This window comes from Cavia porcellus, unplaced genomic scaffold (genome assembly GCF_034190915.1).
Source record: "Cavia porcellus strain 051 isolate PalLab524CR breed Dunkin Hartley unplaced genomic scaffold, mCavPor4.1 scaffold_1, whole genome shotgun sequence".
Classification (NCBI taxonomy): Eukaryota; Metazoa; Chordata; class Mammalia; order Rodentia; family Caviidae; genus Cavia; species Cavia porcellus.
Window position 1 is genome coordinate 198,764,676 of NW_026947484.1, and position 70,267 is coordinate 198,834,942.

The following is a 70,267-nucleotide window of genomic DNA, read 5'->3' on the forward strand; positions in this document are numbered from 1 at the left end:
GGATTTTTAATAACTTGGTGATTCGATGCCCTTCAGGACAGGGAAGAGGGTTTCTGCAGATTTGATGCCACAAGGATTTTCTGTATTTTCACCCTCATTGAGTCAACAAAGAAGGAGACCAGAGAAGGGGATCCTGAGACTAGGATGAGAGGTGGTTCCAGCTTTTAGAAACTTCAGAGTGCCAGAAGCCAGGCACCCTGCCTTGGTACCTTGGGTGCTGAAAGGCTGTGTGAATCCAGTGCAAGTTGACTCTCTGAGCCAAAGGTAATTCTGCGTGATGTGAACAAATTCTCATGTAAGTGCCCTAGAAATACTTGTTTATTTCCTCCTGGAAAAAGGAGCTTATTTTGCCCAAAAGGCCAGCTCAGGGTGGATGAAACATTGATTGGACATGCTCGGCTTCATACACGCCCAGCAGGCAGTCAAACACAGGGCGGAGAAGTTGTCCAGGGACTGGCGGAGATGAAAAGGTCCGCCATATGGAAGAATAGCTCCTGCCCATCTTGTGCAGCCTCTCTGGGCAGCCTCTGGGCTGGGCCTCTGTTCTGCCCAGAGGACAGTACACCCAGGGCTCCGAGTTCTCTCGTTTTCACTCTGCCTTGGTTCAGAATAAAGCTGCTAGGAACACGGGTGCGCTTTCTGTCTCTGTTTTCTGTTCTTTTGAATGAATACCTGGGAGCAGACTTGCTGGATCACATGGTAGTTCTGGGTTTAACTTCTGCACAATAAGTTTCAAAGCCTTCTCTTCTTCAGTTTAAACAGGGGCAACCTGCTCTTCCTTTACTCCTGCCCCCTTGTCCAGGCTCGGTCCACTGCCTGTTTTGGTGCCCCAACCAAGCCTGCTCTGAGTGGTGCTGGTCTCCTCTGTGGTAGCCTGGTCAGTGCATGTCACCCCCACTCATCCAGTCCTTACCTCTGGCTCCCACCTCAGAGAGGGATGAGAAGCCACCTCCTGTTTCCTAGTAGTCCCTAGATGAAAGTGACATGACATACCAGCCCCTTGGAGTAGTCCTGGGGAACCCAGCCCCACTGTTGCTCTTCCCAACATCTGTACCCAGTAGGTTAGTGTCCTGGTTACAAGTATGAGATCTGATATCAGGATAAGATCTGATATAGACAAAATTGGGCTTAAATACTGGCTTGGCAGTCACCAGATGTGTGAGTTTGAGAAAGTAATTTCTTCTCTTGGAGCCTCAGTTTCCCCATCTGTAAAAGGGGACAGTAACGGACTACGTAAATAGAGAAATTGAACTGAGCCCTTTTTCTGGCATAGAGCAAATAATCAGCACAAATAAGTGTGATTATCATGGGCATCATCTGGCCAGCTACAGACTAAAATAACAGGGTTTTCATATCTGAGGGTGAAAGGGAGTTGGGTCAGTGAGATATTTTCAGGCAGGGCCCTTAGGGTCCTAGCTGAGGTCACTAGAGAGAAGAGATCAGGTTGACCAAGACCAACTTTTCCCTTCCCCCTAGGTCAATCTACCCATAAATTTGCTTTCCTGATTGTGAATCACAGGAGGGGAAGGAAGCACGCACCGATGGAATATCATCCCACTGGTCTTTTGGTCTGGGGATCATTTCCTTTGATAGTTGTACCTGGTTGAATGGTGGTCCCCCTAAAGGAAGTCCTAGGTCCTGGAATCTGAGAATGGAATCCCATCTGGAGAAAGGACCTTTGAAGATGTAGCTAAAGATTTGAGGAAGGATCATCCTGGATTACCCAGCTGGGTCCTAAATCCAATAACAAACATCCATATAAGAGACAGAAGAGAAACCAAAGACCCCAAGGAGGAGACCGCCATGTGAAGATGGTACTCAGAAGCTCAGAAGCTGGAAGAGAAATTCTTTAAAAATTCTCTCTTGAAGCTGGGGATGTAGCTCAGTGGTGGAGCACTTGACTAACATGTACAAGGCCTGGGTTTGGTCCCCAGCATAGAAGAAATTTTTAAAACACGCAAAGAATTCTCTCTTAAATTCTCCAAAGGGGATGCAGCTCTGCTGACATCTTGATTTTGGACTCCTGGCCTAGAACTGTAAAAGAATCAGTGTCTGCTGTGGGAGCACTGGAGTCCAGGGTGATGTGTTATGTGTTAGGAAATGCATGCACAGGTGGAGAGCCAAGCTGCTGGCTCTGCTTTTTGCCACAGCCCTCTTTGGGACAGACACACCAGCTCCCTACCGGCCTCTTGCTGCCTCCAAGTTCACTCCCTCCAGCCCCTCTGCTACCTTGTGGCTGCCAGAAGGAGGTTACTAAAACCCATGACAGTGTCACACTGCTGTTTGAAGCCTGTACCAGCTAGACTCCTTCTGTTCCAAGTAACAGAAAACCCAACCCAAACTGGCTTAAACAAAAAGGAATTTATTGGCTCAGGAAACCAAAAAGGCCAGGGGTTAGGGCTGGCTTCTTTGGCTGGTTTTGGGGGCTCAAACGATGTCACTGGAACTCACTTTGCTTCTTCAGGCTGCCTTCTGCCGTGTTGGCTTTGGTCTCAGGATCTCCACAGTAGTGAGATGGTGACAGCAGCCCTAGCCCCAAATCCTGTCAGACTGGAGATCAGCAGAAACGAGAAAACCTCTCCCAGGTCCTCAAACCAAGCCTTGGATTGGAAAGGATTGCTCATCCCTCACCCAATCACTGTGGTCATGGGAGAGATTCATGATTGGCTTAGATCCGAGTCACATGGAGGAGTTTCTCAACCAGAACCATGTAAACTGAGAGGGAAGAAGGGAAGAAAAGGAATTTTATTTATTTATTTATTTAGTCTTTTTCCTTTTTATCGGTACCAGGGATCGAACTCACGACTGCCTGCTTCCAAGGCAGGCGTTTATGCCACTGAGCTAAACCTCCAGCCCCAGAAAAGGAATTAAAAAAAAAAAAAAAAAATCCCACCTCTCACCTCCCCCACGCATAGTAAATATATTTGGCAAAGCAAGTGTATTTAATTATTAATCATTATTAAATTAATTTTTTGAAAATCAGCAATCCAGTGTTATCCAGTGGCCCCTAGGGTCACGAAGATGGAGGCCCCTGATTGCTAGCATCACTTCCTCTCCAACTTTTTTGACACCTCCAAGCACATGCTGCACATTCCAGTATGCCTATACAGTCCCCTCTGCCTGGAACAGTCTCTTCTCCTCCTGCTCACCCTTATCTGACTAATTTCCTTCAGGACTTTTTGCAGTTAAAAGCTTTATCTCAGCTCTGGGCCCCAAAACATCCCCAAGGGCATCTATTATGGCCCTTAACCCATTGGACTGAACTTGACAGTTAATGAGTCTCCTCTGATGAACTCTGCACCCCATAAGAGCCGAGATTTATTTCATTTTTGTTGAGCAAATTCATTAAGCTTTCTCTGAGGGTCAACCACTGTTGTAGGCTCTTTACAAATATTAGCTCATTTATTTGATCCTCATAATAAACATGAGTAGTCAGTCCTATTATTAACCTCACTTTAAAGATGGGGAAACTGGGGTACAGAGAGGTCATGTCTAATTCATCCATGGATTTTTCCAGGCCCAGCCCAGGGCTAAGCATTGGGTATTTTAAAATTATGTGTTCTGGCCTACGGGTGTAGCTCAGTGCAAGCATGCTTACCTAGTGTGCAAAAGGCCCTGAGTTCTATCACATGGGGAGAAAAGAAAAGTGCCTTCCAGGTTGTTTCTCCTATGCAAGTTGGTTATTCTCAGGCTCGCCGAGACAACCATATCCTTGGATTTGTCCCGTTTCCTAAAGTGGCCCACATTCTGAATCTTTCCACACTAGAAAGAGGAAGCTGCTAAGGGAACCTCAGCCAGACTAGCCCACAGCAGCGTCTCCCTGGCTCTAGTCTATGTGCCATGAGGCAGGGGATCCCAATAGGGATTCTTTTGGCCTATGCAAGCCTTGCAGATGGAGGGTGAAGGGGGAGTCTCCAGGTGGCCCTCTGTTCCCCTAAACCAGTATTCCCAGAGTCCAGTTCAGGGGTCTCATCTTGTTGGTCACCTACTTGCCCACTCTACTGAGGCACCAGAATCCTATCCTGAAACTTCCTGAGCTTTAACTACATATTTTTTTTAAAAAGGTGATGTCCTGCGCTCATAGGAGAGCTGGGCCAGCCTCCAGTTCTGCAGATCACCTGGTCCCCTCATCTGGAGCTGCCTCTCCCCGCTCAGGGTCCCTCACTGGTTCTGTCTCCATCCGGCCATTCTTATCTGCCTCAGTTGACCTCTTTTTCCTTGTACCTATGCTTGGTCTTTTTCTGTCTTTCCTTTCCTGGCCTTTTTTTTTTTTTTTTTTTTTTGGTCTTTTTCGGTACCAGGGATCGAACTCACGACTACCTGCTTGCAAGGCAGGCGCTTATGCCGCTGAGCTAAATCCCTAGCCCCTCCTGGCCTCTTTTTGTTTGACTCTTCTCTGCTGGGTCTCTTTGTGTCCCTTGCTTAGCTGTCTGTCTCCCATCTTTGGTGACCTGGGATGTCCAGAAATGGGCCTGGGGCCTCTTGCTTTTTCGTCACGGTAAGAGAACCCATCTGTAGCAGGGCAGCCTCGGGGCCCCCACCCATGACTTGCTCCCATCCTCTGAGCCTCCCACTGGGTTACCTTGCTATGCAGGGCTCCTCTGCCTAGCTCAGGGGATGGGAACAATCAGGGCCACATGGCCAGGATGGCTGTCTGCTGCCCTAAGGACCAGGTCTCGGAGGCTTCTCTTAATGAGCGCGCCTTTAGTGACACATTCATTATTCCTATTCGAGTCAAAACTGATTAGTTACACTTACCGCTGCAAAGATGTAATGATTTTATTGTTTATCTTCAATTTATTTTGATTAACATCTCCGTTCTTTTCATTGCAAGTGCAATTAGGTGCAATCTAACAGCAACTACTTTAATTTTGTTGAAATTAAGATGAATAAGTGATGGCTTATGGTGCTTTGTTTAACAAATAAATCATAGTTAAGAGGAATGTATTAGTAATAAATGAAAAAAGACAGCTTAATTAAAATGCACAGAGCCAGCCTCTTGATGTACACCCAAAATCCAAATCTGAATTCCAAAACTCAGAGGGAGCTGAGGGCTAGAAAGACCCTGGCTGCCTCTGGAAGTGGTACTCAGAGGATGACAGGTGTGTGGTTTGGTTTGGAGGCTGCCATACGAAGAACAAGAAGTGCGACATGCCATGATCCTGGTGAGATGATGGCATCTCATCTGCAAAAGCCACCAGGGGAACCCAGGTAACCAGAGACTTCCGAGGACACAGCAAGCCAAGTCTCTCCCTCCCAGAAAGAACCAGCTGCCAAGCCCACATCCTGAATTTTCTCTGGAACCCACAAGCCGGGGACAGCTCCCTCCCACCTCTACATCTACAGAGAAGCAAGGTGCACTGATGGGGAGCCCCCGCCAAGTCCAGAACCCCAGGGCGAGTGTCTCAGTGAGATCTCCTCCCTCCTGCGCTGACAGGGACTTCCCCATCTCTTGATTTGGAAACAAAGTGCAAAAAGTCAACCCTGGAAAGTTTCCCGTGTGAAGTTTAAAAGTGCCTGTGCTGGAAAGGCTGGCTTTGAAGCCGCTCAAGGGCCCCTCAACAGGCTCCTGCGAGTCAGAGGGCCGGCCTTGCCTCAGATCCACTGCGCCTGCCTCTGCAGGACTAGGAAATGGGAATTGTTTTTAAGTTGAAAAACTGCTCATGAGGCTCACTCCTTTGCTTCTTTTGTTCTCAGTCATCTTCTTTTGTCTTCTCCCCCTCTTCGACTTCTTCCTTTTAGTGAAGAGGAACAGGCAGACCTGGGTTCAAATCCAAGTGCAGGCGCTTAGCCGCTATGTGACCTCTGGCTAGTGACTTAATCTTTCTGGACCCTAACACCTTACCAGAAGAGGGAGAGCAGTAGTGGCTGTGAGGCAGAGGTGCTCTGCTGGTGAACCAAGGTAACTGACTGCCCAGAGGCAGAGCTCTGTAAGCATTAGTGCCCACCCTCTCTACAGACCCCTCCTGCCTCCCTGGCTAGCTCTACATAGGCCAGTCTTTTCCTCCTTGTCTCTGTACTCCTACTCCCCTCTCAGCCTTCTGCACTTAACCTGTTTTTCTTTTTATCCCCTCAGTTCTCATTACTGAGTGTCCACCCTGTGCCAGGCACTATGCCACACCTTGGGGACTGTGGTATGTGAGTTAACTCGGGGTGGACCCACCCCCAGAGCACTTCCAGCCTCAAGCTTCACCACAGTCCTATCTGCTCCAAGGGGTCTTCCTCACAAACCAGGTGCTCTGCGAAGACAGGGCAATGCCAATTTAGAGCCCAGCACACAGCAGGTACCCAGTGGCTGCTAACTGCTCACTCAAGGGGGAAAAATGCTGCTCAAGGATGTCTCTTGTGGGCCTGATTTGAAGGGTACAGAGGGAGGTATCAAACCTGGATGCATGCTCTTAGGGTAGGGAAGGGCACTTGGGTAGGGGAGTGGTTATGGTTTGTGTCTAGATGATTGATTCATGGCCCAAAGCTGGGATTATGGTGGTAAGTGCTACACTCACCATGAGGCAGATAATCTGCATTACAGTATAAGGGAGGAAAAGAGGCTTGCTTTTCCCTTTTGTCCTTTTTTGCTTCTTTTGTTCTTGCTGCTTTTGCTGTCTTCTACCACCATAAACTGTTGCCCTCTGTCACAGACCACCCTGCCTTGAAGCCAGTTGATTCTGGACTAAAACCTCCACAAACTGTGAGCTAAATAAAGCTTTCTTTCCTTAATTTTGAGTGTCAGGGATTTGGCTCAACAATGAGAAAAAAGTAAGATAGAATTTAGTACCTGTTGGGCGCAGGCACTCAACATACCATACCCCACCCGGGACTAAGGACCACGCCAGCTTCCGCAATGCGCTACGTCCCTCTTTAAATTAGCCAACCCGTGCGCACTTCGTGCTCACTCCGTACTCTGTGGCAACCCCTGATTGGCCACAGCTGGATATATTAGCCAGAGCCTGTGTCCCATTCCCGCCCTGCTTCCTCGTGGCAGCCTGTGATTGGTCACGGCCAAATATATAAACCAGAGCCCGCGTAAATAAAGCAGCAGTTAACTGTCGCCCACAAGAGCGTCTCCTGTCTCATTGGGGAGCTGCGCCCGTCAAGTACCAGAAAAGTGGAGTCATTGCTGTGACAATATGGTTGTAGAGCCTTTGGGAACTGCTTATGGGAAGAGTTTGGAGAGGTTCAGAGACATTATCTAATGGAGCAGAGCTGGACTGCCTTAGACTGTTCTGTATGGGAGATTCTGGTCAGAGCTCAGAAGACCAGAAAGGTGATAGAAATCCTGCCAGTTAAGACCAGATTTGGGAGGAATCTGCTGATAAAAAGGACTGCATTGGAAAAAGAACGCCAGATGATGTGTATTATGGCTTGGCAGAAAGTTTGTCTGCTCAGCAGCTCAAGCGCCTTCCTGGTAAGCACAAAGTTGTGAGTTTGACACCTTAGTATCAAAAATAAATAAATAAATACATATATAAATAAAATAAGCCTTAAAAGTTCTTTTAAAAAAAATGAAAAAGAAAATGAAAGTGTGTCTGCATTTTGCTTCTGTCCAGAGACATTGCCTGAGACTGAGATTCTCAGCAGACTAATTAATCTGGCAAAAGAAATTTCAAGGCAATTGAATGGTAAGGCTGTGGCATGGCTATTGTTGGGGGCTCTTGGCCAGATTTATGTTGAGAATCAAGAGCAAAGAGGATGATTTAAAATGTTGTGACTTTGGCCAGAAAGGAAGCTCGAATAAAGCTGTGATCTGCAAGATGGAGCAGAGATCTTGATTGCTGATAAGAAATCAGAGAATAGGAGGCCAGGGGTTTAACTCAGCAGCAGCACAAGTGCCTGCCTGGCAAGCATGAGGTAATGAGTTGGATCCCTGGTACCAGAAAAAGAAAAAGAAACTGAAACTAGAGAATAGAAAAGATGGCCTAAGGGCATCACAAGAAGCTACAGGACTCCACCATTTGCAGTCTCAAAATTGTGAAAGCAGAAGACTTTGCTTTGAGGAGAAAGGTGTTCCAGAATGCCAGTAGCATAAAGAATTTTTCCTTCAGAATTGATTCAGAGTGCCCACTGTTCTAGGCACTTGACCCCTACTGCTAAGAGAGAGAGAAACCTGACTAATGCTCCAGCTGGAAGCAGATCTTGGCAGCATCCATGTGGCACTGATTTTAGGTGTATGCACAGTACAAATTATGGGGTTAAGACAACTTCCACCTCAATTTTGGAAGGCCTGGGAGGTCAGGAAGCATGGCCTTGAAAGGGCAGTGTGTGAAGCTGTGAGGGTAAAGCCAAAGATGCAGTGGAGATCCCAGAAGTTTGGAGAAGCCAGGAACATGGATTGTCTGAAAACTTGCAAAGAGAGAGCAGAGTGGGCCCACGAGAGAAGCCATTGGAGCTTAACCACCAGAAGTGCCATAAGGGGTGGAGGCTACCAAGCCTGTGGAGCTCACAATTAGCTATAGATTGCCTCACATCCTGCATTTGGAACTATGGAAACCTAAGGACTGTTTGCCCTGCTTGATTTGGTCCCGCTTTATTCCTAATCCTTTGCATCCCCATTTGTAACTTTTGAAATGGACACATCTATCTTGTGCTGTTGAACAACAGAAATGTTTAACCTTCTTTTGTTTTGGTCAAGGGTTCACAGCCAAAAGTGCCTTGGGACTTGGGCCTATCAACAATGCTGAAACTGTTAGGACTCTGGCAACTCTAAGAGACAGACTAAATGCCTCTTGCATAAAGGGATATGCTGAGTCTAGGGGGCTGGGATGGAATTATGTCTGATTTGCCTCATACAGTCATGGGGATGGGCTTCTAGAGTTCATGGTCCAGTGCTAGGATTATGGATGTGAGTGCTGTATTCACCAGGGGGTGGGTAGCCTGTGTACAATATAAGGGAGGAAAAGAGGCTTGCTCCTCCCTTTTGCTCTTGCTGCTTTTGTGTCCTCTGCCATATGCCATATTCCCTGGGAGCCAGCTGATTATGGACTGAAACCTCCACAAACTGCGAGCTAAATAAAGCTTTCCTTCCTTAATTTTGAGCACCAGGTATTTTGTCACAACAATGAGAGAAAAGTAACTAAAATAGAATTAGAGGCAAGGTAGGTACCAAAGTAAGCAGTGCGACTTTGAGAGTGACAGTGCTGGGACACAGCAGGGACACAAGGGACAGTGGCCCTAAAGATGGAGCAAAAGCAAATGACATCTGGGAGATGGACTTGGCCCCTTCCTCCTTCCACTACAGAAAAGAGGAAATCCGGTTTCTTGTGGTTAAAGGTTAGTAAGAGCAGTTCCCATGACTAATGCCCAGCCTCCTTTGCATGGTCCCTAAAATCTGCTCTCCAGCCTCATCTTCCTCGTCCGCAGTGGTGGTGGCCTTCCTAATGGCCATGCTCCTGCCTGCCTCTGCCAAGGGCACTCCCTTCACCATCTCATTAGTTAACCCCTTCCCACTTCCTGCCAACTGCAACACTGGGCCTGAACCTGATTTTGGGTCTCAGCTTGAATGTGCGGCATCTTCAGAAAGGCCTTCCTTGTCCCACCCCCGCCCAAGTCAATTACCCTGTGGATTTGGTCTCATAGCACTCTCCACCCCTCCAGGGCACTTGCACAAGTGCCATGAAATAAGACATCATGCTTCAGTTTGCCTCCCCGACTACAATGCAAGTTGCACAAAGGCAGATGCCATGCCTGCCTTGTATTTGAATTTCGGTCTCCTTGGTGCCAAGCAAAGAGCCTGAATAAAATAGACCGAATAAATGGCCTTCAATAAGCTGGGCGAGTTGTGCATCTCAAGGATGAGCCACATCACGGTCCCTGGAGGAAGGTGGCCATTGTTCCCATTTCACAGTGGAGGAAACTGAAGCTCAGACTGGCTCAGACAGGATCTGTTTGACTGAAGCCACGCTGCACCCAGGAAGCATCTTCACAGCTCAAGAATATTTGGGTGCCTGGTGGGGAAGGAAGGAAGGAGGAGTGAAAAGAGAAGGAAGGAGATAGGATAGAGAAGTCCTCTTGGGTCTAACACCAAAGAGAGCACTGCCCCTCTCCTTGGTGTCAGTGGGGAGGGGACAGCAAGTAACAGGACCTGAGATGTCAAATCCAACTCTGACATAAAGTTGGGGACCCAGAAGAGGGAAGCCTGGGTCACTTCTCAGGAGAGGTTTTGGAGAACCTTGAAAAAGCTGCGCTTGGCTCTCCAGGGTGAACTGATTCTTTATCCTGGAGGTTGGGGTTCTTGGAGCAGCCTTGGTACCCAGTTATGCCCTGGTCTCCAAGTGTGCACGTGAGGAGGGGATGCCGCCATGGGCACCTCCTGCTCCCCCACGCAGGTCTCCTCACAGCTACCGCACCCAGAGCTGCTTATTAGCTCTTTTTAAAGATAAGGAAGCCAGCCGGAGAGGGAGGAAGTGGCTCCTCTGAGGTCCCACAGCAGGGAAATAGCTTAAGCTAGGTTCTGGGGGCCGCTCTTTCAAGCGGGGACAGGGGTAGGGCTGGCGAGTCCTCCGGAGCACAGAGGAAAGGGGTGGCGGGTGAGGCAGGAAGCAATGAGAAAGGGAGGGAGAGGATGGTGAGCGCGACCGGGGAGCGAGGGGGAGAGGAATCAGCCCCTCCAAGAGAAAAAGGAGCTCTCAGGAAGAGCCGGGGAGACCCGGAGCGCGACCGAGGCGGGATGGAGAGGGACGGAGGGCGGCGGGCAGCGCCGGACCCCCAGCCCGGCCGCCTGAGCCAGTGACAGTCAGCAAGCGCGGGCGGGGGCGGCGCGGAGCGCGGAGCGGGCGCGGGACGGTGGCGGCGGCGGCGGCGGCGGCGGGGCGGGGAGGCCGGGGACGCAGCGACGCGGCCACCTCCTCCTCCCGCGCTCCCCGGCGCCCCGCCCGGCCCGGCCGCCGCCCCCGCCCGGCCGCACGCGCCCGCAGCCCAATGACCGCTGCCGCCTGCGCCGCCGGCCCGCGCCCACTCGAGGCGGCCGTCCGCGGGCAGCGCGGGGCGCGCGGGGACCCAGCGCGCTCGGCGCGGATCGACTCGGCGGCCGAGGCGGGGAAGCCGCCCCGCTGATCCGCGCGCAGCCCCGGCCGCAGGCTGGAGCGCCCCGCCGGCCCCCGGAGGGAGCTCCCCGCACCCCGGCCCGGGCCCCGGCGCCCCTCCCCTGCCCCGCACCTCCCGCGGCTCGGCCCGGCCCGCCCGCGGGCCCTGGGGCTGCCCGCCGCCCCGTCGCCCCCGCTGGGCACCGTGCCAGCCCCCCCAGCCCTCACCCTGCAGCTCCCCCCGAGCCCGGCGCCCCCGCCCCCAGCCCCCCGGCCCTGGCCCGGGGCCGCCCGCAGAGCCGGCCACACCCGCTGCGGAGCGCTCGGAAAGGTAAGCTGGCGCCGCGGCCGGGAGGGCTGCGGGGGGCGCGCCGGGGGCCGGACGCTCGCGAGGGCGCCGCGGGCTGGAGGGCTGCGGGCGAGCTGGAATTGTGGGGTGCGGGCGAAGTGGGAATGGGGTGCCAGTTACAGGTCTGCGGGGCCCGGGTGTGGGGTGTCGCTTTAGGGCACAGCGCTCGGCCGCCCGCCTGCGCTTTATTTTCTTATCGCGTAAAGAATCCTCTTGCCCTCTCCTCGCCATCCTCTCCGAAGACAGCGTTTTCCTGTGTCTCTTTTGAGGAGTCATCTCTCTGCCTCTCTTTTGCCCAAACAAGGAGTATCTTCGCGTTCCTGTCCCCGTTAGGCATCTTCTCTCCCTCCTCCAGTTGAGAAGGGTTTTCCCCCCTTCCCAGTGTGGAGAGATTGTCTCCCCCAGGTCACAGGCACCTTCCTCTGACTCACTGTCCCTCGCCGAAGCCTTAGACCCACTTCTCTGTTGCCTTTTTAGCGCACTGAATCCTAGGTGTGCCGTTTCCATTGAGTCTTCATCTGAGAGGGGTCCGGTGATTTTTGGGTGCAGGAGCCAGTGCGGGATGGGGATGGGGATGGGGAACTCCTCGCCCAAAGCAGGGTACCAGCAATCCATCTCTATCTCCAGCAAGAGCGCAGCTGTCTAGCCCCAACCCAGGTGCGTGGGGCATCTGTTTCTAAGGGCAAGAAGGAAAGACTTTGCCCTGAAACAAAGAATTAAGGCCAACCGAGACTCTTCCGAGGGAGAGGAATCCCGGGTTCTGGATTGAGGGGGCCACGTTCTAGCCCCTCCCCAACCCCTTTAACTTTAAAATAGTTTAATAATTTTTTCTCCTTCGTGGTGAGCAGTCTACAAAGAGAAATGGGAACGGAGGGAGAGAGCTTTAACTCTGATCCCCGCAATTAGTTTCCTGGGATGGGGGGTGGTGGCAACCCGGGAGCCTCAGTTCTCCAGATACAAAAGCATTTAGATCGCTTTAGACCGGTTAATCCTGAGTCTGGCTCGGGTCTCTTTTGTTTCCCAACTCCATTGTGGGTTTTGTGCAGTTTCTCTCTGTTCGCGTGATTGACTAGCCAATGGATGGTAATTATCCAAATGTCCCCTCTGTCCTTTGACTGACTTCTCCGTATTATGGGCAACTGTCATGCATTCTGTCATTCCATATCATATTACATGTATTATCATATGAAGTCCCCCCTTTAAAGGAGGGAGCCTCAGCCCAGATGCTGCTGCTTTTAGAAGGAAGAGCCCCGAATAATTTGTGCTGGGCACAGTTTGGAATACAGAGCAGGGGACACCCGAGATGGGCGGTTCTGCAGGTAATTTGTTTTGCCGGTTGGGTGGGGGTGGTCTCTGGGTTTAGGGTTATGGGCGTTTAGGCTGGGAGCTTGGAGCAGGTTTCCCAGTTGTATTTTTCTGGCCAGCCCCTTGAACTGGTTTGGATAGATCTGGGCTACCTTAAGAACAAACTTGGAATCAGCTTTTGGACCACAGAATATCAGAAAAATCTGTAAGACTGGCTCCTTTTTGGCGTGTTAGATCTTACTGCCATATATTCAGGGCACCAGTTCTTAGGATCCCAAAATACACCTCTACCTGTGACCCCTCATTGGACAAGTCCTTTGGATTCTTGCCCCCATTTGCTGCAGGCAGACTAGGGACAGAGGAGCCAGCTGTGTTGGTTCATCCCCACTGTCCTCACAGGCTGATGCTAAAGCTCTGAGAAGGGACAGGCTTTTCCAATGAGGCTTTTGCACAGATAAACTTAGTGCCCCTTGGTGCAATTGTGCATGCCACCACTTAAGAGGGAGGCAGGATTTATAACAAGGAGGTTTTGCAGACAGAGACTCTGGGGTCCTCTGAATCTGAGGGCAAGACTAGCCTTTCTTCTGCGAAAATGTGAAAAAAGTGTTTTATTATTGCAATGGATATGAAGTGCTGCCCAGATGTACAGCTTCGCAGTTAATTACCTTGTTCTTCATCAAATATATGAGCAATAAATTCTCCAGGAAGGGGAATGGGGTGTGTGTGTGTGTGTGTGTGTGTGTGTGTGTGTGTAGATAAATGGATGGATAGATGAATGCAGGAGAGGGAGAAACTCAGGTCCTTTTTTTTTTTTATAAGACCACAGAAAGAGACAGACTGTTTTATGGGAAGCTTGATGTATTGCTGCAAGATGCTTTGAATTTTTCAATGATCAAATATACATGATCAAGCTGTGCATGTTAGGGTGTGAGGCACACTGACGGTCAATGGCTATTGATCAGGCTGTTAAGTATTTCTGCTCAGTTTTTAAAATATAGATAGATCCCAGATGATTTAAAGAATTTGATAGCTAAGAAGCTAGTATTCTGTTTCTTTGGAGAAGGGGAAATGGCTGGTCAGTTAAAACACCCCAACCATTATTTAACCCCCATGACCTCCCTACCCAACTCCCCTCAAAATACCTTGGGAAATGCGAACCTCATTTAGGCGGGAGTGTTCAAAAACAGAGCAAAAATATTTTGAATGTTTTGTTTGGGATCTGCCCAGAATAACCACTTCACCTGAACCTAGTCTTCCTCCCTGGGCTGAGAGTTTACTTCTGTCTCTGTCTGCCCTTCTCACACAAACACAAACACACACATAATTATGCATCCAGAATTTTGACCCAGACTGGTGCACTGCTGAAGAGATGGGCGGGAGTGGGATCTAAGGTCCTGAAAACCCTTCCAGTTAGGAACTGGGTGAACCAGCCACATGGCTTTCCCCAATTAACTAATTTCTCACTAATCTAAAGATCTATTTAGAAAGGTGTGGAGGGGGTGGAGGATGGAGATTTAAAGATAACCCCTAATTGGTCTGGAAATACTCAGTCGATGACACCTAGAATCCCTCCTTTTCTCTTTCATTCTCTTTCCTCCTCCCCTACCCCTTTCCTATCTCTTTCTCTCTTGTTGCCTCCTACAAATTAAAAGTAGACTTGAAAGGAGAGGACCATGAGAAACACTTGGGAGGGGGAGGGAACGAAATCGAACTTTTAATTTTTTATTGTGTTGCATAGCAATCTTATTTGTAACCACCCAATTAGCTATTTTGTAAAAGAATCATAGTCAAGATCAACCTTCACCCAGATTGGTAAAACTTAAGCACACAGACAATTGATAGTCATGATTTCTTTTTAGGTCTTAAACAAGACAGAATGTAGGTTTTTGGATTTTTCTGTCTACAGAACAATCTTCTATAGCTAAGCACCTCTCACTGGAGGGAGAGTTCAGGCATCCCTATTGATAAATGCCCCTAGAAATGGAACCAAAATTGGCATCCCTCAAAAAAGTTGATCCACCTAGAAATGGATGAATCAGCCCTGATTGGGTGGATGTGCCCTTTCACCTTATTGTGTCTGACTTATCACTTAATTAATCTCTCCCAGATGTAGAGCTGTTGACAATGCCAAAGATAAGCAGTATTTTGAACAAAGCAGGAAGCTTTTTAAAACAGCAAACCACAGTGAGGTTTGAGGCTCTTAAAAATGTGTAAATCATCAGCACTTGGGTGTAGAGTTTATTGTAACGTGGCTGAATCTCAGAGATGGTCTCCCTTTGCCTGAAACTTTCTGTGCCTTTCTTTAACCCCTGCTGTCTATGTACATTCATTTTCTGCCTCTCCCATCCCTGTCTCTGGCTCCCTTCCTTTTGGCTGTCTCATTCCTAAGATGAATTCTTGGTATCCGTGCTGGTTTCCTGAAAATTGTCCTCTGCTTTCTAGCCTCATCTTTAGCGTTTCAGATCCTCTTTTTCGTAGCGTTAGGGCTAGCGTGGTGGTCAGGTTGGAAGGCTTTGTGTGACAAAATATTGACTGCATTTGCTAGTACCTATGAAGAAGGACATTTGTGTTAAGGCACCTTGGTGACATACAGGGAATAGTTCATTAATTAAAAGACTTGCTAATTGCTGCTTGAATTACTGTACAGAGAGAATTATGCAGAGTTTGTAACATGACAATTTAAGGAATAGAAAATTTTTTTCTTGCTTAAAATATTTTTATAAACAGGTCCTGGAAGCTGTATTGCTTTTACTCATGCCTCTATCGTCTACCATTCAATTGAGCTTCAATTAATGATAATATATGGTCTGGGATCCTTAGCTGAGCCCGGCTGATGGAAGAGCTTTGTTGAATTTGGTGCAGGTGGCACTGTTTAATAAGCACAGGAAAGAGTGAATAATGTAGTCCTTGCAAAGAGAAGTAAATGCAAAATAGATCGCTCTAATTATGGCAGCCCCCAGAAATGGAGACGCAAGCTGAAATGGCCAACTAGCTAGGAAATTCCAAATAGAGCTGATTTGTCCGCTGCCTTTTTTACTTTTGAGGACTCACACAGTAGCTTAAAAGTAAATTTGGATGAGCTGCTCTCACTCCACACAAGCCTGAATTCAAAATCTGCATCTGATGATCTATCAATGTTTACCTTAATTGTCTAGCATCATTTACCAGAGAGTCAAATTCAGCTCCAGCATAGAGCCACCTAAACATTTCCTTCTACAAGAGATCAGTTCCAGCTCACTACAACTAGTCCTCATGTTTTATTGCAAGGTGTCAGGAGATTTTGCTTTTGTTTTTGTTTGAATTTCTGTATGCTTGAGAAAATGAGTCTATAGGAAATCAAAGTGTGAATACTTAAGCAAACAATTTCCCATATACCTGCAAGGGCTCATAATGATTTTCATTCATGCAAAGGTAATCTATGGGACATTAGTTGTTTTAATTAATGGGAGGATAAAAATGTTGGGGGAGGAGGTGCCAAGGGGCTGAGCTTCAGCTAAAACATATGTAGGAAATGATTCGTTCCTCACCTAAGAAGACAATGCCAACTTCCCAAATAGCAGTAGAGATTTGCCAATAGGATCAGTGGAAAGTTGGGCTAGGATTGGGGAGGTCTGGGTGAAAGTACAGGGAGAAAGACCTGGGATACAAACCTTCTTACTTCCAAGGAGAAGGTGCAATTAGTTCTAGGAACTTACTATGCTTTGTGATAGTAAAATAGTGTCAATAGCTGGAAAGTTGAAACCTACATCTTTTAGCTTGGATTAAGAGAAGGGAATGGATATGCTAAATTTAGGGTGAACTGTATGTTCAGTGACTCCAGCAAGTGGGTACAGACTCTTGTCCTTGGTTTGGAGACCCAGGGAGGAACCAAGGCCCGCATCTTTAGGCGCAACCTCCCTTTTGTTCTGCGGAAATGCTTACCAGCCCCTCTCCAGTGTAGTGAGCATCAGCGCACACCAGAGTCCACTAGTGCTAGTGAATGTGACACACATTACAGGTTTATGAGGAAAAATCTGTGCTTCATGATGGAGTTTAGGGGTGTTCTGTTGTCAAAGAGGGATGGTAGAATTAATGAAGAAAGATTGTGGTAGCTACAATTTCCAGTATCACATGCATGGAGCTATAAAATTGTCAGCTACTCATTCGGGATTCGGGTTGTCTGCTTTCTCCTCATTCCCACTTTTTCCTACAACATTCTCTTTTAAGCAAATGTGGTTCCTTGTGTGAGGAAATTTATTTATTTATTTATTTTGTGCTTCAACCAGAAAGTCTTGCAGAGCAGGGACTACCAAAATGGCTTTTCCAGGATTATAATTCTCTGCTAGTTTTAAAAATCTTCAAGGTAGAAAGTATGGCTATAGTTATGTCAGTTGTGGGGGGAAAAAGACCTCTTGCAGTATTTATAGTATTTTTTTTCTTTCAGGGCAATGTATATCTTTTTGTGGAAGTTAGCTGGGGGGGTTGCTAGTAGCTATTGCGTGTTTTGTTACAAGTGTTCTTTAAGAATAATCTGTTCTGGCCAGGGGTTTAACTCAGCTTCTTCTTGATAAGTGCCTGCTTGGCAAACATGAGGTCGTGAGTTCAATTCCCAAGACCAAAAAGCAAAAGCAAAAGAAAAAAAAAAAAGAATAATCTGTTCTGACAGATTTATATTGTTGACAATGTGATTTGAGTAGGGCCCAGATACAAACTTTCCACACTCTAATCAATAATGGTAAATCCTTTTGCTGAGATGAATAATCTCTGACCTAGTATTCACATTTCTTTTACCAATTCCCTGTAATAAAATTGAACATTTTGTCACCACTTTGAGAAACACTGCCAAACACCTTAAAACACATGTCACATGCCAGCAGCCCCTCATTTCCCTCCTCCGGGAGCTTCTACATCTGGAATCATAATCACAGATAAAAACCTTGACAAAATTGCATCTGAGCACATTCTCTCCACAGCCCTTACTGCCTCATAACATTTAATACAATATTAATACCTGCTACCGAAAGGCAGGAGGGAGGAAAAGGGCTGCCAACCTCTGAGTTTCCTGATGCATCATGTTCAAACCTGAAATTCACACTTCGTGTTTCATTTTAAGTTCAGTGCATTTAACAGGGCCCTGGAGAGAGAGCCCTGGTTAGTTCCCCAACCTGCTCAGCTGACGCCCAGGGAGGCGGTTTCAGAATTGTTTAGATCGCTGCAGGGAGAAGAGGAGGAGGAATCGGGCTGCTTTCTGCCTGCAATGGGCCAAGCCATGTCTCTATTCTAGGGTCGCAGACCAGGGGCTCCGCTTGGAAATAACGAAGGCCCCACTGGTTTTCATCCTCGACAGTGGTGATCAGCAGATTTTCTGTGTGATGCTACCAAGGCAATGAGCTGATTTCATAAAGAAAGATAGTCATGGCTAGGCAGATTTGCTGCTGACTGACAGCCTCCCGCATCAATATAAAACAATCCTCTCTTTTGCTGAACAGGCCCTAGAAGTGAGGGAAAGGGGGGTCCTTATTGAAGACACGGGGCTATTTTGTGGTCCTTATGACTTCCCCTCACCCCTGCCTTTTCTTGGAGGTGCCCACAACCCCACATTCCTGTACAGAAATGAGGAATCACCATTCCTCTGCTATATAAACTGAACGCAGGGGTTAGAGACAAGGGCAAGTGTGGGAAGCCCACTAGGGGCCTCCTGGGGGCACATGCTGTACCCTGGAAATGGATTTCCAAATATTGGTGGCTTTGTTCAGTCACTGCTGTTCTCTAACCAGAATTAGGGCCAAAACAAACCAAGTGTGTCCCATCTCTTTTTCAAATGTAAGCCTCTAGGATTCTGGAATGAATAAACAGTACCCCTAACAGCAGCCTCAGTGTGGAGGGGGAAGCTGGTCATGCACACACGTGCTTGTGTGCACACACACACGCACACAACCACACACACACAACCACACACAATTTCCCTGAGCAAGACCCACTTTGGTAAGCAAGGAGTGTAATTTGCTGAATGATGCAAGCACGCTTAAAACACAGGAGACGTTACATTCTATTCGGGGAATAGAGGCAGGCAACTGGCCTTGTGGCTGGAGCCAGAAGCTCTAGGAACCACCCTTTCCACTTCAAAGCAGGGGAGAAGTGTTGATTTTGCCTCTTTCTTCTTTATAGTTATTATTCAAGTGGTTTGCCCCACCCCAAATCCCAGCACCACCCTTAGAGTCTGTGGTCAGCCACCGGCGGTCCCCAAATGGGGGCCCCAGGCAGAAAAGTGGGGCCAAGAGGGTGACTTCCCTGAGCAGAACCCTTCCCTGGTGGCTCCCAAATCTGGCGTTTTCTCTGCCCGCCTTTCCCTCGGGGGAGACTCGGGAAGGCTGCAGAAATCTGGGCGCCCGTTCGCTCGCTTGTCAAGAAGCAAACTGTCTTCACATTCTCCAAGAGCAACATCCCTGCCTAGGAAGAGGAAGGAAGAGGCAAAATAAATAAAACCAGTTAATGTTGTAGTTAACTTGCAAATCAAGTAAATCTGTTGGTGCCGTATTTGAGAAATAAACCATCAGAGCGTCACAGCAAACACACACTTCTGAACGTCTTCATTTTGATTTAATGGTATATCAGCGTCAACTATCGCTTCCTCTGCTGGTACACACGGCCTGATGCCGCGGGAGGAGGGTGCCCATGTTTATCACCGAGTGAGATGACTAATTACACCTTGTCAATCACCGGCTATGAAGACATAAAACCAGCGCGCACAATGAAGTAGTTGCCTGCAGCGTCAATTAGTTGGCGATTCCGAGGTTATTGCGTGGCCCTGCTTTGGCCGCCTCTAATAACGGGACGGAGCGCCGGGAACAGCGCACTGATCAATCACCCTCCTTCCGCGGCTCGCCCGCGTCTCCCCCTCCCACCCCCGCTCCCCCGCCCGGCCCGGCCCCACTTTCTCCGGGCGGGCGGCGCGCGCTTCCTCCCTCCGCGGTCCCGGCACGGTGGCGCCGGCGGCCCCGGGAGCCCCGGGAAGTTTGCGCGCGGCAGCTCCGCAGCCGGCAGCCGGGAGCCCCGCAGCCTTCGGGGAGCGCTCGGGCTGGTGGCCCCTTTGTTGGAGGAGGTGTGGAGGGAGCGCTTTTGTTCTGAGTTAGTCACGGTGGCCGGCTGGAGGCTGCTCCCTCATTATGCGCCGGGTCTGCTCGTCTGCTAGGAAGCAGATGGTGGGGAGGTGGGCAGCGGCTACAGTGGCCAGACCTGAATTCGGTTCACCTGTCACCTCCCACAAGAGGCAGGTTTTGGGCACTTGGGAATTCTCCCGATCAGGAGGAAGGGCGTCCACGAAGGATCCGTTTACCTGTCGGTGTCCGATCCCTCCCACCCCTGCCTTTCCCTCCGCTGTGGCTTCTCGCGCCGTGTAAATGTCACTCACGTGTCAGGAGATGTGTTTACAGCCTGTTCCTCTCCTTGTTTAGTCTCCCCGGACAGGGTTGCGCCACGTCCCCAGCCGCTGGGGGAGATTAGCAGTTACTGGCCTCTCAACCCTAGGGCGGGGTGACCGGATGCGGCCCCGAGGAAGGAGAAGCGCCCGGTCCAGACCGGAGCGCGCCCCAGCCTGGCTCTGAGGGGTAAAGAGAGGAGCGCACCCGGTGGGAATCCAGACTACCTGGGAATTTGGGGTCAGTCCAGCGATGTAAGAGGGTGCTGGAGACAGAGGAAGCGTGTGCATATATACATAGGGGCAGCGAAGAACCACAGGGTGTGATTCCAGGGCTCTTGAGAAGCCCTCAGCGAGAGTTCTGGAGGACCCCACTTCAGCTTCCACCACAGCCCCTAGAGGTCTCAGAAACGCAGCCAGCACCAAGAACAAACACTCCGGCATTGTTGTAGAATTTGTCCTACCCCTTTGGCGACCTCCAGATGAACTCTGGTGACTCCTAGTTTAGATTTTCATTCCTTATTTCTTTGAAAGAAAGTGCCCCAGATGGTCACTAAAACATAACTGTGTGTCCATGTGGGCGTCCCCGTGCCTGGGCGCTGGCCCTGTTCAGGCACCGAGGCACACGGCTGTGTGAACACACGTGCACGCGCGTCTTTGGATTCCCGAGTTGAGGCATCTGTGCACGTGTAGCGTGTACACACATACTTGTAATTTTAACAGTTTTTGCAAATATGCAAAAACATTGCTTCAGAAGAATGCACATAGATTTAAATAGGGCTACTTGAGCACCTAAGTATGTGATTAGTGTGTAGCTTTCCAGATTCATCTGCAAGGTAATGGACACTTGGACTTCCTGTACATGTGAACACCCTAGCTCTTCATCTGCGCTGGCTGTAGTTGTGCTAACAAATATAAATTCATGGTGGTTGTATTTTTTTGCCAAAAGTGATGAATGTGTGCCCTTGCAGACCTGATCACAAGTGTACATACTTGGAAATGACAAGCCCAAGTAGAGTATGTATGTGAAAGTTATGCAGGTATGTGGAAAGTATGATTTAATGCTGGCTCAACTTTATACTCTGCTTGATTATCCCTGCTTTCCATCCCCCTTGCCCAGGCAAGCAGGTCATTTCAGACTAACACATCTCTTACCACTTCATGGAGCCTAAGAAACCACTTCCAAAACAGACCCAAGACACTAGACTGAACAACTTGCTTGCTTATTTCATTTTTCTCCACAAACATTTTTGATTGGCTAAACCATACTCCACCAGACACGTAGCCATTGCCCCGTATTTCCTGAGACTCTAGGTTAAGCTTGAAGTCTGGAGGATGGATTTGGCAGTTGGGATTTACCCAGCAGGTCCTTAGCCTAATGGTGCAGCCAGGTGGCTGGGTAGACCTATCTATCACCTGTGACAGTGTGGGTGACTTGGTGTGTCCAGTGAGCAGGGAACGTGCCTCTGATTTTAAGAGCATCTTTGATACCAAATGTATATGGAAGTGAGAAAGTTTTTAATAGGAAAGGGAAAGGGGGAAGTGATTACAGAATTTGCTAAGTGCCTACTGTATTTCAAACATTTTACTGATATAATCTTTCTTTATCCCATGGATGTAGAGGAGACCTTTGTGTCTCCCACTGACAAAGTCAGAAACAAGCTAAGGGAGTTTAACTCACTTGCCTAAGATTACAGTGCATGTAAGTAGCAGGGCTGAGATTCTGCTCTTGCTTTTGAGTTACCCAAACCATGCTTGCCCCATTCTTCTAGGCCGGAGCATGATGGGGAAGAGCAAAGAACTTTCTGTTTGGCGGTAGACTGGGCCCTAGAGTGAGGATATGCTGGCTGGCCTTTTCCTTGGGAGTCACAGCTCCCGGCTCAGCTGGGTCCCCAGGAAGCCTGCTGTGCCACCCGGTAGTCCGCAGCTGGGAGCCCAGGACAGAGGCGGAGCTCGGCCGGCTATGGCCAAAGCTCTAGCAACTCTGCTCTAGGCCTGGCTTCCCCGGCCTCCCCAGCCAGTTGCCCGAGGCCGCAGAGAGACAGGAGCAAGACCTCCTCGAGCATCCTTGACCTGTGCCTTCCTAGGATGGCGACGGCGAGGGAAAAGAGAGGGTTTAATTTTCCTCCCCGCAGAAATCGCAGGAAACTGTTCACAGCTTAAAAACTCCAAACCCCGCGCTCTCCCGCCTCCCTCCCGCCCGCCTCCTCCTCCAGCCTCGCCCACCAGCTCCCACCAGCTCCTCTCTCTTCTCTTGCCTCTCCCCTCCCTCTCGGGTCTCCCGCCTTCCCGGAGCACGCGCTGCCAGGGCCTGGGGCGCTGGGCGGCCAATGGCACGGCGGCAGGACGTGATGTCAGGCGCGGCTGTAGAAAAGGCGCGGAGGCTTGCGCTGGCGCGGACTGCAGAGCCAGGGCTGGGCTCAGCGCGCTCTTGGAGAGCGTCGCGAGCTGCTGGGCCCACAGCCGCGGGCTCCTCCTCCTACTCTGCTCCTCCTCCTTTTTCTCCTCCTCCACCTTCTCCCCCGCCTCCTCCTCCTCCTCTTCCTCCTCCTCCTCTTCAATTCTCCGGGTGGCTCGGCTCAGCTCGCTGGCTTCGGAGAAACCCCTACTCCAGTCGCCGACCCGGCGCCCAAAAGGATCGCCTAGGGCTGGGGGCGCACCCTAGGGAGAGCAAGGGTCCGGGCAGCGGGGTCGCCGCGGGCACCTAGCCGTTCTTGGGTGAACCCTGACCGCAGCCGTCGTCGCCTAGGGCAGAGTTTGCACCCCTGCTTTGCTCCCTGGGCGCCAAAGACGGGAGGGCGATGCCCGCGGCGTGAAAGCGCCCGCGGCGGGCGCCGACCTCTACCCCCATCTCCTGGCCACCCCCCACCCGCCCCGTGCCCTTGTGACCCTGGCTTTGGCGCCGCTGCCCAGGCGCCCCGCGATGTAGCTGCCCCCACGTCTCGGCGGGAGGCGTCCTGGCCCGCGGGCGCCCGGGGCCCGGAGCCCGGCCTGGGGGCGCAGCCGAGCTCGGGCGGGGCCGGGGCGCGGTGGCGATGCACTGGGCCCGTTAGCGCCGGGAGCGCAGGGCAGCTGAGGCGGGGGGCAAGCCCTTCCTCTGAGGAGCCGCGCCCCCGGCCCCGCCGGTCCCGCCGCAATGCTGTTCCACAGTCTGTCGGGCCCCGAGGTGCACGGGGTCATCGACGAGATGGACCGCAGGGCCAAGAGCGAGGCTCCCGCCATCAGCTCCGCCATTGACCGCGGCGACACGGAGACGGTAGGCGCGCGGCAGCGGAGTCGGGGCTGAGACCTGGGACCTGGCCGGGCCGAGCCGGTCAGCGTCTCTGCTCCCCGAAGTTTGGGGAGAGTCCTTCGGGCAGCACGGGACTGAGCGCTGGCTAGCCTCAGACAGGAAGCAGGCCCATCGCTCCAAGCTCGGGGAACCGGCTGATGGGGAGGAGGAGGAGGAAAACAAGGTTGAAACCAAAATCTCGGACCCGGAGGGTGAAGGGGAGCGTTTCCCCCGAGTGGAAGCGCAGTCCAAGCCACCTCCCGGGTGGCTCCCTTCTCACGTTGCCCAGGGCGCGGGTCCACAGTCCTGGTTCTCCTCTACGCTCGGCTTCTGCTCCCCTGCCGCCGCCCGCGCCTCCAGAGAAGGGCGAACCGACCGGGAGCCCCGGGGCTCAAGCCGGCGTGAGTCGCCTTCAGTCTCCCGGCAGCCCTGGCTCCTTCTCCAGCAGAGTAGCTGGGGCTGAAGTCTTCTAGGCCACCACTTTTCGTTAGTGGTGGCCCCAGGCCTCTGACCGCGAGACCTGGCCGGGCCAGGGCTCCAAGTTCAGGCTCCGGCCTGGCTGTAGCGGAAGGAGACTCCGTTCGGATCTCTACACCTGGCTCTGCCCTCCGAGCCCCAAATAGCTAGCTCCTGGCCTCAGACCTCCCAGGGGCCCAGAAGTGACCTTTAGAAAAGGCCAAAGGAGGGGAGAGCACAGGCAAAGCTTCTCAAGAGCTGCAGCCTAGTGGCCTCCTGGCTTTGGAGCCCTCTTTCCCGTTAAACCTTCTCAGCTCCTCGGTTTGATTAGGAAGGGATTTGGGTTGGGCCTAACCTGCACCCAGAGACTTTGTGAGAGACTCAAGAAGGCTCCAGTCAGTGTGGGAGAGAAGCCAGAAATTGCCTCCCCTGTCCTGCCCTAGCCTAAACTCTGGGTCCCAGGATCCAGTGATCACCAGTGACTGGGACCAGGAACTCTGCAGCCTCTCAGAAGAGGAGTCCATGTGATTTTTAATGGTCACCGTATCCTTTTTCTGGGGCCTGGCTGGCTGGCTTTTTAAAGAAACATTTTGAGAAATGCTCTTGGAAGGCTTGACTGCAATAGCCACAGACCCTAAAAACACAGGGAGCATTTCTGAGTCAGAGGGGACCCAGAAAGTGGGGGGGGCAAGGCTGAAGAACCATCTAGACCAGGACCCTGGGGCTTGGGCCCATGGCTGCCGAGAGCTGGGCCATCTGGACTGGGCTCTTAGGTGCCTGGATCTGGACCTTTTAGGGTGGAAGAAGCGCTGCCACCCAGGAAGCTCCCTAGCCTTTCAGCGCTAACCGGAGAGAGCTGTGGACACCCCATTTCTTGGTGGCCTTGAGGCAGCAGGCTGCCGCAGGATGATGGTCTCCTGCCTTCCTCCTTTTGCAGACTATGCCGTCCATCAGCAGTGATCGTGCGGCGCTGTGCGCCGGCTGCGGAGGCAAAATCTCTGACCGATACTACCTGCTGGCTGTGGACAAGCAGTGGCACATGCGCTGCCTGAAGTGCTGCGAGTGCAAGCTCAACCTGGAGTCGGAGCTCACCTGTTTCAGCAAGGACGGCAGCATCTACTGCAAGGAAGACTACTACAGGTAGCCCCCCTGACCTTCCAGACAAGTTTGCCCCTCTCCATTTGCTCCAGTCCTTGTAGAGCCCATCCTGTTCAGGATGCCCCTTCACCCTGCGTGGGGTGACAGCTTTTAAAGCAGCACTTTGGTAAGGTTAAAGCAGCTCTTGATATGGTCCGTGAAGTAGGCATCAAAGCAGTAGCTGCCCTCCTCTTTGAGCTTAGATCACAAATAAGATTGGGTGGGGGTTCTTGCATTCCCCTCTTGAAGTTTCTTAGTTTAACCAGAGGGGATAGAGATAGAGAAACCCCCCACCCCCACCCCCTACCCCCCAATCAGAGAAGACAAAGTTGGGTGGTGAACTGGGGCATTTCTAGGTCCTGGGGAGCAATGAGAGTGAAAGTTGACCTGAATTAAAGGGCCAGAATAAGTAAGAAACTCCAGGGTCCCTGTTTGTCCTCTCCAGGTTTAGGGTTAGGGTCTGTTTTATATTCGTTCTCTCTGTCTAGCTTTTATTCTCTTTCCCAGTCTCTGTTTTTTTTTCCAAATCACAAAAGTCTGTAGGATTTCCAGGTGCAGTTGGAGGGTAGGGGCAAAGGTTGAGGAAGGGGCAAGTGGGGGAGCTTCTTCCAAGTAGAGCTTTCTTCATGAAGTTTGCTTAGGTTCTCTGGGTTTGCTCTTGTGGGCATCAAAATGGTTAAAGAGAAACTATTTCAGGGTAGGAACAGGCCTGAATCAGAACCTAGTTCTCTCGCTGCTAATCTTTCAAATGAAAGCCGGCTGGCCCATCTTGAAAGGCTCTTCCCCAGCAGTAGCATGCACCTGGAGGAGGGATATGGGGAGTACCCAATCATTTGTCCCCACAGCCCTTCCCTCTGTGGTCCTCACAGGCGGTTCTCTGTTCAGCGCTGTGCGCGCTGCCATCTGGGCATCTCGGCCTCAGAGATGGTGATGCGTGCTCGGGACTTGGTTTATCACCTCAACTGCTTCACATGTACCACGTGTAACAAGATGCTGACCACGGGCGATCACTTCGGCATGAAGGACAGCCTGGTCTACTGCCGCTTGCACTTTGAGGCTCTGCTGCAGGGCGAGTACCCGGCGCACTTCAACCATGCCGACGTGGCGGCAGCGGCGGCTGCAGCTGCTGCAGCCAAGAGTGCGGGGCTGGGCGCAGCGGGGGCCAACCCGCTAGGGCTTCCCTACTACAATGGCGTGGGCACTGTACAAAAGGGGCGACCGAGGAAGCGCAAGAGCCCTGGGCCAGGGGCGGATCTGGCAGCCTACAATGCTGGTGAGTGTGAGGCGCACGGGATGTGGAATGTCGGGTTAGGGGACAGTGGTGGTGACTGCAGCCCAGAGCTGGAGTGAATCTCTGTATGCTGGGCCTACCCAAAGTGCTCGGACCCCAAGCATCTTGTGGCCTAGCAGAAGGGAAATTAGCCTGGGGTGGGGTGGAGTGGGATGGGGAGCTTCAGCCCATGTGCCCAAGCTGCAGAAAAGGATGCGTTAGTTTTTTGCTGTTCCATGTGCAAGACCTTGTGACTGAGAAATTGTGTTTTGGAAGTGGCCTTTTGATTTAGACCTTTTCCCTTTTTGCTGCTCAGAAAGTACAGTGATAGAGAAAACAAGGCAGCTCTGACAGCAGACAGGCTTGGGTTGGCACTGTGAAAGGACAGCGAGCTGGGATAGTACAGCCTGGTGAAGGTCCTAAGGGAAAGGACTCAGCGCAGCGGTGGCCGGTGGCCGGGGTTCAGAACTGGGCTGGCGGATGGTGATGTGCATGCAGTATCCCAAGAGCAGCTGGCTTGGGACACTGGGACTCTGGAACTTTTACTAAACAAAGGCTGTGGGTCCCTTTGCCTGGCGAGCTTCCTGCATGGCCAGGTCTCAGAGGCTTTCTCGGCTCCTTCCTCCAGTTCCCGGAGCCTGCTGGGGTGAGGGCGCCGACCTTCCGAAGCTGGCGCCAGGGGAAGAGTCCTGAGCTGGCCTGGCCTTGCGTGGGGGTGGGGGGCTTCTTTTGCATTTCCGGCATCTTTGAACCCTGGACCTTTCTGGGAGAAGCTCTGCCCCCTCGGTGCCCTTCCCCACTCTGGACAGCTGTGGAGGTTCTGAGGCTCGGCAAATTGAATGGTCAACATCTGCCCTAAGTCTGCAGGGCCAGGAAAGGTTTATGACTCTCTGGGCTTCTGAACTACAGTTTATTTGCAATAATTTTCTTTTTTTTTTCATTTGTAATAGAATCAAACTCAGAGATTTGAAGGTGTTCTGTTCTTTTCCCTTTAGTGTAATGCACAAGTAGGGAGCAAATCAAAACCAAAACAAACCCAAGACTGGGGGGCAGAGCGGGCACAGTGTCGAGATCAAGGTTATTTTGAACTTTAAGGTCTGAGCTGGCTAGGGAGGGAGGCAGGGAGCAAGTGGGGTGGGGTCCTTTTTGCACCAACGAAATTGTTAGAGGGTTTTGGGACCCACTGGGGAGGGATGCAGTTCGCAATTTGGTAAATGGTGAAGTGGCTGGCTCAGGTTGGCTCAGCAGATTTAAGATTTGTTGGGGGCATTACTACAAATGCCATTCTCTGTAATTACTGCTCCCCATCTCCCACTACCCCAAAATTAAAGACTAAATCCAGACCGGGCTGGGTCCCGCTAAATGAAACCATCACTGTTTGTGAAGTGGGGTGAGCTTCCTTAGGAAGTAGTCTCCAAGGCTTGGCTTGAGGCACCTGGTGGGTGGGGAGTGGTTTAATGTTTTCCTGGTTTGGCACCTGGTTTGAAATTGTGCAGAAAGAGGGTAGAAGATTTAGCTTTATTTTTGTTTCTTTGCCTCTCAGCCTTTGCTTTCCCCCAGAGGCAGTGTGGAGATGGCCGGTGCTGAGTTTCCGGCTAGCTGGGCTCTCCAGGAGACCCCTGACTCAGCCACCTCATTTTCTCTCCTCCTCCACCTCATTGTTTCTTTCTTTTTTGTTGTCTACTCTCAGTGTCTTTCTCTCCATTTCTCTTTCCCCTGTGGGTCTCTGGCCTTGGCACGGGCTCAGTGCTGGGAAGAATAGCGTTTCAGGAGCCTGGGGGTGGTGGTGCTGCTGCTTATACCGGCTCCTGGGACAAGACTAGGAAAGAGAGGTTGACTCCTTGTTCTTGACGGGCCCAGCTAGTCCTCCCCAGATCTGGCTTCTGCCCCTTCTCTGCCCTCCTGATACTGGCAGGAGAGAAATGGCTGCAGTGTGGGCCATGGGGCAGCTAGAATTGGAAAGTGGGGCGCGTGGTGGATGCCAGCTTGGGCGAGTGTGTGCCTGGGGGGGGCACTTCTGGCGGTGGGGAACCGCTTGTTTGTGTGTTACACATCCAGAGGCCTACCCACACGGACCCCTTGCAAAAAACGGTGGTTCTCACAACCGTGAGCCTGGGGCCCAGTGGGGACCTCGGCTTAGGGAAGGGCAGTTCGGAGCGGGACAGCAGGTCAGCAGGGTCGGAAAGTCCTCCTTCCGGGCGGGGAGCGTGGCAGAATTTTCCTTAGCGGCCGCTGATCTCAGTGTACTGTCCTAGCTCTAGAGGCCGACCTGACTGCTCCCCGAAAGCCCGCACAGGGTGCCCTCCGCTCTGGCTCCTGGAGAGGCTGCAGCGGCTGAGGGCCGGCGCCGCACTTTGCACCGCGTTTTGCGCGCCAGGGCCACAGGAGTCCTGCGCGGACGGCTGGACGGCCAAGCCTCCCCCAGCCCCAGCTTTTTGTGTGTGTGCCTGGCGGAGTAATTACTGATTTGATTCCAATCCATTATTTAGACAATTGAACCTACAATCTCGTCTTTAGTAAAATGAGGCGAAGTCAGATTTGATTACAGGTTCAGTCCCAGCGACAAGAGCTCGAAACCCGATGGGTTAATAACAGATCACGAGTAAATTATTCATGATTTTACGAGCTCTTTAGCTCCATTGAATCGGCCTAATTGAGAGGAAAAAAAAAAAAGAGAGAGAGAAAGAGAGACAGACAGAGAGAGAGAGAGAGAGAGAGAGAGAGAGAGAGAGACAGAGAGACAGAGAGAGCTCGCTCCAGTCCTCTCCCTCCCCTCGGCCCCTCGCTCCTCCGTGGATCCCAATCTGGGGGAATCTCGACTTTGGGGGCGAATGTGAAGGGGTCTGGGCTATGAGGCCGCCTTGCCAGCCGGCCTCCCTCCCAGGCGCAGCCCCCTGCCCGCATCGGGCCAGCCTCGGCCTCTCCTTCCTTCCCTCTTCCCTTCCCTCTGCGCTGCAGAAAAGCCCTCCCCGAGGGACCTGGTCTCTAAACCCCAGGACTGCGTGCCGACCCCAGCGCCCAGCGCCACCCCACCCCACCCCCTTTTTCTCGGGCTCGCTGTGCCCTCTGGCTCTCACTGTGTCGCTCCTTATTTCTTTCTGTTTTTATAGCGGTTTCTGTGGTTTCCCCCTGTCCTCTCTCCTGTTTCCCAAGCTCTGTCCCGCTCTCTGCCTACCCACTCTTCTTTTCTCGCTCTCCATTCTCTTTTCACCTCTCTTTCTCTGCTGCCTCCCTCCCCTGCACCACCTCCCCCTACTCGGGCTGCACTCGGGGCACATCCCTGGGGCCCGCGGGGGCGCCAGGGTCCCCGCGGAGCTCATTAACAGTGGAGCAGTCCAGGTGGGGGCTGGGCGGAGGAGGGAGAAGGACCCAGCGAGCACCCCTGGGGAGGCCTGCCCCACCCCCAGGAGCTGGGGGCGAGGCAGAGAGGAGAGTGGGGCCCTCAGCCGGTTCAGTTCGGCTCCTGAAATTCTTCGGTTCCACGTCATTTTCTGATCCCCTTTAAATTCTTCACTCCGGGAGCTCCTGGTGGGAACCCAGGGTGGCTGGGTGCACTGGAGTACTTGGGTTCCTGGGTCTCTGTGGCAAAAGACCCAGAGAAGTTGTCGCCCCTAGCGTGTAGCTCCAAGGTTAGGGCGGGACTGGTACCTTGCAAATTTCATCTGCAAAGGGGAGGAGGTGGTGGCCAGAACAGCAAGAGTTCCCTGGGGTTGCCAGATACACTGCTGGCTGCCCCATTGAATTTGAATTTTGCGTAAGCAGTGAATAATTTTTTAATATGAGTATATTGTGTACAATATTTGAATATAACAAATACTTTTCAGTATGTAAGTCTATCCCACTTAATATTTGAATACTGAATAAATAATAACTAAATTCTTAGGATGGATCTGTCCTGTGCAATATTTTAACTTTAGATAAACAACCAGTAAAATTTTAAAATAGCTATATCCTATGCAATACTGAGGACATATTTACCAGTAAAAAGTTATCTGAAATTCAGGTTTAATTAGGTGACTTGTACTTTTATTTGCTAAACCTGGTACTTCTATTAGAGCATGTAATGGGGCACAAGGTATCTTCCCAGTTCATCACTTTTTTTGTGTGTCGGGATTCGAACTCAGAGCCGCACACTTGCCAGGCAGGTGCTGTGCCGCTGAGCTACATCTCTGGCTCAGTTCACCATTTTAAGGCCTTGGAATTTGAACTTCCTAGGAGGGTTGTCCAGAGTAAGATGGAAAGTGTGGGATGGCTCTGGATAAGGGAGTCCTTTCAAAGGACCCTGTGTGTCCCTCAAATTAGTTGCCAGTTTACTGAGCAACTTTCTGAGGCTAGGGGTTTTTACCCTGACTCTCTGCCCCAGCCAGTGCCCCAGGAGCCCACTTTGGGATGGGGACAGGCTCCTTACAGAGTCATACTTCATTATGCCTCCCTTTGTGGTAAATGGAGTATTCAAGTGTCAGACCTAGGCTCACCCACCCATTCCCTTGGTGTGACCGTGGCAAGTGGCTGTGTTTCCCTTAGCATTAGTTTCTTCCTGTCTAAAATGGGAATGCTGGTGATGGGACTGTGACATATGTGAAGCCAAGGCATAAGGTAGGTGTCTAATACGCGTTAATCTCCTCTTCCAACTTCTTTCCCTTTCCAATAAGAGCTCTACCACTCGCTCCATGAGCCTGCCACGGATCGCTTCACTTCCCCGAGCCTCATTTGCTTCGTTTGTAAAAGTGGGAAACAACCCTTCATGGGACAGTGGTGAGGATTAAACTACAAAATGCATTTCCAACCTCAGGCCCTGTGGCTGAGGCCCAGGGGGTCTCATAGTACTTTGGGATGTGGAACTGGTAAAGCAGAATGAAAATGAGTCTGTCAGTCAGCAGCCTTTGCCAGACTCTGAAGCGGGAGACAGGAGCAGTCAGCCGGGTTTTCCTTGGAGAGTGCTGGGGAAGCCGGAGAATGTGGCCCAGACTTTCGGTGCTGGGTGCATGGTCAAGTAACTTCCCTTTTGGAGCCTCAGTTTCAACATCTGTAAAAAGGAGAAACAACACCTGGCTCCTAGGGTTGTTCAGGGATCCGGCGGAAACTTAGCTCATCATTTGTAGTTCAGTAAGCCATCAACAAGTTGTAGCTGTTACTGAGACTGTCGCCACCACTGCCGCTGTTGCTGCTATTACTGTTGTAACAAGATGGCTCAGAATGGTTTTTGGATTCTCCCAGCTGGGATCAAATTCTGCACTTCCTAGCTCAGTGATCTCAGGCAGGACACTGTCCACTCTTGGAGCTTCTTTTTCCTCCTTCTATAAAAAGGGGATACTGGCCCTGTGTCAGCCTGGTGGCACACAGCAGGGTTCCCAGGGGAGAAGTGTTTGGCGGAGGTTGTGCACTTGGCTTTGGCGGGAGGGCAGGGTTAGGAAATTCACCTGCCATCCCTGTGTCCCCTCCTCAGCGCTGAGCTGCAATGAGAACGATGCTGAGCACCTGGACCGCGACCAGCCCTACCCGAGCAGCCAGAAGACGAAGCGCATGCGCACCTCCTTCAAGCACCACCAGCTTCGGACCATGAAGTCTTACTTTGCCATTAACCACAATCCCGACGCCAAGGACTTGAAACAGCTTGCGCAAAAGACAGGCCTCACCAAGAGGGTCCTCCAGGTTAGCCGGGGCTAGGGTGAGGGTGTCTGCAGCCCACAGGGCCAGAGTGGAACCCCACAGTGGCTGTGGGGCCTTGAAGAACCCTCCTCTTAGGTCTGCCTTCTCTCTCCCATTCCTCCATCTGTCTCTGAAATCTCCCTTTTAATGTTTTTTCCTAAGGCCTCTGTTTTCCCTTTGTGTGTGGGCCTCTGCCTCTCAGTCTCTGTCCTTGGTCTCTTTTCTTTCTTGGAAACAATTCTTAATATTTACTATTCAAATGCCACTCAGTTAGATTCACATTATAAAAAGTTGGAGCATTTAGGGTAAATCCAGAGCTCTGCCACCTCTGCCCCCTGTCCTCCACCCTGGTGACTGTTCCTAGTTTTTGCTTCTGGTACCCCCACTCCCGTTCTCCCTAAATGCATCTCCTGCCCCTACTTGCTGTCTCCAGGGCTTTCCAGGAAGCAAGATTTGGTGGCGATGTGCCGGCATGGGGATCTTCTGGGGGTGGGGGCTTGCCTTGCAGGTCTGCCCTGAGGGGATTGTAGGAATTGGCGAGTGCTGAAAGGCTGAGCAGAATTGCATTTTATGTGAGGGTCCAGAGCTTTCTCCGGAACTCTGTGGTCCCAACGATGTTGAGAACTTTAGTCTGGGAGTGGTCGGGTCCAGGCTCCTGCGTGACACAGACTTGTGATGCAGTCTTGGGCCCATAATTCTCAAATCTTCTGCTCTTACTCTTATTCATTTCGTGATCTTGGGCAAGTCATTTAATTCTTCTGAGCCTGCTTCCCGCTGTGTGAAATGGACACAGGAAATCACCAATGCCACAGGGTTCCCGGAGGAACCATTACTACGATGTGGGTGTCTGCCTCAGTGCCAGGCACTGTTCCACTGGGGGGGGGGTGTATTAAAGATTAATTGGCTGATATTAATTAATTCCTGAACCATTCTGTGATTGCTAGACTTCAGTTTCCCCATCTTGCAAGGCAGAACACTTTTTGCTCTGTAGCAAGTTAGTTTGTTCTTCAGCACATGGGGTTATAGTGATAGCAATGCAGGGCTTTAGTGAGAAACTTGAGATAGAAAGGCACCTGAGCACGATTTCACTACAGGAGGAGCCCAGGCCAGTCTGACCACCCTTTGGCCTAGGTGTCTGGGATTGAGAACTTGGGAAATGACATTAAGGGGGTGATGGTGTAGGTGACAAGTCAGGAGGGCTGTGCACCTACCTGATATTCCTGAGAGTCTGTTAGAACAGCAAACAAAGCATAACAAAACAAAGTTTTGTGGAGTGACGGCTGTGCTTGCTGGGACTGTGACACTGGTGGACCACAAATCCCCCCAAAGCAGCAGCAGGCACCACAGGGTACCTGGGGCTTGGCTGCGGGATGCGGTGACGTAGCGAGGAGGCGAGGGCCAGCCAATGGGACGCGAGTGCGCCTCTCTGGGCCCGCCCCTCGCGGAACCAGCCTAGCCCCGGCCTCTGGTCTTAGTTGGGGTGACGGGTGCTGCAGAGCTGTTCTGTCTTGGGTCTCCCTCGGGCACTGCTTTCGAACTTTACCTTCTCTGGGTTAGTCAAGGACCCTTCTTGGCATCCCCACCCTTCAAATCTCGATGATTTAGGACTGAGGACTCAGGGTTGTCATGTTTTTCTCTGCTTTGTTTCGTCCTGTCCTCTCCCGGACGCCCAGTGCTGTGTAGCGGCGGCAGGGGGCGTCGCTTCCGCTTCTGTGAGTGGTCACCAGAGGCTTGAGCAAGGACTTGGAGGCAAGCAGGGCAGTGGCTATGTGTCTTGGGCAATTAATTACCCTCTCTGAGTCAATGCTTTCTCATCTGTTAAAAGGACACCTTTAAGACACCTGTCCAGGTTAAACAAAATAGTATTCACATTTGAGGCTAAATATTGGGGATGGGGCGAGCACAGGAAGCTTGGTTTCCTGGCTTAGGAGCAAATCAGGCGCCCAGCGTTGTTATCTCATTCTTTCATGTCACTAAATATTGGCACTAGACTCTGGGACACAGAGTTGAATGAACTAAAAAAGCCACCTGTTCGATATAGAAAGACCCACATACAGTTTTCCCATGGTGTGATTTGTTGGGGGGCTTGTGCCGGAGGAGACACCAACCATCCTGTATGTCACACTGTGATTCCCTCCTCCCCCACTGTACAGGTGACATCGCTGAGGCCCAAATGATTTCTACAGTCACACTCGGCTGGGACCAGCTGGCTCTGACTGAGGAGTGTTCTTTCTCCTCCAAGCCAGCCCAGGCCCGATGTGTCTGAGTGTGGGTGCCTTTCAGGAGCTGTATGTCTGCGCGAGGGGCAGACCTGTAATGCTGCACTAGGCTCCTCTTCCAGGACCGCCAGTCCTGCAGGAATTTTTTGTGTTTCCTAACAGTGCATCTACTTGTAATTGTACAGCAGTTTTCAGAGTTCCTTTTACCCTCATCTGAACACCTTGCTGCCTGTTTTATAGATGAGAACCCTAAGACCTAGTAAGATAAAGCAATTCCTTGTAGATTACAGGTGCAGGCTTCAGCAGGGCAAACTTGTTTCTGGTTGTCCTGACTGCTGATGTGACATCTAGGGGACCTAGAATAGGAGTAGTATTGGGAGACTTCGGAAGGTAGAGGTTAATCCTCCCTAAGTTACCTGCAGTGTGATTTGGGTGCTTGAATTCTTTCTCACTAACCAGACACCTTATTTATGAAATGGGAATAATTACAGTTTCTACCTCAAGGTGTCTGACCCAATGGAGACTCCAAGGTGGTGCTTGCTGATATACACATAGATGTCCAGTCAGCAGTTCCTTGTCTCTGGTTCACACTGGCTGAATGGTACTGGGCCTCGAGTGCCCCCTGCAGGTTCTGCCCCAAACTCATGGCCTGCCTCAATGCTCCAGAGTGGGTTTGCAGGGCAGGGCAGAAGTTGAGAGCTGTGTTCCCAGAAGTGGATAATGCAGATGTGCGTGGAGGTGTGTATGTGTACATGTATGTGCATGCACACAGGTGCAGGGAGGGGCTCCTAGGCCATTATCAAATGTGAGCACCACCAACATGGTAGGCCTGGGAATAAGGCGTCACTGTTGGAATCTGGAGTTGGGTGAAGTCCAGCTCAGCTCCCCTGCTCACTGAATGATCCTAAGTGACTTACTCCCTCTGAGCCTCGGCAGCCTCAGCTATAAAATGGGGATGATGGGAATACTTAGCTTACTGGGTGGTTGCAAGGAGTACATGATACAACATAATATCCTACTATCTATAAAGTATGTCCTAGGCATTCAGTGCATGTTGATGTCATGCACATTTACATCTATCTACCCAACATCTTTTGCACACCTTTAAAGTTTTCTCATTTTTATATCCAGGCATGGTGATTCACGCGTGTAATCCCAGCACTGAGGAGGCTGAGGCAGGAGGATTGTTGTGAGTTTGAGACCAGCCTGGGCTACAAAATGAGCTCAAGACCAGCCTGAACTACATAGTGAGACCCTGTCTCAAAAAAGACAAATAAATACATATATGAATAGAAAATTTTTTAACTTTTAAAAAAATTTTATTTTTATTTTCTTATTTTTGTATGGTACTAGAGAGTAAACTCAGGGTCTCATGAATGCTAAGCAAGTGCCCTACCACCGACATCCATCCTCAGCCCATTTTCTTTTATTTCTTTTTAGACAAGGTCTTGCTGAGTTGCCCAGGATGGTCTTAATCTGGAGATTCTCCTGCCTCAGCCTCTTTTATGGCTAGGATTACATGGACGTAACACATATAAAATGTTGATGAATATTTTGCAGATGAGAAAACTGAGATTCAGAGAAGCCCTGACCCTTGCTCTCAGTCTCACAGTGACAAAGCCCAGAGTAGTCTGATGCCAGCACTTTCCAGGGTCATGAATTGTGGGGACTGTGATTTCCCCCTTGGATTTAGCTGCAGGTAGGAGAGTGGAAAGGAGCAGGCATGGGTACTGTGCCTGGGCAGGAAAGCAGAAACAGGAAGTGAAACTCATCACATAAAAAGTGCTCAAGCTTGGCAGCAGCAGCAACAACATGGCAGGGACAACGCCCACTTTCCATCACCAGCTGAGGGGACTGGGAGACAAGAGGCCCGAGGATGAAAGTCTGAGATGACCTTCAGCCTCACAAATGTGTCGAGAGGCTTTCCCAGCACACAGCTGCCTGCCTTCCTGGAAGGCGGAATACTGAGGGGGTGGGGAGACAGTTGGCGAAGATGGTAAAGCTGGGGTGACTTTGAAAGCAAATATATTTCAGCTGAGCCTGGCAACATACACCTGTAATCCCAGCTCTCTAGAAGGCCAAGGCAGGAGGATCACAAGCTGAAGCCCAGCCTGGACAATTTAGTGACTTAGTAGAACTCCATGTTAAAAAAAGAAAACAGAAAAAGAAGAAGGCTGGAAATGCAGCTCAGTGCAGAGCTCTTGAGTTCATTTCTCAGATACGCACACCTCACCAAGAGTTTAAAAAACATTCTTTAGGGGCTAGGGGCATCCATTAGTGTTAGACTGCATAGTTAACAAAAGGGAGGGTTGTATCCCCAGCACCAAAAAATAAAAACCTTTCTTCAGATGACTGTTGATTGTCATTAACCTGTGAATGAACTCAGGATCAGAACTCTGTTCGCTTTTTTACTCTGCAAGTCTATGGGCCTGCCACCGCCAGGCAGAGTGTGAGACACCAAGAATTTGTTGGTGAACCGGGCGCCACTGAATGCACAGTCTAGAGGGGCACGTGGTAAGGTGTTGTGTGGGTAATTGAAATAGTGATCAGATTCATTTCTTTGCTTTTCAGTGTTGGAAAAATCTCCTTTAATTTTAGGGTCAGCCAGGTCTGGCGGTGTGTACCTCTCATCCCAGCACTTGGGAAGCTGAGGCAGGAGGATTGCTACAAGTTCAAGGCCAACCAACATAATAAGACCCTCTCTCAAAAAACAAAAGAACAGGACTGGGAATTTAGCTCAGTGACTTAAGCGCCTGCCTAGCAAGCACGAGGGCGTGAGTTTGATCCCTGGTACAAAAAAAAAAAAAAACAAAAACCAGAAGAATAATAATGGCAATAATAACTCCAGGTGAAATAAACTTGAGTCTCTTGGTGATAATGGGCATTGGATCCAGAGCCTTGGCATTGAGCTACATCTGTGGTCCTATTCTGTTTATTTGTATTTAATTTTTATTTGGAGATAGTCTTGCTGAATTGCCCAGTTCGACTTTGGTTTTTGTTTTTGTTTTCTTTTTGTACCGGGGATTGAATTCATGACCTTGTGCTTGCCAGGCAGGCGCTTACACCACTGAGCTAAATCCCCAGCCCCTCCCAGTTCGATTTTGAACTTATCTTCCTGTCTCAGCCTCCCCAAGCGGGGGGCACCCAGTGAGAACATGTAAGACAAGCACCTGAGCTGGGAAAGGAGGCAGGAAGGCTCTCCTGGGGAGGACGTGAAGTTTTGACCAGGGCCAGTGACTCCATCTCTGGGAGCCTCAGTTTCCCTCCTATAAATGGTCAGCGTCCCGCCTGTTGTTCACATAGCACTGCAGTGAGGGCTGATTTGATTGTGGAGGAGAGGAGTCCCATAGGTGATTTCACTGTATCTCATTTTAAGAGAGTAAGCTGAGGCCCAGAGAGGTGAAGTGACTTCCCCAAGGAGCCACAGCAAAGCTGTTACAGTCCTGGGGCAGGAACCAAGGCTTCCTGATTTCTAGGCCAGTGCTGGTTATTTCTGGTACTTACACTATTTTTTTTCCTTTTTCTAAGATAGGGTTTTGCTATGCAGTTCAGGCTGGCCTTGAACTTACTTTGTAGTCCAGGCTGGCCTCGAATGCATGGCAAAGGCCAAGACCCAAGCCACCAGGTCCCTGTCTCAGCTGCTCCCGTCCCTGGCTGAGCCTTGTGTCCACACCTGCACATCAGAGCCTCCCTCCAAGGATTGTTATCAGACTCAGTGAGTTAACATGGGTGAAATGCTCAAACTTTGCCTACCAGTGATGGCAAACCTTTTGGAGTTTTCAGTGATAACAAATAGCGAGCCATGGGGTCACCAACGCTGGGTAGACCAAGCCTGGCACACAGTGAGAGGAGAGTACTCACCATCTTTTTTTCTGTATAAATTGCCAGACCGCCTGTAATCCCAGCACTCAGGAGGCTGAGGCAGTAGGATTACTCCGAGTTTGAGGCCAGTCTGAACCAATAGCAAAACTGCCTCAAAAAAAAAAAGAGAAAACAGGGCCGAGGATTTAGCTCATCAGCATAAGCACCTGCCTTGCAAGCGCATGGTCTTGAGTTCGATCCCCAGTACCAAAAAAAAAGGCAAGACAAACAAACAGAAAACGTACGTTGCAATACTGGGGTATAAAGTTTTATCTCTTTCTCTCTATAACCGTCGTCATGAATCCTTATTTCTCCTGTGACTTAGGGGAGAGGCTGTGACTCAACCTTCCCTTGCCCGTCTTGTTGGACACCTGGGCTACAGCTGTTAGTTGGACTTGATAAAGAACCCAGTGATGGACAGCTCTGGGCATGAGCTTTTTGTTTTTCGGCTGATTTCCTCAGCATCCCACAAGGGGGCTTGCAGGCGCTGGGGTGGTTCTGCCTTCTTGATCTTGGAGGGACTCTAGGGAAGGACGTTCTGGAGCGGAACACAGCTCGCAGGCCAGTACTGCCTGAAGAGGGGGTGAGACACAGTGGCACCCGCTCAGGACTCACTGGGCACACGCTCTGCGCTGGCCGAGGTGGCAGCTGTGTCTCATGATTCTGTGCCCGAATTGCCCAACACACAGCTGCTTCAGTGTAACAAGAGGGACGGGTACAGCTGGTCATCTCAGTGTTGCCCGCAGCTGCCCTGGGATCCCCTCCTAACTCTCAAGGCCTGTGGACCATGTGGCATTGGTGGTCCAGCCCTCTTGCTGTATAAATGGGGAAAACTAGCAGGTTTAGAGGAAAGCGACCAGCCCGAGGTAACTTGGCTAGTGAGTGGGAAAACCAGGACTCTGCAGGACATCCAATATTCTTTTAAAAATTTATTCGTTTTGTTTTGTTTCATTTTTTGAGACCAAGTCTCACTATATAGTCCAAGCTGGTGTTGAACTCACCATGTAGCCCAGGCTGGCCATGGATTCATGGTGATCCTCCTGCCTCAGCCTCGGGTGCTAGAATTTTACTTCCACTGTTCTTTCCTCTGTCTCATAGTTACTTTCTGTGTATTCCTTCAGCTGTTCACTCATTTATTCATTCACTTGCTGACTTATTCTGGATCATGCGGTAGGAGGGGAAGGGCCTTGTATGGTGAACAGCCTGTATTGCTCACAGCTAGACCTCTGTGTGACCTTGGGCAAGTAACTCTGCTTCTCTTAGCCTCTCTGGATTTTATTTTATTTTATTTATTTGGTATTGGGAATCGAACCCAGGACCTTGTGCTTGTCAGGCAGGCACTGTGCTGCTGAACCATCTCCCCAACCCTGGATTTTAACTCTGCCAATGGGACCGGTGACAGAGTCCACCCGCTCAGCTTAGCACAGGGCTGACTGTGATGGTGCATGTCACTGGGTGGCCTGGTGCAGGGCACACGCACATTGGCATTGCCATGAACTCAGCTCATATTACTGGTTCTTCATCTGTGTGCCTCTCTGCGTGTCCCTGGGATCATGAAGATGACTTGGACAGCATCTTTGCCCCAACCACAGCTTGGAATGGGACTCTTTCAAACTCCTAGGAGAGATTTGTGAAGCTCTGCTTCTGGGGAAAAGGGAGCCCCACTGAAGCCTCCAGCATCTACCTTTTAGTTGACTTGTTGCATTTCCATCCACAAGCTTCCCAGCCCCTCGGAGCCCACAGAGCCGGGAAGCAGTTGTAAAAGGTGGTGGCATTGTTTGCAGAGGCACCGCTGGGGCAATGCCTGAGAGATAGCCAAAGGCCGACAGCTAAGTGGTTCCAGCCTTCCAAGGCCTTGGTCCTCCAAAGGATGGACAGCCTGGCACCCAAGGGGTTTCCTGCTCCAGCTGCCCCTCATAGGTCACGTGAGTACAGGTTAGGACAATGCTGGAGTGGGTGCCAGGGCTCTGGCTTTTCTCATGGGCTTCCTGCCTGTGACTGAGGAAGTGACAGCCTCTGGGGGTTTTCCCCATCCGTGTTCTCCTTCAGTGCTCCCCTGCCCACCCTGAGAAAGGCACACTGAGGGGGGTCTTGGAAGCACTGCTCATTTGCGGAGAGCCGGGGAGAGATGCTTTCTCCTTGGGGAGACCCAGTATGTTGGAGTGAGAGCTTGATTTCCCCGCTTTGTAGGATCTCCACTTCCTTCTTCTCACTAGGACTCACAACTCTGCTTCTGATGGAGCCCAAACTGTGGCAGGTTACCAGATAGGGGCACTTGAGACACAGGCTCCTGCAGTCGGGTGGTCCCAAGGACAGGGTAGAGCCTGGAGTTGGTTCATCCCATCCTTGCCTGGGACACTGGGAAGACAGGCAGATGCAGACACATCTGGAAATCCAAAACTGGGCATTCTACAGTCTATAAATCCCCAAGGCCCTTTTTCATGGGAGGCTTCTGGCGGGTATGTGCTTCATGCCAAAGGAAGTGAAGGGGCCCTGCCTTTCAGGCTTTTGGGGGCACAGCCCCGTATGTTCCCAGTGGCCTGGATTTCCTGGGCGGCCTTTTCCCAAGCATTGTGTGGCCCTCTGGATTCAGCAGTCTCTGTTTGTGCTGTCAGATGGCAGGGGGCACTGTGCAGGTGAGTTTGCGTACATCTCATGAAGGTGCACGGGTGGGTGTGCAAAGGCGTGGGTGTGGACGATGCCAAAGGAGTATGACAGCAAAACGGTGTCCTGTCTCTTTGGTGTTTAGATGCAGTGCTACACCGTGTCCTCCCCAGCCTCCCTCACAAGCAGATCTAGGGTGTGTATGTTACAGCCTCCCAGGCCCTGTCTTACCCCAGCAGCAGTCCTGCTCTGCTTGCCTCCCCAGGGATGTGAGCCCCCAGCCCGGTAGTCCAGGACACTTGGTGGCTTCCCTGACTGAGGGTGGGGAGTAAGGGTCATAGCTTTTTGGTTTTTCTTTTTGTAGTGCTGGGGGTTAAACCCAGGGTGTTGCACATGCCAGGCAAACTTTCCCACCGAGCTGCACCCTCGTAGCCTGCATTTTTTTTATCATCTTTGTATTTCCCGGATTGACTGACATATATAAAAAAATTGTACCCCAAAAAGAACTTGTAGGATCTGTTGTGTGTTCAAAGGAAGCTGCCAAAAAACCAAAAACAAAGACAACGTCTCCTAACCAACCATTACAGAAAATGACCAAGATACGGTGCGTGCATGCATGCGTGCGTGCGTGCGTGTGTGAGTGTGTGTGTGTGTATTTGGTGTGTCCAATAGAAACACAGTATGTTTACATTTTCTAACAGTCACATTGAAGAAGTAAAAAGTAACATTAGTTTTAATATTTTTATTGCCCAGTATGTCCCAAATAGTATAACTTCATTAGAAATCAATAAACAGGTATTACTAGGATAGTCTACCTTCTTTTCCCTGCTCAGTGTGTGAGCTCTCAGCTAGCTTGGCTACATTTAGCTAGTGACATTTCAAGGTCTCTGTATCAGTGTCCCAGCCAGTGACTCAGTTTTGGAGCCTGCTAACAGAAAGAGAAGCTAACAGAAAGAGAATGTATTAGAGCTGTTTTGGTTTTTCTTTTTTCTTTTTTTTTCTTTTTGGTTTCGTTTTGTATTTTACAATGCTGAGCATTGAACCCCATGCCTTGCACCATTTTATTTTAAAATGAAAACAAGATTTGTTATTTGCGAGGACAAAACACTGCCCTACCTGCCTTCCTGGCGCCCCCCACAGCAAAAAGAGGATTAGCATCTCCTAGAAACCGGAGATCCCAGAGAAGCAGCCCTGGCGGGCGGGACCGGGACGGGGCGCCTCTGCCCGCCCTCCCCTAACCAGCCCTCCCCTGTCATCCCACACAGGTCTGGTTTCAGAACGCCCGGGCCAAGTTCAGACGCAACCTCTTACGGCAGGAAAACACGGGTGTGGACAAGACGACAGACGCGGCGCTGCAGACGGGGACACCCTCGGGGCCGGCCTCGGAGCTCTCCAACGCCTCGCTCAGCCCCTCCAGCACGCCCACCACCCTCACAGACTTGACGAGCCCCACCCTGCCAACTGTGACATCCGTCTTAACTTCTGTGCCTGGCAACCTGGAGGGCCACGAGCCCCACAGCCCCTCACAAACGACTCTTACCAACCTTTTCTAATGACTCGCGGTCCCCCCAGCCCCACGATTTCTTTAAAAAAGAAATTATCTCTAGTTGAATTCCAAGTGTATTTTAAAATAGAGGCTTTGAACAACTAACTAACCACATTTAGGATCTCGCCTGGAAACAGAGGAAAAGAAATAATAAGTGCGCGTCCGGCTGACGCAGCGGTGGCCCTGAGGAATTACTTGGAAGATCTACCCGCAACACAACATTTGTGTCCCTGTACAGTTTTGTGGACTGAGCGAGGAGGAACAACAAATAATTTAAGTTGGCTAGAGCTTCTGTATTTTCAAAGACTGCCACGTGCCTTAGGAATACTGTTTTATCCATACTTGGGATGACTTGTTCATTTTACTCTCCCTCTTTTTCTCTCTGTATATTTATGACCAGAGCAAAAATGTAAAAAACAAAAGGCAAAAAAAAAAAAAAAAAAAAAAAAAGTTTGTTACTTTGAATAGTCCTAAAAAGAAAGAAAAAAGGAAAAAAAAAATTTCAAACCCCCTCCAACAGTCGCTTTGTTGTTTTAGAATTTTAAGGTGGAAGTCTGTTCGAATATCAGAATTTGTAAAATCTAACCAGTAATAAAACCACTTATCGAGACTACTTGGTGCTGCCGCCACTTAGTTGGCTGTGACATTCCCAGGACTGGAGAGCTTTTCTGAAGCCCAGAGATGAATTCCAGCGTCTTCACTTAGTTTATCTGATATCCCTAGGGCCCCTTTCTGTGCCAGGCTTTGGACTGGTGGTTGTGATCCTGGAGGTCCCGTTCCTGCCCTTGAGGAGAGAATCTTACAGATGTGATGTGTGCTCAGGTGGTGGTGGGGGCTGCAAGCAAGCCTCATTCATTCATTCATTCATTCAAATACTCAGCGTCCTGTGGATGCTTCCCTGACCAAAGCCCCAAAGGCCCAGCACCTGTTCCGCATGTTTGAGGCGAAACAACAAACAATTTAAGTTTGCTGCTCCTGGCTGGGCTGGGAGGTGTCAGACAGAAGGCATAGAGGCCTGACAGAGGCCTCCTGAAACAAGTGCCACTTTTCCCTACAAGGCAGGTGCAAACTACTCCCACAGGCAGCTTAAGCCCCAGTTTTTCTTTTTTGCACCAGGGATCGAACTCACCATCTTGGGCTTGCCAGGCAGGCACTTATACCACTGAGCTAGATCCCCAGTCCAAGCCCCAGTTTTTCTAGTGACACCAAAATTTAGAAACTAAAAGCAAATGCATTGGATCCTTTTACTCACTCTTCAAGGGAACCTTAGAAACCCAGGGAGAAGACCCAGCCAGAGAGAATGCAGGTTTAGAGTGAGGCTGGAATCATCTTGGCTCACACTGTCACTTCACCTGTTGGGTGATGCCTTCCCCAGGTGTAGGATGGAGACAGTGACCCTCGCAGGGCAGTGAGCAAGGCAGGTTAAGGTGTGTTACAGGGTTCCGTAGAGAGGATGGTGCGTGCTGGAGCTCAGTGCGTTTGTTGCTGAATGACAGGTGACACAGCACGAGGACTTTGCAGGTGGACAGCAGCGGGGTGTGCATCCAGGCATTGCCTGTCACTGGGCTCTGGACGAGGTCTGCCCCTCCTTTTCCCTCTGGGTCCTCACAGGATGCCTGCAGCACCCCCATGCCGCTGTGCCCTCTGCACTGATTTGAAAGTCCAGAGGGAAAATCATGACCTCCTTGGGAAGAAACAGCCAAGTAAGAGTTAGAGTGGGAAAAACCAGCCCAGGACTGGGATCTCTCGCCCCTCAGCCCTTTGCTGGGCCATCAGATCGGGACAGGGTAGAGAGAGGGAGTAGGGTAGGAATGGGATGACAGTGAGTGCTTCGATCCTGGACTGATCACTTTTTGAAGTGTTTTTAAAAGTCAGTACAGGCTTGCTGAATAAATTCAGATTGAGCAAGATTTACCCACTTCCCTGGGGTCCGGAGGCTGGATGCCAGAGCTCCACTTCCTATGAGCACAGATATCGGGGGCTGCGGTGTCAAGCAACTCACCTTCACTGCCCGTACTGTGGAGTGGTGGGCTCTGACCTCATTCATGACAGAGTAATGATGCAAGCAGGGGCCCCGGCCCTGGATGTCCAGCCGCACAGACACCCAGCCACTCCGGTTACCCGCGGGGAGACGCTTTGTGGCTGCCAACACACACGTGTTATCCAGGCATCCGCGGAAGGACAGACCCACAGGCAGAGATGCTCATAACCCAGACAGCGCCCACAAAGACACACAGACCAGATGCACGCCAACAGACCTAAACAGGCCCAGACGCTCACAAATACACGCAGACAGACAGGAAGATCACCTCATGCGGAGAGACCTGCGCTCTAACCCAGACGCGGGCGCTTGCAAACGCTCACTGCACCAGACGCCCTGTGTAGCCGGGCTGTGCCCCTGGCTCAGGCCCAGACAGAGCTGAGGCTGATCACTATCTTGTCTGTCAGCACTGCCACCCAGATAGAGAGGGCCCGGAATGATGCCCGGAGGTCCCTCGCCCCCTCTGTGTTGAGAAGCCAGGCCTGATGCTGGGCCAGGGGTGGGGACACGGGGAGGAGACAAGCGTGCGCATGCGCGTGCACGCGCACACAGACTTGGAGAGAAGGTGATAGAGACAAGGAGAGAGAGGAAGAAATAAGGACAGAGCCTGACAGGGACAAAGACACAGAAGCAGAGAGAAAGAGAGCAAAGAATAAACACCAGTGACAGACAAAGTGACTCAGAGACAGAGATGGGTGGGAACGCAGGAAAGGAACAGAGACAGAGATAGATTGTCACCTAGAAGGGAAGATTCAAAGCTGGAGGGAAACTTTGGGGCAGGCTCAGGGGGCCAAGAAAGACCAAGACAAGGAACAGAGCAGAAGTGTGGCCTTTGTGCAGTGCTGAAGAGCATCACCAAGAGTTGGGGGACGCTGGAGCCCAAACCAGGGGGCCAGAGACAGGAAAGGCAGGTGGCACCAACTTGCCCACCCAGCCCTGTCCACTCTGCAGGGAGGGAGGGAACACTGTCACCACTGCACCTGCAGCTCCGTCTGGAAACCTAGCTGACCCTCCCTGCATGGTGAGGATGTGCTCAGAATATGGACCCCTCCTCATCCTTGGGCCACCAGCTAGCTGGCCTGGCATTAGGCAGTCCGCCAGGTCTAGGGGCTCAACCATGGGCCCACTCTGCCAACGGTCCTTTCCCCCTGAGTGTTGGAGCCTGGGGCAGATGAGAGAGACCTTCTTCAGTCCTCTCCACCCTGAAGGGCTTGGTGAGCTCTTCTGCCACACTGAACCTCAGTATCTTAATCTGTAAAATGGGTGAAGGGGTGTTGTTAGGATTTGGTGAGATAGGATGTTCTTGTTTTCTTCATGCTTTGATTAAATCCTGGGGGAGCCACAGCAGAGGTGAGAGCACTGTGCAGAATCTGGGGGAGACTCAAAGGCGGAGATGCTCTTTAGGTTGGGTTCACAAATGAACCCAAGGCGGATGAGTGAAGTAGGGGTGGGGGCACTCAAGCTCCCTCCTGGCAGAGGGGTTAGGACATGGGCACCAGGAAGCTTTGAAGCCAGGTGAGTACCTTGGGATGTCCTGGAGGGGAGGCAGTTCAGCTCACAGAGGCCACCACCTGGAGGGCCTGGGGGAGCCCCTCAGGCCAGCTGGGCTGGGATGGTGAATCAGGGGGACTTTTTGGAGGCTGTGGCAGCCACCCAGGGCAATTATGAGGCCAGAAGCACAGGTGGTCCAGCGTGACACTGCCCCACCCTGGCTCTTTCCTGAGTACAGGCCAAGCAGGGACTGGCTAAACTGCCTGAGGACAGCCCCCACCCTGTCCTCATGCTGGAGTCCCTGCCACTGGACAAGATCACACACCTCTGGGCTCATCTGTCACCCTAGGACCCAGGGCGCCTCCCTGGGCTATGCGGCCCCTGGGAAGGCCAGGATTTCCAGCAGGCCCTTGACCTCCTTTCTATCTCTCCCCATCTGCCTTCCTTCTGTCCTTGGCCCTGCACAGGGGACTGAGGACATGGAGATTACTTGGCCAACAGCATCTCCCTCCATTTCCTGGGTTCTCAGGGGGCAGGTGCAGTGATAGTTACCATCTAGCAGGAGAGAATTTGGCATTCACAGGAACCCAAAACACTGAGGGTCTGGCCCTGCCTGGGGTAAAAATTGGCAACTTACAGCACCTTTTTATTTTCATTGGCTCCTTGACTCCTTTCCAGGCCTGTGAGGCAAGGATCAGTGTTCCTTTTCAGACAAGCAAGCCAAAGAGAAGCCACCTTCCGGTGTCACACAGCTGGGGGCCGCCAAGAACTTTGTGTGGATCCATTCCCGCATGGCACCTCAAAGTCTGGACCCATGCCCCAGAAGCACACCAGGCGCAAGTGCCACAGTGTTCTGTGTCTGAGAAGTGGGACCACCGTTCGGAAGAGGCTGATGCTCAGGAGCTTTTTGAATCGAAAGATCAGGCTCTGACGTGCTCGGGGAAGCAGGGAGACTGAGGGAGAGGTTGGGGGTGCAAGCACAGGATGTGTCATTTCCACTGGTGAGCAGCACCTACAGGGACAGCAGAGAATTGCCATGGCCTCTGCTGCTGGAGGACAGTCCCGTCAGGACCGCTAGTGACAGCTACCTTAGCCCACTTCTCTAAACACCTTACTGGCTCTCTACCATGTACCAGGGAGAGAGCCCAGCCTGGTCATCCTATGAAACACCTTTATTAGGGGAAATTTTAAGCATACACAAAGTAAATCCATGAGTATAATGAACACCCAGTCTCTCCTCATTGTTCAGCTCTCTCGGTTGTCAACACACACTCACCTCGGAACATCGTAACATCGGTGCCTCCACCCCCTCCCGCTGCTGACTCCATGGTGGTGGGGACCTGTGCTCCCCACAGGAAGCGGCTGAAGGACACTCGATGAGTTCCAGGGTACTGGGGATTGGGTACCATGGAATTCGATGTCCTCATCTTCACAGAGCTCAGAATCTAGTGGGGGAGATAAACGTCCAGCAGCCTCAAATGTAACTCCTCAGGTCTTGCAGCAGCCGAGAGCACATGCCAAGTGTAATCCAAATGGACAGTGAATATTTACATTTTTAAAATTTTCAGTAAATGACACATTGCCACCCATGCCCCCAAGAATCCTCTCTCTTACCTTGAACACAGGGACCCCATCACTCTTGCCGCTTTCTGAAGCCGTTCTGGAAGTCTGCTTTCCTGAGGGTCTTCATGAGGTACAGTTAAAAATGGGGTGACTCCTGCTGTTCAGTGCACCCCAAGGAAAGGCAGTTCATTAAAACAGCACATTTCTCCTCACCCACCTTATTCACCAGATCTGGCACTGCATTGTGAGACTTTTGACTTTTCCCTGAAGTCAAAATGAAGTCAAAATATTTTGAATCAAGTCAGGACATCAGGCAGCCAGGACATCGCAACTAAAGGCACCCTGAGGATTACAGGTGTGTGCCACTGCACACCCTGGCACTGGTGTTTTTGTTGCCTTTTAGACTTTAAAGTGTGGGCCCAGTCCATCCCCTCAAGGGGCCCTCAGGCAGACAGTGGGGTCAAGGAAGGAGCCCGGAACACTTCCCATTGCTTCTCTTTATTGTTCCCCCATCTTCCTCAGCAAGCTGGAGCTTACACTGCTATCTGAGGTTCAGCCCAAGCTGGTCCCCTCAAGCCCTGCAGTGCAGGATGTGGGAGCTGCTGGTCCCTGGGTGGGAGCCAGGTGCTTGCACCAAGCTCAGCAAAGCTGTATGGGCTGGGTGGGCTCTTGCCTGGGCGCCCTGGCCTTCTCCAAAACTGCCCCAGCCCCCTCCTCTCTGAACCCTTCTGCCCTTGGCTGTCCACACACGGGGTATTCCCACCGCACCCCTGCAGTAGGGCAGAGTGGCCTGGCTCCTGCCTGCCTGGCTGCCTGGCTGGCTCAGCACAGGCACAGAGATCCCAGCAGCATCTCTGGTAAGTGAGCCGTTGAGGGGTAATTGTAATTTGGGAGTGTTTTACTCTCTCTCTCTTTCCTGGAGCTGTAAGCTTTAAGCCCAGTGCCTGTCACACGCAGCGCCTTCATAAATACTTCGTGGGTCCTGGGACGAGTGTTAGCCTGGGCACTGGCTGTGGGGAAGGGCCTAGTCCTCAGCACGTCAGGGCTACAGCGTGCTGCTGCGCACTGCTGCGGCATTTCTCAGCCTCTGAGACCCTCTGGTGTCTGTAGTGTGCGGAAACCGGGGTCATAACAACTCCTTCACATTTTGTGACCTTGACTGCAGTCGCAGTGCTTAGCCGAGTCCCTGGCACACGGGAGAGCTCCGTTTAGAAGAGGCGGCCGAGGGAGCCCCAGTCTGGGAGGGCCACGGTGCTGCTCCAACCACAGGCCTCGGTGGGGTGGGCTCTGGGGACGTTCAGGGCACAGCGGTGGCAGCGGGCCTGGAGCTGGAGGCGGAGGCGGGGCCCTGGGGACCGCCAGGGGGCGGGAGCCGGAGCCGCGGTCAGATCCGGAGGGGAGAGGAGCAGGGACATCCTGCGGGGGCGCCGGTCGCAGGACCTAGGCAAGCTCCCGAGGGAGCCGGCCCGGCCCTGCCCGGGCACCGCGGGCACCGGAGGGGGACGCCGAGCCCCCGCAGGCCGGGCGGAGGTCGCCCCCTGGCGGTGCACCGCGGCATTGCCCCGAGTGCCTCTTTCCGGCCCCGAGTCTGAGATGAAATTTACCGAGGGGCCTCGGAGAATCCGGGCTCTGGCCTCTTTGCTAAGGGAAACTGGAGTGATGGGCTTGTGAACCAACGTGTATCCACTAGTGGGGTGGCTGTGACTGGCAGAAGCGGCAGCAGGTCGCCCAATGCACTGTTTCCTTTAGATGTATTCCCCTTGGGCCTCAGGGCAGGGGTGCTGGGCTCATGCCTGAAGGGTTCCCCAGGAAGGAGAGGAACAAAGAGCAGCAGGGCAGGCATTCATCCCGGGCTCACTGTCTTCCAAGGCCTGGGGTGGGGGCCATTCCATGGGTGTGGCGGGTAGAGGGTGGGCGTTCAGATCGTGGGTGCATCTGAGCCTGGTCATGTTGGGGTGTTTGCAGGGGAATTTAGTCTGTATTTGTTGAGATGTGTATACTCCAGGGTGTATTACCAGTGTGTCTATGACTGGGAGTGTCTGTGATCCAGGATCTGTGTGTGTGTGTGTGTGTGCGCGCACGCATGTGTGTTCAAGGCAGTGTGTCCATGTGTGTCTGTGCTCATGGTGTGTGTGAAGTCTGTGTGCTCACACAGGATGAGCTCAGCTGTGCACCTGTCACACCATGCTGTCTGATCAGGGCACAGTTTGAAGTGGGTGTGTTGAGGTGGAGGGATGATCGGACCCTGTCCAAAGAGCAAGTGACAGCCCTAATCCCCTTTTTCACCTAACAGAAGGCTGGCTGAGCCCCTGTCCTGTCCTTGGCCTCTCCTTCCTCTCCCTTCCCTGAACCTTGCCTATGCCTGGGGCTAGCACTCTGTGCTTCAATGGAGAATCAAAAAAACAAGCCCCAAATGCAGGAGAGACCAGCCCACGGACACTTGGCCAGAACGCCTGGAGCCAGGGTACTGGCCAGACTCCCAATTCCAGTCTGAATTCTTTCCTCTCCCAGGAGGGCCCTGGGCACCCTCTGCCCAGCATGGGACGAGGGTGGGGATAGCTTTCTGGGCTGGGCTGCGTGGGGAGCAGGACACAAAAGGCCCAGTGTCTGCCCCTGGCCCTGCCCTGCTCTGAGAGCCAGAGCCGAGAGGGTGTCCAATGGCAAGCTGGGCAAAGATGGACATGTGACACCCACGCTCATCTCGCACTGGACCCACCTGCTTACACCAGCCCAAGTGCTGACTCTTGTGGGGTGGGACAAGGAAGTGAAGCTTGAATTTGGGGCGCCTGGCGCCACTGCTTAGCTGGCACCCACCCAGGCCCAAAGCGCTTCAGCTTGCCCTGCTCTGAGAAGGGATTGATGAGTAATTGAGATCATGACGATACCAACACAGCATTTTAACAGTGTAAGAATGGCCACTGTTTGCCGAGGCCTGACCGTGGCCCCTGGCTACTCCCTCACCCAGGTTCTAGGGAGGCAGTAAAACCAAGGGCTTAGGGCCGTGGGCCGCAGTTCAGCCAGAGCCCAGGAACTTCCCAGCACAGCTTCCCAGCGCGTTGCTTGACATTTCTCTGCCTCCATTCATTTCCCCAGCTGTAAATGACAGTAGTTGAGTTACAGGGGGTGGGGGGACCAAAGACCTCAAAATTCTTGCCTGACATTGAATAAATGGGCAACAAGAGCTAGCTCTTATTTTTGTGATTTCCTTGGTTTCTCATAGCAACCTGGATGGTGGGTTTTGTTGTCCTCTCATTTTGTTGTCCTCTACAGAAGAGGCACCCGCAGCTGAGCTATTTGCCAGAGCTCAGACAGCAAGGGGCTGTCCTGACTGGGTCCCCACTCCAGGCTTGACACCCAAACTGTGCACCAAGCTATTTTCTCACTCTTGGCATTGATGGGAAGTTCCTAGCTCATAGGATTCCCCTTATGGGCTTCCAGAAAGAGCTACCACGAGAATCCACTTGCTGGGATCTCACCAGAACTTTAAGAAGGGTGTTTTATGTGAGCCTCTGCTTTGGAAAATAGGGAAAATGGGCCCTGGAGAGATGGCACTGGGATGGGCCCAGGAAGGAGTGCTGGGCGAGGTCTGTGCTGATACGGAAGGCCGAGTGAGAATGTGTCAGTCTGTATACAAACATACAATTCCTGTCTACAGGACAAGTCCTTGTGTGCTGGACATTGTGCTAAGCATGGCTTAAAATGTTTGTTTTGATCACTTTCAGTTCTGGGAATGGTCATTTAATTCTCCAAACTTGAGTTTGTTACAAAGTATTAAGGCCACTCTCCAGATATAGAGGTTTGGGCATAAGGCCATGAGGTCACACAGCTGGCTGAGCTAGGAGCTGAACTCTGGTCATCCCCCTTGCCCCCCAAAACAAAGATGGACTGACTGGGGTGGGGCAGAGGAGGGACTCAGCTCTGGTGGCCCTTACTCACAGGATCTGCCTCCCTCGGGGCAGGCCAGCTTGTCCTCTAGGCCCTGGCTCTCACCCTGCCCGCCTGGTTCCCATATCTCATCACCCGCACTGCCCTGAGCAGGGCCAGGCACGCAGCGGGCACCCGCGGTGCTGACATGCCAGGGTCGGGCCTGCAGGGCTCTGGGCTCGGGGTGGGGCAGAGGATGACATGGGAGGCCCCGGCTCCAGCGTTCGGGATCTGCCTGCTTCCCTGGGCTGCGCCCACCTGCAGGGTGGCCCAGGCGCAGCAGCACAGGGACCCCAGAGCATGCAACGGGAGCTGTCCGGAGGTGGCCTCCCTGGGAGCCCTGGAGTCTGGGGCCCCGGGGCTCCCTCGCACAGGCCAGGAAACGCCTGCCTGAGCATTTGTTTTTCCATCAACAACCGCTTACGTAAACTCCTCGCGGACTCTGAGGCTGCCAGCGCGGGGGAGGCGCCTTATCTGATGGGGACTCCGCCAGGCCCGGGGTTCCCTGCGTGTCCCAGCACAGGCCGGGGTGGGTGGGAGGTGCGGCTTGGCACTCTGACTCTGCCCCCCCACTCCCATCCTAGAGCAAGAAAACCCCCCAAGACGATCGGACCCCTGAAATCTAGGGGAGCTGGCCTCTGAGCCTGGACCTCCGGTTCTTAGAGCCCCGGGCAGGAAAAGTGGCCCCTTGAGCTGTGACCTGGGGGAGGGAAGGGGCTGACGGTGAGGCGCAGGGTGGGTGGCTGCCTGGTAACCTGGCTTCTTACCTGGGCCTTGTGCTAGTCCAATAATGCTCAGAGTACAGGATGCTTGATGGAAAAGGTTAGTTTTTTGCTAGTAATTAAAACAAAACCCAAAAATCATTCTTCGTTTCAAAAACTTATTGAAAAGGTGTAATGCCCTTCCTATACTGCCTTCCAATCCTTAACCTTTTACCATTTTTGCACTGCCTTTCCCAAAATACCTTGAGGTGAGCGATGTGGTATTATCGTTCCCATTTTACAGATGGAGAAACTAAGGTTTAGAGAGTCGAAATAACTTGTCCAAGAAAGTAATGGGGCTGGCATTTAAATTTATATCTCAGATAAATACTTGCTACTCTTTTGCTTTCTTTGAGATTTAAATATATAAATATAAATATAAATTTCCCCCTCCCCGTGGTTACCCCAGACACAGCATATATGGGTCTAAAGCAGAAGTTTCACTACCAGGCAGCCTGGTTTTTTAATTAAAGATGTGCTTGCTTATCTTTCCAGAGACAGCCTATGCCAGTGAAAGGAGTCCCATGACTTTTACAGAAACTGCTTTTTATTGTACTCATTTTTCTCTGCTTCTACTCCCTCTGCTCCTTCATTACATATCACTAAGATTTTGTTTCCACGTTGAAAATGCAGTAGAAAATCACTCCCTTCTTTTAACCCAGTGCATAGTATTCCACTGAATAAACGTTTTGCCCGCTTCTCTGGTTCCCCATGAAGGAGACATCTGACAGTTTCCAAGCTATCGTTATTCTGAGCAATGTGGTGATGAATATACACACCCAGCCATCCGCTTTTCTGTGTGCTAGTGTATTTGCATGATAAATTCCTAGAAACAAAAGTCCTGGGTTAAAGGGTATGTGGATGTTTAAGTCGCTCCGATGTTGCCAAATCACTCCTCGGGGAAGCTGTACCAGTTGGCCCTCCCACTGGCCCTGAAGAGAACGCCTGTTCCCCACACCCTGGCCAACCCAGCTTGCTATCAAACTTTTTGATCTTTGTCAGTCTGTTAGATAAAAAATGATATTGCATAGCTGTAATTTCATTTCTCCTGCTACCAGGGAGGTTGACCATGTTTTCATATGACTCAGGATCATTTACATTTCCTTTCTTGGGAACTGTTTGTTTATATCCTTAAGTATCTTTTAATTAGGTTGTCTTTGTCTTCTTCTTCTTCTTCCTAATAGGTAGGAGCACTTAAAATAACAAAGATATCAGCCCTTTGTTGATAACATGTGATATATCTATTATATATGTGTCATTTGACTTTGTTTATATTATTGTTTTTTCTGCAGAATTAAAAATAATTTTACGTGGCCAAATTTATTCACCTTTTCATTCACAGGTTTTGTTTTTGTTTTTCCCCAGCCCCCGCACAGGTTGTTTTTAAATTCATCACTGAGAACGACTTCTTCACTGAAAGTACTTTGGCTGTGGCCAGGTTTTCTTCATTCCCGATTTGCTCTGGCTTTGGAGGTGAGGTGGGGATTCTGCTACTTCTCTCCGGGTGGCTGCCTACCAAGCTGCCTTAGCACTGTTAACTACCTTTTTGTTGTTGGTTAGCAGTGTCCCTTTGTGATACATTAAAGTTTTGTAGGCATTTGGGTATTTGATCAGTTTCCCAGGGCCATCCTAACAAATTATAGTAGCACCCCCTTAGCCTCGGGAGATGGATTCCCAGGCCCCCAGTGGGTGCCTCACAATGCACATAATATTGAAATATATTAATATATTTGACTTTATATTTATGTGTGTGTTTCCATATATATACAAACCTATAGCATTTAATTAAAAAATTAGGCAGAATAAGTGATTAACAAGAATAACTAATAGCTGAGTGTGGTGGTGCACACCTGTAATTCCAGCACTTGGGAGGCTGAGGCGGGAGGATTGCTGTGAGTTCAAGGCCAGCCTGGACTACAGAGTGAGTTCAAGGGCAGCCTGAACTGCAGAGTGAAACCCTGTCTCAAAAAGACAAACAAACAGGGCCAGGGATTTAGCTCAGTGGCTCAAGCTTTTGCCTGGTAAGTGTGAGGTTGTGAGTTCAATTACTAGTACCAGAAAAAAAACAAAAACACATACACACACACACACAAACCAAGAATAACTAATAATAAAACAGCAACCTCAGCCATATACTGTAATAAAAGCTATTTGAAACTTGTGAATTATTTATTTCTGGAATGTTCCATTTCATATTTTCAGACCTCAGTTGACCGTGAGTAACTGAAAGTATGAAAAGCCAGTTGAGACCAGCCTGGGCTGCAAAGTGAGCCCAAGGCAAGCCGGCACTGCCTTGAGACCCTCTCTCAGAAAGACACAAACAGAAGTATGGAAAGGCCAGCCGAGGATGAGGAGGGTGCGCTGCAAGGAGCTGGGTAGCTCACAGTGCGGGAGCCTTATTCTCTCCACGCCTGGAGGCTGCAAGCTGAAGTCCAGGGTCAGCGCAGGTTCCCCGAGTGGCTGCTGGGACAGACTGCGTCTCCTGCTGCCCAGGGCCTCTTGGGGCGGGCTGCGGAATCCTTGGTATGGGGTGGGCTGTGGCAGGTGCCTTCCATCTCTGCCTCCTCTCTAGGTTTATGTCTGTGCAAATTTCACACATCACATAAATGCAGCCCCTGAGGTGGGGCGCAGTCCCATGGGCTGTAATCCAGGGTGACCTCGCCTCTCCGTAGTCACATCTGCAAAGACTGCCTCCATGTTCACGGTGCCCGGGCGAGCACGCCAACAGGTGTTTCTGGAGGGCACAAGTCTACTCACTCTCCGTACGCTCCCAGGTTTGCTGTTCTGTTCTGTTTATCCACCTGTCCAAAACACACCGAGACTGTAGAGTTTAAAATATTGTGCATTTAGACCGTGTTCTGATATCTGCTAAGGTTGGTCTTCTCTGGGTACTTCTTTTTTCAAAATTCAGAATTTCCGTGTTCGTATTGCCATAGACACACGTGCACACACACACACACACACACACACACACACACACACACACACCAGGGGAGAATCAGCACATTTGTGATGTTGACTCATTAAATCCGAAAGCGTTTTACACACTCAGGTCTTCTCTTGTGCCCCTCAGTAATGTGGTAAAATTTATTTTCCCTCTATCCTGGACATTTTTGCTAAATTGGTTTTTAAATTTTTATTTTTTTCCTGCAATTCTAGTCGGGAGCTTCTCTTTCATTATAACTTCTAATGGGTTGTTTATATTGCTGAATACTATTTAATTTCAGTGGTCTGAGCCACTTAATGAGTTCTTGTATTATTTGTAACAATTTTTTAGCCGATTTGTGAAAATGGTCCATTGTCCTCTTGCTTTTCAATTTTAATGCCTCTTGTTTCTTTTTCTTATCTAGTTGTGTGGGCTGGTACTCCCAGAACAATGCTAAATGGTGCCATTAAGCACACATCCTCTGCTGGGCCTTACCATAACAGAATGCCTTGAAGTGTTTCGCCTTACACATGATGTTGGCTTTGGGGTTCAAATACTTCACTGTGTTTAAACATTTTTCTGTTTTATTAAAGAAAGCGGTTCTTTTCAAGCTATCTCTTCTGGCCTCCTCCTCCTCCTGCAGCCCAAACTTGAGAGGACTAAATCATATTTTTCTCCTGAATGAAAGATGGGCTTCATGGTCCCTAGCACGGTGGCTGACACATTCAGGTCTCTCTTCCTGGAACAGCCTCCCCCGGCAATGGCTCCTCCTCCTTCCTCTCTTAGGTGTCGCAGATTCAGTCAAGGGGTCCCGTACCACCTAGCTACCTCTCCAGCACCCCTCTCACCCTTTATTTATGATTCAACTCAAGACAAAATCTCATTAAATTGCCAGGCTGTCCTTAAACTTGCAATTCTCCTGCCTCAGCCTCCCCCTGTAGCTGGGATTGCAGGTCTGCACCACTGTGCCTCCCCACCTCCACCTCTCTCAGGCAAGGTCTAGGAAAATGCTGGGTCCTCCGGGAACCTTCCCCAGCAGCCCTCCGGGAGAGCACAGAAGCAGGGCAGCTTGCTGGTCTTGTCTCCTCACCATCTTCTGCTGGTTTCTGAATTCCTGCATCTCCTCTGTGCCTGCCCCAGCAGGGAGCATGTAGTTGTGTGCATGCACAGGGCCACAGTCTGAGTTATTTCTGTCCTTCTGGACCAGGGCCCAGGGCCCAAATACAGTAAATGTGTATTAATTTTTTTAAATGAATACTAGGTAAACAGTTTACACCAAGGATTTACTAGGTGCCAGGCCTGGAGATAAGCACTTTCCATTCATTATCTTATTGAATCTTTAAACAACCCTGTGCGATAGAGGCTTGCTGTTTCCATTTTGAGATGAGTACATAGAAGCTCGGAGAGGTTAAGTAACACATGCAAAGTCACACAGCCCAGATGAGAACCCAGGTTCATCTGGCCCCAAGGTCCAGGCTTGAATTATTGAGGTCGTCCTTGATGGCCATAAATAAATGTGTGAAGGGACAAACACTACCCAGCTAGGCTGGAGGCTGGGGCCCATGGGATGGGCTGGGTCTTGGCCCCTGCAGAGAGGCATCTGAGAGGCTGGGGCTGGGAGGAGGTGTAGGGCTGGGCTCCTGTGTCTCACTGGTCTGTTTGCCCAGCACAGAGAGTTTCCTGGGACACCGAGCTCTCAGTGCTAAGACCATGGAGTCCTGGCTAAACCGAGACACGTTCCTCCTTGGCAGTGGAGCCACAGGTCACAGAGGCGGAGAGTCGCTCCTCTCCTGTTTCTCTCTGCAGCTCTCTAGCATTCCTGAGTGATCTTAATTTGGGGCTGTGAACTCTCTGCTGCGATCTTACCCGCAGGCTCCCCTCCCCCAGAGGACAGGGACAGGCCATGTGACAGGGAGAGAGCAGGTCCCCCCCCCCCCCGCCCGTGTCTTAGGGGACTGGAGCCTCACTGCCTAATAATGGTGGGGGGCACCCAGGGACAGAGAGAAGCGCGTCTGTCTGTCGGAGGCTTGCCTGCCTTTCTTTCTTTCTTTCTCTTCTTCTTCCACTTATTAAAGGTAGGAAAAGAAAGCGACTCTGCAGAGTGAGTTTGGGCCGAGTAAAAGCAGGACAGGAATGTACAGCTTGCAGCGCGAGGACGGCCACCATACAAGAGGGAACACAGTGGCAAAAACTCAGCGTGGACTCCGCTCTCCCCAGGCCGACGTCAGGTCCCCGCTGCCCTCGGGAAGTCCCCAGGCGGGGCCTTGGGAACCGCTCTGCGCGGTGTCCCGGGATTGTCGGCAGCAGAGCACAGCTACATCCCGGCCAGCTTTGCCTGTCACCTGTCCCATTTCCCCGGGAGAAACACGCTCAGGATTCCTTATGGGGCACCGCCGAGGGCGTGGAGGCCTCTGTCCTCCTGCTGCAACTTGGGGCTGCAAGGGGCTGCGGGCTCTGCCTGCGGGGGGGGGGGCTGCTGCCCAGTCACCTTGGGGTGTGGTGACTGCTGAGCTGACCTTTCCACGGGAGAAAGAGAGTGACTTTCCCGGTATCAGGCTGGGGATGCGGAGCCGGGGTGAGGAGCAGGTTAGATGCCCACGCTGCTCCTGAGCCCAGAGCATGGCAAAGAGGGAGGCGGGAGAGCCCACAGCCAAAGCCTTCTCGACGTTACCCACGTTGTGGAGCTGGTTGAAAACAGGCGCCTCAGTACAGGTGCCCGTGTGAGCGGAGAATTAGGGTCATCAGTGACGCTCCTCAGCCACACTCCGAGCTACCGGAGCCTCAGCTTCTGAGGGGGAGCCCCGGGTCTCCCAGAGGGCCCCAGGAATAGCTTTCTTCTTAGCCCTGCGAGAATTCTAGATCTAGGATTTCTTTAATAACCTCTGCTCCTGTGGTCTGTGGAGGATAGCAGCTTTTTGGCCTTTTGATGTGCATGTATGTTACTTCTTTTCATTTTAAAATGGGCTGCTGTGTCCAGCAGCGAAGTGTAAGCGTCTTGGTTGATGATTTCTCAGTATGTAACCACACCCAGGCCAAGGTGGAAGTATTTCCTGCACCCCAGGAAGTTCCCTTTGGCTTCTTCCTACTCTACCTGTGCTTCCAGATGTAACTATGATCCAATCTTCTAGCATCTTGAATGTGTTTGTCTGTTTTGTTTTTTGGTGATTTGGGGGATTGAACTCAGGGCCTTGTGCGTGCTGGGCAAACACTCTACCACTGAGCCCAGCTCTGTTTGTCCGTCTTAGTCTTTGCCTATGTGGAATTAGGCTGTAAGGACTGCTTGTGCCTGGCTTCTTTGACACTGTATAGTAATGCTATGCTTCAGCCTCTTACTTTACATGCTAGAGGGCTGTTCATTTGCATGGCTGTATAGTACTCTACTGTGGAAACATTCCAAAATTAGTTTATTCAGCCTGTCGTGGGTGGACTTTTGGGTGGTTCCTGGTTTGAGGCCACGATACACAGCAACGTTGCGCACACATTGATTCAGTCTTTTAGTGACTATGCGCATCTTGCCTGTGTACCCAGGAGTGGCATTGCCAGGTCATGGGGCAGACATGTGTTTAGCAAAGCGTGTGCTGACTCCTTTTGTTATAAAAAGACTTCAGAAGAATCAGTGAGCGATGTTTCCTAACTTTAAGAAGTGTACATGGGGGCTGGGGATTTAGCTCAGCTACACAAGCATCTGCCTGGCAAGCACAAGGTCATGAGTTCAACCCCTGGTATCAAAAATAAGTTAAAAGAATTAAAAGATGTACATAGAAAAAGTTGCATGGGAAGGGAGCACGGCACTCCCTGGGCTGATGGAAGCTTCTGGAGTATGTGGCTTGGATTCCGGAAGGGAAGGCCAAGCAGCAGGGGTGGGGTTGGAGGGGAGGGCTGTGCCTGAGCCCCCAAGGAAGGGAGGATAAAGCTTCGAGGTGCTGTCCTCAAGAGCAGCTCTAGTACAGTCCCACAAGTGGTCGGATCTGGGGCCTCCCCCCCCATACCCCACACACCTGGTGCATGGCACTGGGGTGCAGTGGACTCAGTGGCCTCTGACCCTTTGGTGTCTTCAGATGTCTGCCTAGGAGCCATCTCTTTCATAAGACATAGAATTATCTTTTTCAGTTATTATTGTAGTTCTTCTTGTTATTGTTGAGACTGGGTCACACTATGTAGTCTAGGCTGGCCTCCAACTCATGGCAATCCTCCTGTCTCAGCCTCCTAAGAGCTGTGATTACAGGGATGGACCACCTATAATGTAATCCCTCAGACTATTTGGCAGTAATAATGGGTACAGTAGATTTTAAGGGGTGGGGAAAGGCTCTTGGGCCCAGAAGCCTCTGCCAGGATGAACCCAGGCCTCTGAGAGAGGCCTCCCCCACCCCTCTGCTGGCCCCAGCTGTGCCACAAGCTCCCTGCACCAGTCCCAGCGACTTGTGTGGAGTCACAGAAGCTGCTGCCCAGAGTCTGGGAAGTCACACTGCCAAGGGGGCGCCCTGAGGAATGTGCAAGAGCCAGGACCCGGGGCTCTGGTGGGGTGTTCCAGTGTGAACTTAGGACTTGCCCCATCCACCAGTAGTTGAACTAAAGTGCTGACCAGTCCAGTCCGGTGCACCTCAGCCTGGGGACAACTGTAGTTCCCTTGCTCCAAAACCCTGGGCAGCGTGGCTCTGTCTGCAGCAGTGAAACTTAATCTAACACCCTCAGTGTGGCCCTGGGTCCACCGCCTGGTCCCGGCCCTCCCTGCACTGCGTTCCCCGAGGAGAGGCATCTGCTCCCTTTGGGGCTTGCTGGAAGATTCAACGTGACGCTGTCCTCACAGTGCCACTCACAGTGACCATCACGCTGAGGGCTGTGGCAGTGTTGACGGGGCCTCTGTCCCACTGCTGCAGCCCCTGGAGACATGGCCCTGGCCGCAGACAGCGTCTAGCAAGGCTACCACAGCTTGGAACACTGCCTGAGCTTTCAGAGTCCTTTGCAAGTGGACTTCCTAGTCCTCCTCTAGTCACACCCAGTTACCCTCCTGCCTCCCGCCACACCCACTCTCCTGTGCTGTATAAACAGTGATTAGAGCACGCTGGGAATGCAGTGAAACTGCTCCCAGTCTAAACACAATAAAGCCTGGCCTGCCGTTGCTCTGTTACCACAGACCAGTGCGGGTGGGTCCCCGAGCTTTCTGGGAAGCTCGTGTGGTGGCGTTACTCAGAGTCAGAGTGGGCAGGATGTGGGGCACAGGGCCGGGGTCCTCAGCTTTTCTCAGTCGGTGGTCAATGCCTGGCCGACGGCTTGCTGATTGGGAGGCCATGCGTGTCCAAGTTGCATGGACCAAGTGACAAGCGGACTTCAGATGCAGGCATGGTAGTTACCTCCCGGTTAGCAGGAGAGACCACCTAATCCTAAGAACCAGCATCAGTTAAACACCCTCTCTGTGCAGGCAGTGTGTGAGGAGCTCCTGTGCCTTCGGTCTCCCTGATTTCTCGAAATACCTGAGGGAGGGGCATGAACATGAATTCAGAGAGGCTAAGTGACTTAACCAGCTAGTAAATGGCAGATGTAGGCTTCGAACCTAGGTTTACCAGTCACATGGAAAAGCTCAGGTTCTGAATATTCATCCGACACTGCATCTTACAAATTCACCCTCTTTCTGACCAGAAATGGAAGATGGGACACTGGGGTTTCAGGATAATGAAAATGCTTTTACACACCGTGGAGCACTACTCTGCCATAAAGAAGGATAAACTTGAGTCACTTGAAGGAAATGGATGCACCTTGAGACCATAGGGTTAGATGACACAAATCAGATACACAAGACTAAATTTCACTTTATTTGCTTCTATGAGAAACCCAAAGTATAAATAATTAGGAAAATAAATTAAAAGACAGATAATAGGAAATAGGGAGTTTGATCTTTTGCGAGTAGGAAGGGACCCCAGAGATGGCAGGAGGGAGGAGAAGGGGGTGGGAAAGAGAATGAAAAGAGTTAGGGTATGCCTGTACCTGCCCTCTAAGATGAAGGTAAGCAATATATACCGTGAGCATGTAGTAATAAAACTTTTTAAAAAGAATATGAGCTCAGTATAGAAAATTCATAGTGTGCTGACTTCCCAGCAGTGACCGATTACACAATGCCTTGTGCACAAAATGAAAACACAAAGCTGTGTGACCTGAAAATGGTAAGGGCCTCATAATCACTCTCTGGAGAAAACCACAACATGTCATTGGAGCACGCACACACACAGAGTGAGGAGAGGCCTGTTCCATGCCGTGGGAAGGAAGACTCAGTGTCATAAATACTTCCTCCCCAAATTCACAAAATCAGTGTAATTACAATTAAAAATTCCATGAGATTTCTCACTAAACTTGATAAACTGATTCTAAAATTTGCACTGGATGGTAAAGTTCCAAGAATAGCTGGGACAAATCTGAGATAGAACAAGGTAAGGATCTCTTCCTAGTAAACATTCCGATTTATTACTATAAAGCTTTGAGAACAAGCATATCCTGGTTAGTCACATGAAGATGGGCAGTGTGGAGTACAATACAAGACATCCCAGAAGCGGACCCAAGTTATACAAAGTCTGGTGACAGATCTGGAGGAGGGCTGAGTGTGCCTGTAGTTCCTATTACTTGGGAGGCTGAGGCAGGACGATTGCTTGAGCTCAAAAATTTGAAACCACTCTGGGCAACATACCAAGACCATATCTTAAAAATCTTTTTGGTGGGGTTATGGATTTAGTTCAGTGGCACAAATGCTGGCCTGGCAAGTGCAAAGTCATGAGTTTGATCCCTGTACCAAAAAAAAATCTTTTGGGAAAAGATGAGCAAGTGCAAAGTCATGAGTTTGATCATTGGTACAAAAAAAAAATCTTTTGGGGACTATTAAAAACAATGTTTGAGAAACAACCCAAATGCCTATCAACTGAGGGATGGATAAAAAAAGGTGTGATATTTTAATTTAATTAATTAATTAATTTGGTACTGAGATTTGAACTCATGACCTCATGCTTGCTGGACAGGCACTTATGCCGCTGGACTAAATCCCTGGTCCTGATGTGGTATTTTTATACAATGGAGTATTACTCAGCCATAAAGAAAGACAAACTGAAGACTTCTATATGTAGATGGGTGCAACTTGAGACCATACTCATAAGGGAAATAAGACACACGTGTAAATATTGTATTGTTTCACTAGTGTGAGAAGCTGAAAGAAACAACATATGTATATATGTATGTATATATGCATGTGTGTGCATAAAAAGCTAGTTAAGATAGTTATACTACTGACTTCTTTTTTTTTTTTTTTTTTTTGGTCTTTTTCATTTTTATCGGTACCGGGGATCAAACTCACGACCGCCTGCTTGCAAGGCAGGTGCTTATGCCACTGAGCTAAACCTCCAGCCCCTATACTACTGACTTCTCTGAGTTCACTGAAGAGAAAGATTTATGCTGGTGTTGTTCAAACAAATAAATGCAGATGTCTTGTGTTCTAGGTGAGTGATTTGGCGATGACAATGCACAATGTAACAATGCACATTGTTACCCCTGATTGGTGTGTTTTGAGATTTTGTTTTATATATATTTTTTCTTGTTCTTCTTTTTTTCTTTTTCTCCTTGAAATAAAATGGATTTGGAAAAAAATAAAAACAATGTTTGGGCAAGTTGCTTTCCCTATGGAATAAATAAAATTAGACCTTATCTCATACTGTATGAAAAAATAAACTTCAAATGAATTAATGACTGTTATGGCTTGTGCCTGGCTGTCCCCCAAAGCCTCAGGAGTCATAGGTGGGGCTTTCCCAGAGGTGGCTGGATCTAGAGTGTGTGAATCTGGGATGATTCATGGTGCAATGCTAGGATCAAGGGCACTAGGATTAAGGATGTGAATGCTGCCCACCCAAGTGGCCTGGATAAGATAACGAGGATAGAGAGAGCTGTGGTCACCCCTTGTCGCTTTGCTAGCTTCTGCTCACATGAGCTGCTTCTCTGTGAAACCCATCTGCCATGCCACCCTGCCTTGGAGCCAGCCAATTATGGACTGTAAGCTCTACAAACTATTTCCTCCCTTAACTTTGAGTGCTGGGTATTTTGTGTCAGTAACAAGTAAAGTAATTAACACAATGACCCAAACATGAAGGGCAATCCTAAAAAGGTTATAGAAGAAAAGTAGAATTTCTCTATGATTTGAAACAAGAGTCCTTAAACAGCTCACAAAAGTGATAAATTACAAAGGAAGTATTACTAAGTCAAAAGTACTTCTGCACCATAAAATGCATCCTGTACCAATCTAATCTTTGAGCAAATGTCTTTGGGGCACATCTTTCTTTCTTTCTTTCTTTCTTTCTTTCTTTCTTTCTTTCTTTCTTTCTCTCTCTCTCTCTCTTTTTCTTTCTTTCTTTCTTTCTTTCTCTCTCTCTTTTCTTTCTTTCTTTCTTTCTTTCTTTCTTTCTTTCTTTCTTTCTTTCTTTCTTTCTTTCTTTCTTTTCTTCCTTCTGCCCGTCTTGTTTTTATGGTGCTGGAGGTTAAACCCTAGAGCCTTCCCAATGAGCTCATCCTCAGCCCTTTTTTAGACAAGATCTTGCTAAGTCACTAAGTAACCTGGCTGGGCTTGAATTTGTCACCCTCCTGCCTCAACCTCCCAAAGTTCTGGGATTGCAGATAAGCACCAGCATGTGGGACGCAGTCATTTCTTTTATCAAAAATGTCTAGAGCAAAAACAATAAGTCGGCGGCACTTGCTAACTACGTGGTGAGTCTGTGGGTATCACACAGCATTCTCTGGATTCTGTTATTGGTGACTGTGTATGATATCCCTTCAGTGGGTGTGTGATGAGTGTATTTCCGGGGTTCCTGCCTGCTCTGGTCACCACCCTAGTATCGCAGCTGTATAAACTCGTGCACTGTCCCCTGGTGGAGTGGGACAGCTTCTTGGCTCTGCGCCCAGCGATGTGGTGATAACAGTGATGGGTCTCAGGACCGGCCTTCTTCCGGCCTGCTCTGGGCAGCTCAGGCAGCCATCTCCAAATCTGGACCTGGCTTGCAGGGAGGGCGCCCATCAAGTCGCCAGGAATTCTGAATGACTTGATTCTGAGACACTGGGCCCGAGAGGGCAGAGGCACTGAGTCAGTTCCCACCCCAGAAGGGGAGCCATCCATATGCTGAACCTGAGGATGGGCGACAGCAGGTTGACCAAAGTCACCCTCCACATCCTGGGAGACACTGGGTCTCAGGCAGGACTTGGGGCCAGTCTGCCCCAGCTGCGTGGGATGTGAAGCCACTCCAGGGAAGGATGAGGCTCTGGGGGTCTTTCTGACCAGAAGGTTCTGGGATCCCAACCTCCAGGCGGCAGCAAAGTACCCTAGAAACTCTCAGTTACCTCATCTGGAAAATGGGGCTGAGACTCCCTGCCCCCTCCCTGGATCCTTAGACCAGAGGGTGCCAGAGAGGTGAAATCACTCACCCCCCAGGACAGTCTCGAGTGGGGAAGGTCACATGTGGTACAGTGGCTGCTGTCTGTTGTCATTTTCTCCTCATATTGTGAAGGTGGCCAAGATGTCCCGGGCTCCAGCAGGTTCTGTCCTGGTTGCGTTTTATTTCACACATACCCAAACTCTTGGAGGTTAAATGGAAACTGATTAAAAAAGAAAAGGATACAAATAATAACAAGGCTGGCATGGTCACACATGCCTATAATGCCAGCACTTGGGGAGGCTGAGGCAGGAGGATTGCAATGAATTCAAGGTCAGCCTGAGTTACATAGTGAGACACTATCACAAAAAAGGGGAGGGGAGGGGAAATCATAATCCCACCGAAACTGCTCCACCCATCTGACGGGTTGCAAGGAGAAAGGAGTCAAGAAAAAGTGGATTCACAGACACTTGAAATATTTGTCTACCACCAAACCTCAGCATAGGCCAAAAAGCCACTCGAGTTCAAGGCGTCTGGCCTGTACCAACAGGGCACTGCGAGTGGTTTTCAGCCCCCATTTTTCCTTTTAAATGAGGCTCAAGGATACTCATGAAACAATGTGAATTTGGACTTCTACGCTGTCTTTATCCCCTCCCACCCCACATCTCTCCCACAACCAAACCAACAGATTTATTTTTAGCAATTCATCTTTATTGCATATTTCCAAAGCATTTGCCTTGGTTTTACTCAAAACATTCCTTTTTGCTTTTTGCAGTCAGATTTCATTATTTTGTGTTTTATTTAGCCAAATTATATAATTACAGCAATAAATACAAAACAGCCGAAGCGTCTTTGGTGCAGACTCCCCGGATTTGGGTAGCTTGCATCTCAGCAGGAGAGCTGGGAGGGGGAGGGGAGAGACAGCTCTAGAATAGCAGCAGGAGCCAGCATTTCCAGGCCAGGTCAGTTTGTTTTGGTCAGAGCATAGCTGGTGGGGTGTCAACTCTGGAGGCAGCAAAGGTCACTTCTTTTTTTTTTTTTTTTTTGGTCTTTTTCGTTTTTATCGGTACCAGGGATCGAACTCACGACTGGCTGCTTGCAAGGCAGGTGCTTATGCCGCTGCGCTAAATCCCCAGCCCCGCGAAGGTCACTTCTACAGGCTCTGTCACAAGGCTGCTGGGAGATCAGAAATGGCGTAGATCTGCAGCCTGGCACAGAAGGGCTCTTATGGGCCGGAGCTCTGGCTGTTGCCCTCTGCCCCAAGCCCTTTGCATGTATAGTCATGGCACTGTCACACCAGTTGGTGAGGACCAGAGACTGATTCCTGGCACTGTGGGACCTTCTGGAGTGCTGGGGCAAGGTCTCCTTCCTCTCTGTGTCCTTAGGGCTCAGTGCCCAGGTTGTTATCCAGCTCCCAACCTGAACTGTTTGTCACCACATGTCACACATCCACACAGCTACAGCGCTGTGGAGGCACTGGGCGAGGCCAGGCAACCTCTTGGAGCCGGGGAGGACCCTGAGGTAGACACCCTGCTCCAGGGTCCCTTGTGCCTGCACAGAGGGAGCTGCCACTGGGCTGGGCTCAGGCAGCAGTGGGTCAAGCTGCTTGCACACCCAGAGCTATGCTGCTGCCCTGAATGCAGAGAGCAGACATCTGCCTGATGGAAGGGAAGGGGACATCCGGGTCCCCCATTCAGGCCCCCACTGTGTCCCCAAGGTTCATGCCCATCCCCTGACCACAGAAAGCAGGCACTGCTGGCAGAAGGTGTGGGGCAGGTTAGGGTCCTTGGTTAGGATCCCCTTGTATTCCGCAGCCCCTAGGGTCCCCTTGCTGGGGGAGGAGGTGGTATTGCTGGTCTGATGCAGGTGGCCGCAGGTGGGCGGGGCAGGAACAAAAGCAGGGAAGGGGCAGGCAGAGAGGGGCAGGCAGAGGTCTCAGGTGAACTTGTAGATAAGGTAATGGTATTTCCTTGTTATGAAGTATGTGAAAATGGGGTTACATCCTCAGTCAGGAGTCATTTAATGCACATTTAAATGGTAAATGAGATATTATTTCACTCCCATTAGAATGCCAAGAGTAAATAGCACACTTGGGGGGTGACAGGGCACACCTATTGTCCAGGCACATGGGAGGCTAAGAGAATCACCACAAATTCAACGCCAATCCCAGTCTGGGATAAATAAGGAGTTCAAGACTGAACTATACATTCAGACCTTGTCTCAAAAATGAAAAGAAAAGAAAGGAAGAGTACAAGCTGCCTGCGTGCCAGGAAGAGAAAAGCCAGCCTCTCCTGAGAATCTGCCATGCTGGGACTTGGGGGACCAACCAAGAAGTCAACCGTCTGGTCTTCCTAGTAAGCGGCATAAGCCTGTGCCCCCCTACCCCACACACCCCCAGCAACCGCATGGTTCTGAGGGCAGCCTGAGTTGATAGCAACTACTAAGGTACATATAGTGACTAAATGCTTGTATTGTTTGGTTGAATTTGCAGGCCTGGGGCCAGTAGTCTGAGCATCTCTCCAGAGGATGACAGTACGCACTATAGCAAATATGGGGGTTTCCTTCTGTCTTGTCTTTGAAATCCAATACTGTTTTCACTGTTTTGCTTTGTTCAATATTCTGTTTTGATGGTTTATTGTGTTTTTGGTTTTGGTTTGATTTTGCTGTATCTGATGGAATGGACAATTATTGTGAAGATAATGAGATATACTATGGTATCTATTACTGCTTTCCTGGTATCCCGCTCTGAAGTTCTGTACCAATTTTGCTGCATTGTTTTGATTGGCTTTGTTCTGTCTTGCTTTGTTTTATTTTTACTATCTTTAAAATTTAAAAAAAATCAAGGAAGGGAAAGAAAAAAAGAATCACAAGTGTGGGAGGATGTGGAAAAGCAGAAACATATTACAGCGGGGTGTGGTGGTGCCTGCCTGTAATCTCAGCACTCTGGAGGTTGAGGCAGGAGGATCCTTGTAAATTCAAGGCCAGCCTGAGCTACACAGTGAAACTCTGCCAAAAAGAAAGAAAGAAAGATATTGATGGGAGGGTGAACCATTGCAAAACAGTTCAGCAGTAGAGTAACTCCCACTCAGTGGTTACCTGGGGCTGAAGGAGGTGGGAACAGTAATAATGATAAACAGACTAAGGAATTCTTGGGGAGGAGAAAATGTTCTATCAGTTATGGTGATAATTGCTGTGCTCAATAAAGTTATTAAAAATCATTAGATTAGGGCCAAGGATTTAGCTCAGTGGCAAAAGCACTTGTCTGGCAAACTCAAAGCCATAAGTTCAATCCCCGGAACCAAAAAAAGTCATTAGATCATATACTTCAAATGTGAGAATTTTATCATATGCAAAATATGACCCAACAAAGTTGTTTCCAAAGGTAAAATGTGTTATCAATAATAAGAATGCAACATCTCACAGGCATATACTGACTGTATATCTCCAAACTATTGTGTGCCAGGGGCCACACTCACAAGGTGACTTTATTAGTAGGTAATTATCAGGGATGATCAAAGTATGTGGTGAATTTTTGTTGTTGTTTTGTTTTTGAGACAGAGTCTTGCTATATGGTTCATGCTGCCCTTGAAATCACTATGTAGCCCAGACTGGCCTTGAACTTGGTGATTCTCCTGCCTCAGCCTTCCAAGTGCTGGGATTCTAGGCACAAACCACTATGCCTGGCTCTGGATGTTTAACTTTATTTTTTAAAAATTTTATAGTTAAAGATGAATAGCTTTTAATCCCCTGTTAAAGTACTCCTCACTCCAAGCACACTTCTCCCCATGTTCTCACTGCTTGCCGGAGCAGTCCTGGAAATCCTCCGTGTGTCCCTGCCCAGGGCCGTCCAAGGCAAAGCTGGGCTTGTTAAAACATGACCGCACGGCCTCATCTACCTTATCCGCTGAAGCTGGCTCCATGTGACTTTTGGCTCTCTCCAAAATCAAAATGACCCTGAAAGACTAATTGAATTGATTTGGACATCAAGGCTACCACAACAGTGCAGCTGAAGATCCTCACAACAGAGGACTTCCAGACCGGCTTCAGAAAGTGGAGGGCACAATGGGCTAAGTGCTGGAAATGAAGGGGAGATTTTGAGGGGGATTTTACTGCAATGAACTATCTTTCAAAAAATTAATCATTCATCATTTTCAATCATACAATGTCAAGACAGTTAAATTAATTCCCGCTTATGGATAATGAGATTGAGACACAGAGAGGGTAAATGGCTCACCTACGGCTGGTGAGTGGAGTGGTGGGACCAGGGATGATCTTGTTGGGTGCTGCTGACCTGCAGAGCAACTTTGGGAAGCTGTTGGACAAGGGTCTGCCTCTGTTTCCCCTCTGTAACGTGAGATAATGACACACCAAGGGTGAGGGTCAAATGAGAAGGTAGGGTGGGAGGTGCAGGGTATAGAGGAGTCCCTCGTGGCCCAGTGCCCAGGCATAGCACAACTGTCCCTGTGAGGGCCCCTGCTGCCCTCACAGTGCCCAGTCTTCCTCCAATACCCCTGGGGAGCAATGGGAGCCAGGGGTAGTAGGATTCCTCCTTCCCCATCTCTGAGACGCTGGGTCCTCAGCCCCTGGCCCAGAGTCTGCGCTCCCGGAGCTGAAGGCCTCGTTGGATCTTTGCCAGGTCCAATTCCTTCAGCCTCCTGGGTTGGCCTTGCTCCCAGGGATCTAGAGAGGACAGGGTCATGGCCTCTGCCTGTCCACTCTTTCTCCATGTAACGGGGTGACACAATCACATCCTTTGCTTTTTCAGAGAGTCAGCTGTGGGTCCATTCCTGTTTGATTTGGAGTTTGGGCCCTGTAACTCACTTTGGCTAAGAAAAGTGAGCAGTTTCAAACCAAACACAGCTTTAAAGGGACTTGTTTTTGGCCTCCTGGACATCTGTCATCCATCACAGAAGAGCCCTGGGTTGCCACTGCTCCCAGAGTGAGAGCCATGTGAGCAGACTTGAACCTGACCTAAAGTCTAGAACAAAGCCTAGCCAGTCCCAAGAGCCTAGAAAACTTATAGCCACATATGAGTTAAAAAGTCAGTATTCCTCATTTGCCATTGAACTTGGGTATGCTCATTACACAGCTCTATTGCAGCAATAGTTGACTAATACAGGACCCCAAGCCATCCCTTGTGCTTACAAGTCCCTTGGACCTCCATTATCTGTTTTCTGGGATGCTCTCTGTTCACACTGACATCACATTCAACAACACAAGCACAAAAATATAACTTCCAGAGTTTCAGCTTATGCTGAGGATGACCACCTAACAGTTGCGGTTCACTTTATCAAAGAAACAACAATAGTCTAATTTCTGCCTTGGGTTTCTTTGTTCTACATCATAGCCATGACTTTTCATCTTTAGCAGTGTCTGGAAAAACGCCCCCTCTCTGCCGTGAAACACACTGATGTTTACAGCCTCACAAGGCAGGGATTATCCCTCTATCTTGTAGAGTAGGACAGAGATGCCGTGGTCCAAATCCCAGGGCACCATCATCAGAACCTCTGAGAAGTGGCAGAGTCTGCACCCTCTCCGGCAAGGCCCAGCTCCTGCCCACAGAGTCCCTGACTCCACCACAGTGCTCCCGTCGCCCGCCCCATCCTTGGGGAAGCTGTACCCCATCCAGCCTCTCCCTTCCTTTCTCTCCTGCAGGCAAACTAAACCTCCTCTTGCCTTAGTTTCATCTTGTTTTTGAGGCAGCGTCTCACTATGGGGTCCAGGCTCATCTTAAACTCACTGTGTAACCCAGGCCTGCCTCGAGCTCACAGATCCTTCTGCCTCAGCCTCCAGAAGGTAGCATTTCAGGTGTGTGCCAACATTCCGACTACATTTTATCTTGTTTCCCTGCAGGGATTTCTTAACCTATTCCCTCTGCCTGGAATGTTCTCCTTCCCCATCTCTGTGTGTGTAACTCCTAACTATTCTCTCGTTTTAAAAACCGTGATAAGATACACACAATGCACAGTTTACCATCATAACCATTTTATGGCGCCCACGTCAGTAGTGTTAACCACACTCACACTGTGGTGCAGCCCACGTTCGGAGCTCTTCTCATTTACCAAACTAAACTACACCCAGGCACCCTGGC

General features: G+C 50.6%; 1 protein-coding gene and 1 long non-coding RNA gene across 3 annotated transcripts; one reads left to right on the forward strand and one right to left on the reverse strand.

The window, feature by feature from the left end:
- The first annotated feature begins 11,195 nt into the window (after window positions 1–11,195).
- On the forward strand, window positions 11,196–42,694 carry Lhx2 (LIM homeobox 2). Of its 2 annotated transcripts, none has more exons than XM_013153620.3 (5): window positions 11,196–11,349; window positions 24,733–24,935; window positions 25,802–26,205; window positions 31,649–31,854; window positions 41,801–42,694. In XM_013153620.3, exons 2-5 carry the CDS (start codon window positions 24,736–24,738, stop codon window positions 42,086–42,088), a joined length of 1,098 nt encoding a protein of 365 aa, XP_013009074.1. In that variant the 5' UTR covers window positions 11,196–11,349; window positions 24,733–24,735; the 3' UTR covers window positions 42,089–42,694. The 2 variants fall into 2 exon arrangements, with proteins under 2 accessions (XP_013009074.1, XP_003470839.1); XM_003470791.5 differs by lacking the exon at window positions 11,196–11,349 and adding an exon at window positions 22,453–23,324.
- LOC134470853 (uncharacterized) lies at window positions 18,633–20,277 on the reverse strand. The gene is made up of 2 exons (XR_010040040.1): window positions 20,063–20,277; window positions 18,633–19,101 (listed from the first exon to the last, which is right to left on the reverse strand). It is a non-coding gene; the product is annotated as an uncharacterized LOC134470853 (long non-coding RNA).
- Window positions 42,695–70,267: the final 27,573 nt, after the last annotated feature.

Bases quoted from the DNA above. Each gene is read 5' to 3' on its own strand.
- Lhx2 (XM_003470791.5), top strand. From the start codon at position 23,205: ATGCTGTTCCACAGTCTGTCGGGCCCCGAGGTGCACGGGGTCATCGAC. The intron at 23,325-24,732 runs GTAGGCGCGCGG...CTCCTTTTGCAG, and splicing joins ACCGCGGCGACACGGAGACG to ACTATGCCGTCCATCAGCAG. The intron at 31,855-41,800 runs GTTAGCCGGGGC...CATCCCACACAG, and splicing joins TCACCAAGAGGGTCCTCCAG to GTCTGGTTTCAGAACGCCCG.